Here is a 60,948-nt window from a genome sequence, read left to right as displayed (position 1 = left end):
AAGTGACTCAGGATATATTCAAGGTCCAAGATAACAAAACATTTAGAGGGAAGAGATTGTTTCTAATACAGCAGCCTCTCCTGGTGAACTTTGGTATTATGGCATATCAGAAATATTAAAAGTGCTTGGCCAATGAAGTTTATTCAGATGTGGTGTGGATACAATAATTTTGTTGGTTAAAAGGATATGTTCCTTGAAAAATACTTGGTTGCAAAAGTACAGACAATGTAGGATGGCATAAGTATCTTAAAACAATTCAACCTGGTTTAGGTTAGAATAGGAATTAGGGTACGAATTATGCAGATCAGAGTCAAACAACTGAATTCTAAATTTGAACTAAAGGTAAACTGAAGGAATAGTTTAAAGATGTAATCTCCAAGCCCTTCCATTGGCCATCTACCATTCCTGGAATAGACACTCTTCCTTTCACTGCCTCAAAGAAGCACAATCATCACATAAAATCTTCTCTGAGCTTTCCTACTGCTAGTGCCCTCCTTCTCAAACTAAGCTGCATCTTAGTAGTTGTCTTGTATTTATTTGCACTCATTTTTTATATTTGACCTGCATTTATTTTACAGCTAATGAAATAAGTAAATCTGAGGGAGAGATTTGTGTTCCAAGTGTGTCAGACTATTGCTACCACCATCTTCTTTCATGTCCTCCATCCCAATTTTTTTAGGTTTTTTCAAGGCAAATGGGGTTAAGTGGCTTGCCCAAGGCCACACAGGTAATTATTAAGTGTATGAGACTACATTTGAACCCAGAACTCCAGGGCCGGTGCTTCTTGCTGGTCCCTGAAGAATCAGTACAAGGAAAACCACCCTTGGGGAGATACAACCTTACAAATAACCCCATTATTCCTATAGCCACGACTATTGAAGTAGAAAAGTTCTTACACTAAAGTTAGAGACCCAGATGAATGGTCCTAAAAAGAGATATAGTGTCATCAATGGAACTAACATTAAAGAAGATGCATTACTAACAACTAAAATCTTCTATGTTAACTGTCTTTCTCATTAGAAAAAAAAGAGGTCCATCAGAGAAAGCCTTTTTTTAAAGTGCTCATATCACAGTACTGGTAAGCCTTCTAATTCTTTTAAATTCATTTATATACTTGTTTCCCTGAGAGTATTATTTCTACTCTCCTGCTTAGTACCATACTTGGCATATAGTATGTGTTAACAAATATTTAACAGACAAGAAAAGGCAAGTCAACAAGACTTCTACTGCATTTCAGTGAATTGTTTTAGTTTCTATTGAATAAAAAGATCATTTTGTTGCCCTTCCAAATGGGACCATGGTAAAAAAAAAATTATCAGATGATAGAGCAGAAGCAGGACTCTTGGTGGTGCACTGAAATTCATGGTGAGTCCTGGTCTTATCTCCAATAGGTAGGCACTTAAAAGTGTGTCAAGTCCTTCAAAACAGATCTAATTCATCATCAATGATCTCAGAAGAGATTCCCATATGAATGAAATTGTCAATTTATGTACAATATATTTCCACCCAGTACAGGTATTCTTAATTTAGCCTCTATTAGGCTCTATTAGCTTCAAGAAAACATGTTAGGATGTTTAGAAAACACCGCAAGATTTAGTTAGTTCCTTAAGGAGTGGTGGGGAAAAGCACTTGTGATTTTATTATACGGAAATCTAATTTACCAGAGGGTAAAGAAAAGCTAACCAGTTTTAGTTTTGGGGAGAGAAAATAACTTCCAGATTGTTTCTTATTCCGGATTTGAATTCAGGCACTCCTGACTCCCGGGCCGGTGCTCTATCCACTGCACCACCTAGCCGCCCCTCCAGAGGTATTTTTACTAAAAAGAATGTTAAAAAAAATTTAACAGTCCTCTTTCCCCTTTTTCTTAACTGAATAGGCAAAGTAGGTGGTAACCTTTTCCCTCTAAATCAAGAATTTCTCCCCCCCCCAATTACCTGTAAGAATCATTTGCAACATTCATTTTTTTAAGATTTTTAAATTCTGAACCCCTCTTCCCTTGCTTCCCAAGATAGCAAGTAATCCCGACTTCTCAGTGAATTCCCTTTCCAAATACTTTGATTCATCAGTCATCGGGCAGTTCCTATCGTTGCTTTGCAGGCCCAGAGTCACACAGGCCTGGGCCACCGCGTGTCATCAAGCTATATAAAGAAGATAAATTGGAAATGAGAGTGAGGGCTCTCCACTCCGACGCGGTCTGGTTTCCTGAATATTAATGTGCATTTAGATGCAATATTGCGGGAAGAGGCCGCGGGCCTCGGCAGACTGACGGGGGTCGGCCACAGGGAAACGGCCAAGAGTCCCGGTCAGAAGAGCGGCGCCACCGGAAGTCGCGGGCACCGAACAAAAACTCGTTTTGGGAAAAACTTAAGCGGCAAGCAAGGTCGCTCAGCCGCGCCGGGCGGCCAGGCCGGGCCGGGTCGCTCCGCAGGCTCGTTCAGCCGCGCCGGGCGGCCAGCCCGGGCCGGGCCGGGCCGCTCCGCAGGCTCGTTCAGCCGCGCCGGGCGGCCAGCCCGGGCCGGGCCGGGCCGCTCCGCAGGCTCGCTCAGCCGCGCCGGGCGGGCAGGCCGGGCCGAGCCGCTCCGCAGGCTCGCTCAGCTGCGCCGGGCGGGCAGGCCAGGCCGGGCCGGGCCGCTCCGCAGACTCGCTCAGCCGCGCCAGCGCCGGGGCCACGCGCGAGGCCGGGCCGCAGGCAGGCCCGGAGCCGGGCTTCGGGGCCGCCGCAAGGGACTCTGGGAAGGACGCGGGGGGGGGGGGCTGCCAGGAGCCGCAGGGCACACACAGGTGTCCAGCGGCGGCCCGCCTCGGGGGAGCGAGCCGAGCCCGGGCTGGACGCCTACGGGAGACCCGGACACCCGCTCCGTCGCGGCCCCGGGGGCGGGGCGGGGGCGAGGGTCGCCGCGAAGAAGAAGCTCGCGGGCCTGAACAAGGACTACTTGATCCCTCCGCCGCGGACGCGGCAGCTTCTCCCCTCCCCCCTCGCCGCACCGGCGTTCTTTCCAGCGGATTCCAGCCACGTGACCGTCTCGTAGCCGGGCCGCCCACGCACGGCGCCGGCCGCCGCCCCGCCCTGCCGGAAGTGCTGCGGCCATCGCTCCGCGCCTCGGCCCCGCCCCCCCTGCGGCCGGCCCGGCCGCGGCCGGAACCAGAGACGCCGCGAGCGCGGCGGAGCCATTCCGAGGCGACACGCGCAGGAAGGCGCTCCGCTCCCGGAGGAGGGGCGGCCCGGGGCTATACAACGTGAATCGAACGTCCGGGGAGGCCGCGCGAGGCGTGAGCTGGAGGCCGGGCCGGCGCCGGCGCGGGGATGGGCCCGGTGCGCACGCGGAGGCCGCGGAGATGAGGTGAGCGGGCCGCAGGGCGGCGTGGCGCGGCTCGGCGGGAGCGGGGCGGCCGGTGGCGCGCGGGTGAGGGAGCCGCAGGTGGGACCGGGCCGGCGCCGACCCGAGAGGTCACTCCTGAAGAGAAACCAGAGTCGGGGCCCTCCCCCGGGGCCCCCGTGGGCGCATCCGGGGGGGCCCGTGCGGGCCTGATGCCCGGAGCAGAATCGTCCCCCGTGCCCGGGGCACCTGGCATGACAGCGCGTGCCTCGCGGGAGTGGGGGGCACTGCCTGGAGCTGGGGCTCGGCCTCTTTGGTCCATTCGCTCGCTTTGCATCGAGTGATGCAGCCCTTCCTGCAGCCTGGGCTCTTTTACACTTAGAGAAACCGCCTGATTGCTGCCTGACCAGCTTTCCCGAGGGTGTGCCCTTAAAGTTTGAGAAGTACTAGTCCTAACGGTCCTGAGGTGCTCAGGGTCTGCGTTTCAGGATGTTCAAGATTGGCTTTTAATAATTCAGTCCATTATTAACCTTAGGGGGGGAGGAGGATCTTCAAGAAAAATAAAAAGATCACTGTGTAGATTTAGCTGATAAACTGGCATTCTTTCAAGATTGACAGAGGACCATTTTCCTTAAGAATGAATGACTTAAGAGGGCGGCCAGGTGGTGCAGTGGAAAAAACACCGGCCCTGGAGTCAGGAGTACCTGGGCTCAAATCCCCTCTCAGACACTTAATAATTACCTTAGCTGGGTGGCCTTGGGCAAGCCACGTAACCCCCATTGTCTTGAAAAAAACCTAAAAAAAAATCAATGACTAAGGCAGGGCAGCTAGGTGGCTCAGTGGATAGAGCCCTGGATTCAGGAGGGTCTGAATTCAAATTTGGCCACAGACACTTTAATTACCTAGCTGTGTGACCTTGGGCAAGCCACTCAACCCCAATGTCTTGCAAAAAAAAGGAATTAAATGACTTTTGTGAATTTTTAAGTCAATTTAGATACCTTTCAGAAATTTTAATTTTTCTCGATAAGTTTAGGGTATGAGCATTTATATAGAAACATAGGAAGTAAATTGAACTGATCCTACTTGTCTAGTATTGAGAGAAATGAATAGAGAAGGTGCCATTAAGACTGTGATTAAAGGCAAAATAATTTCCTCAAGTGTCAAATATTATGTCAAAGATACGGTTGAATTTCACTTTAACAATGAATTATTTTGGCACTAATACCTCTGAAATCTTTTCTACCTAAGAAATTTTGAGGATACCACCGGAATAGTACTTTTCAGAGTTTGAGAATTGCTAAGGACATTTCTTAGTGTTCCCTGGCATATTGCATGCATAAAAATTTGTATTATTTATATATATATATGTGTTTATATATATGTTTCTCATAATTTATGTAGATTACTTAACAACATTAAAAACAAACTTAAATATCTCATTCCTGTCTCAGAAAAGTAATACTATTAAGCCAGAGGAATTCTTAGGATGAACAGGTGCTCTATATATTCCTCCCCATCCAAAAATTGAAAACAGTTAAAGGAGAATTTTAAAACTTTTTTTCCAGCATAGTTACAGGATACTCATTTCAGTTTGTTAGTAGTATTAAACCATGCCTATCTTCAAATTCCATTCTCTAGTTTGCTTTTTTTGCTAAATGATAAAGCTCTTTTTAGGTTAAGTACTATACAAGATGTATGTTTTTAGAAATAAGCCTGTGGGGCAACAGAAAAGAACTTGCCCCATTCTCACAAGAAAAAAATTTATATAATTAATGCGACATGGGAATGTAAGAGATATGTGTCAGTTTCAATACAATTTTTTCTTCAAATTGTGATTTGGATAATAATTTCACAGATTTTATCTCAAGGTATTACTTAATTTTCAAATTATATTTAACACGACCTTTTTCTAAAATAAAAATGGCTTTTCTAAAAGTAAATTGGATTTTGACTTAACTGCCTGTTGACTTCTTTTTTTCCAGGGTTCATTGAAAAATCCTTAGTGATATTGACTAAGGACATATTGACAAGTTACATAAATTAGCCAATGACTCGGAATGATGGATTCCCAGAAGATTGGAAATGGTTTGCCAGTGATTGGACAAGACACTGGTATAGGGATATCTTCACTCCACATGGTGGGGTATTTGGGAAAAGTCAGTGACCTTGTTTTTCACTCTGTGCAAAGTTGTTTTTTCTTCTGTTTTTGATCCATTAATTAATTTGGTTTTTATTTTTACCAAATAACATTTTTATATAAATCATATTTTCCACGGAAATCTTATGGCAATGGCGAAAGATTATTTTTGTATATTTACCTCTGTTTTATTAACATTATAAAGTGTTTAGTCTCACAGAACTTACTATTTACTTTAAAAATCATGGAATTTGTTCATTGTTTATCACTTTTTCTTTGCAAATCAAAATGATGTAGTTTTAATATAAAAACCTTTAAAAATTACAATATTCTTTTTTAACCAGCAAATTAAATTTTAAATACTTATATGCATTTCTTTTATTTATCATGTTTAAAAACTATTACTAGTGTAACTGTTAGTTTTAGAATTGGAAAGATTTTCAAATGTAGTATTTCCATTTCTTTCTTTGATACTGAACAGGAATATATGCATTTTACATTGTTTTATTTCTTTCTCAGAAGTGTGATTCAACTAAAGTTACATCAGATGGGTACTGTCCAGCCTGTAGAGAGAAGGGAAAGATCAGAATTTTAAAATCTTATCGAATCAGTTTTCAAGAATCCATATCTTTGTGTGAAGATCCACAGGTAATGATTTATTTTTTAGAATTTTGTTGAAGTAGCACTCTTGTATTTGGAAACAGTAGATAATCTACATTTTTTGAACTTTTCTAGTAATTAGTCAACATTATTAAGGCCTACTGTATCCAGATGTAATACTTACTGGAATATTAAGATACAAATGAAATAACTTTTGTAATTTTAGTAATTTTGATAGTAATCCTTAAGTTTTTGAATGACCTTCAAAAACATACATGAGTGTATTACAGTAATTTATTTCTGTGTAATTCACCAAGTCATGAACAATTGTTTCCCCCATTGAAGGGGGGGAAAAACAATATTTCCCCCATCGAAGGGGAAAAAACCCCATAAAATCTTTTCTGTCAAATGATTTTTATATACTGTAATGCTCATACTGTTAATTCCACTCTACTAGTAAACTGGGTAAAAGAGAACTCCCAAGATATAAATATATAAATATATAGAAGAGAAAAATAATCTCTTTATTTTTGCAAACGTATTACAGTTTTTCCATTCTATTTTAATTTTACTTTGAATCATAATAAATTTTTTGTTGGCTATATACCACACATTTTAAAAGCAATTAAGTCTTTGCTGTGGAATTATTTGGAATAATTTTATTTGTATTTTGTTGAAATTGTATTAATACACCATGGAAATTGATAAGGACATGTTAAATCAAACAATTATTCACCTTCAAGGTAGAAAATAAGCAGAATTTCTTGAAAGGCAATGGAAAAAAAAACAGCTGTTGAGGGTATGGATCAGCCATAGCATAAAACCAGTTAATTTGTGCTCCAGAAATTGTGTAAAAGACATTATTGAAGGTATGTATGATCAGAAAAGGAAATAATCTGGTTATATAACAAGAATGAGATAAATAGACTACTTAAGTATAGTTAGTATCTCTGATAAAAGGTAAAGCCTAGAAAAGAATCCATGATAGGGAGGATGAATTCTTCATTTATACTGAAGAAATCAGAGATTTACTCTTCATTTTCTTCTTGTAATCATTTTCTTCTCCTTTGGTCTTCAGATTTGTTTAGTTTTTTTTTTTTAATTCTCCCTGTCCCCCAAGAGTATAACACCATGATATAAGGGTTTTTTTTTTAAATTAAAACTGTTGATTGCAATGTCATTATATTATCTAAATGTGGTTTTTCTTCGTATTCCTGAATAAGCCTATCATTAAGACTGTTAAGCTATGCAATTGTTTGCTTTGCAATTTTTAACCTTTTTGATTCTCCTTTCCCTCTTAGTGCATCTATCCATTGGGCTATAAGTCATTAGATAACATTATGGTTTCTGTTGATTTGGAAAATTATCAGCCTCCCCATAAACAGTCAAAGAGGAAGATCTTAGAAAGCAGCAGTGTTGCTACATCTTTGGAACCAAATTCAAAGGAAGATGGCAGCAACACTTTGTTCGACAGTGAGCATACTGTGAATGGTGAGCTTGCTCACAGACCTGATGGATATAATTTGTATAGAACTTCATCAGATTTACCTTTTGTGTTACAAGACTGGCAGCAGAATCCAAGCAGGGCATCTGAGTCTTTGCAGCAGAGTGAGGTTTTGGAAGCTGAAATTGCAGGCCAGACCACTGAAGATCATCCTTTGATTGTTGGCTCTCAGACTGAGAGTGCTCCAAAACCTGAAGCTGATGTGACTAAGTTAGGGATCCTGCTGGAGGATAGATGCCAGTTGTTTACTGAACCTGAATGTCTTCAGTGGAGAAACGCATATGCTCTTTGTTGGTTAGACTGTATTCTCTCAGCTTTAGTGCACTTGGAAGGATTAAAGAAAGCTGTGACTGAACTATATCCTAAAGAAGAATCTATGTTCCAACAGTTGTATACAAAGTATAATCAAGCGAATTTGCTTTTGACTACTCATCATTTGAATGGAGCTAAAGGTTAGTAACTTGTATTGTTTTTTTTTTTTGTTAGTTTTTAAATTATCAGAATATTAATACTAGCTCAAGACTTTGGAGAAGAGTAAGCATCCCAGTTACCACTCTTTTAACACCAGTAGACCCTTTTTTATGAACATCAGTTCCCTTTTTTTTACAATATTTGTCCTTTGAAGGTTAAGGTCTGTTTTTCTTGGTGATAGAGATAGAAGAAAAAGTAGGAATTGAGTGATTCTAACTTTTTGTCTTATTTCAATATATAGTATCTTTCCTAGTCACTGGTCCCATTTTTTCCCCTTTCATTTTCATATTTTAATTTTTTTTTTTAGGTTTTTGCAAGGCAAATGGGATTAAGTGGCTTGCCCAAGGCCACATGACTAGGTAATTATTAAGTGTCTGAGACTGGATTTGAACCCAAGTACTCCTGACTCCAGGACCGGTGCTTTATCCACTGTGCCACCTAGCTGCCCCGTATTTTAAATATTTTTAAAACCCTTTTTGTTACAAGGTTTTGTTTATCCTGAACCAGTTTTCACTATTCTTAGCTTTTTTTTGTATTTATCCTCAGTTATATGTCCTTCCTCTGTTTTTGGTGATAATAATTGAAATTTATATGGTATTTCAGTAAATGTTTTCCTCACAAGTATCATAGGAAACAGATAGGGCAAGTATTCTTGGCATTTTATCCAAGTAAGTTAAAGTTTGTAGAAGTTGTGACTCATCAGTGTTCATATGGTTAATAAGTGGCAAAGATAGTCTTCTGACTCCAGAAGTTCAGGATTCATTATTCTTTCCTCTATACCAGAATGCTTACCTTTTAAAAATCTTGAGTTCATCATTGAGCTTCCCTTCCTGGTCAGCTGATTTCTTTAAATTCTTCCCTTATTTCTTCCTGATTGACATTATTTGAAATTGTTATTAAAATTGCAATTTTTAAGAGCCTTTATACTCCTTTCTTTGAGAGTGGGTGGTAGCTGCTCTTTCAAAAGGTTTGGCTGCTGGGTAGAGTAACAATATTCCTAATTTTTACTCTAGCCCTGTTCTGTTTTCTTTGTTTCCTTGAGTGTAAATGATAGCTCTGTCATAAGGTATAGTTTCTGCCTTCTTCATGGAAATAATGTCACACCTATTGCATAATTATTCTGGGACTGAATTTTTTTCTTTACAACTACATTCTTTCTTTCATCAAACTCTTTACACAGACTTTGATTTCCCTTTGACACTTGATTTTCTTTGTGTCTTTTTCCTTCTGTTTGTCTAGTCACTGTTAAGTCTTTTGCAACAAGAAGTAGTATAAAGAGGCATGCCAAGTGCCTTAGCAGGAAATGTGTATAGCACATTCTTTGAAATTCTCCAGGACAAATCCCTCAACGTCCTTATTTCTCATGAAGGTAGTTCCTTTGACATTTTCCTGGAAATTTCATTTATAAACTGTCATAGAAGCAGAAGCATTGTAATCTTGTAATATCTGTTCTGGAAAAGTTCTGCTTATTTCTATAAAATCTTAAAAATTGGAAGGGATTTTAATGATCTAGTTTAGACTGTACTCAAACATTCCTGATAAAGTTCAGCATTTTAGGATGCTCCTTCCAATAAGAAGGAACTTACTACTTTATTTTAGGTAGTCCTAAAAATAAAAACAGTTCCCAAATGGAAGTTTTTCTTGATGTTAAACTAAAATCTGGGTCCCTTTGACTTTTCATACATTGGAACTAGTTCTGTCTTCTTGAGCTAGGCAGACTGATTCCTTTTCTAATTACTCGAAGACAACTTTTCTTTCTCTTCTTTACTTCCAGAAGTTTTATATTCAGGTTGTGTCCAGTTACATTCAGTTGTTACATGCCATAGCTTTCTAACCTCTCAATATCCATGTCATCTAGAAATAAATGAAGTAGTACTCTAGGTGTTCTTACCAGATCAAGGCTAGTTGCTTTTTTGTTCATGCATCCTGTTTTCCTCAGGTTTGGGGTGCTTAAGGGGCCACATTGATATAGGGAGCTCTTGTGAAATCTCCTACTAGCAATACAATTTAGCACTTGTTCTGCACATTATAATCTTATACAGTTGCCTTAGACACTAAAAGATGAGTGATTTTCCCAGAATCACACAACTAGAATATATCAAGGACAACAAGGGCAACACTGAAATCTTTCTGAAGCTGAGGTTGACTGCCTATATCCTAGTCCACATTTCTTTCCTTTTAGCTTAGACAAGTCTGTCCTCAAGAAAGGAATATTTTGGGAGTTGCAACATGTAGTTGAAATATCTAGAAACAATGTGTTTTATAGTTTACATATTTCACAAAAGTTATTCTTCAACATCAAGGAAATGAGCCTTTGTGAACTTAGACCAGCAAACCTCCCTGCAGCTCTAGTATAAGGACAGCAGTTAGGATTGAGAGCACTTGTTAGGAGCCAGGTGCAGAACTCCTTGAGAAGAAAGGGAGAATAACTTGAAATAACCTGAAAAAATAATTTGTAAATAACTGCCTCCGTTCTCTGGATAGGCTGTTAAAGTTGGATAGAATGATTTCAGGAGAGACTTGTACAAGTTAACAAAGTTCATTTTAAGGGCTTATTTTGTGCAGAGCAGATGCTGTATATAAAAAGGCAAAAATGAAACAGCCCTCCTAGAAGGGGGGGGTGGTATAGTCAGGGAATATAGCGTAATTAGCTAAATAAATGCATAATCATTTGAGGAGAGGAAAAAAACACATAGCTTATGGGAACAGGGAAGTCTTCAAGAGGGGATCCCTAAGATCTAAGTCTTAAAGATAAGGGTTCTGAAAAAGCAAAGATGAATGAAAGAAAAGTACAGTTATTAAGCTCTTTGTGCCTGGCTTTGTGCTTTAAAAAAGTAAAAAGGATCTTACATTCTAATAGGAAGGAGCAAAACATATAATGAAGTGGTATCCAGGAAAACAAAAGGGGCTTTGGTTTAGAAAGTTATAGGGATAGTGAGATTGACACATCCTTACCAGGAGTGATGACAGCTGTTTTGGTTATGGTTCAAGAACTGGAAGGGGAATGAGGATGTGAAATGGGGGGATTCCCATAGTGGCATGGCAGCTAGTGAAGAGGTGCAGTTAGTGAGAAGGGCACCAGAAGGTGAAAGAAAGCATGAATGGAGCTAATCTTCTGCAGACAGCCCAGAGTGGGAGACATGAGAGAATTAAATTAAATTTCTGGTTCTGGTAAAGAGGAAATTCATTTTAGGTATTGAGAACAGCTTGTATCAAGTACACAGAAAGGAGACGATAATTTATTTATCCTTTGGCTTTAGTTTAATGCTTTTTGTTTATATTATTATTATTATTATTGTGATTTTGTATAATGTTTTATTGGTTTTGCTCATTGTAGTCTGCATCAAGTCTCCTTTTCTCTGAATTCCTTATATTCCTTATTTCTTATGGTACAATACTATTACATGACACTCATGCCACAATTTAAGTTTCTTAATTGATGGGAAACCCACTTTTACCACTTTGTATTTTTAATTACAAAAATGTGCCAATCTGCATATTTTAATTATATAGTGAACCTTTTCCCTGCTGCATCAAAGAGTATGAACAGTTTGATGACTTTTCTTGCATAATTCCAAATGACTTTCCTAAATAGTTTGCACTTGTTCACAGTTCATTCATGAATCTTTCTTAGGTATTCATTATTTGTCATAGAGACAATTGCTGTTGAAGGTTTTTTAATATAAACGTATGGAATTGACAAAATCAGGTATTTTACCTAAGATATAGAGCAGTGGTTCTCAAACTTTACATTCTTTAATTATTGCAGGGTTTCTACCCCACCCCATTTTTACTTCTGTTTCTTGATATTTAATATACTCAAAATGAAAACTATATTAGTATTTGAAAATAATTTGGGTCTCATGTACTTCTGAAAAAGGATCTCAGGAACCCCCAAGTCTCTGGACCTCCCTTTATAACCTTTGGTATAGAGGATGGATTGGAGGAGGCAAAGAGATCAATGAGGAAGTAGTTTTGATAGTTCTGGAATGATGATGAGAGCTTGAACCAGAGTGGTCACAGTGTGAATGGATAGAGGGTTAGGAAAGATTTGGAAATCGAATGGTCAGGATTTAGTGATTGATTGGATATAATCGGATAAGAAAGAGAGAAACAGTCATAGATGATTCAGGGTGATAGGTAGTAGGAATCAGAAAGTTTAGAGAAGGGGTAAGTTTCAGGGGAAAGAAGAAGAGTTGGCATTTTGTCTATGGGCATCCAGGTGGTAAAAGTACAGTAAGCCGTTGATAATAGAGTATTAAGACATTAGAGGGCAGTTCAAATCCAGCCACAGAGAACTTAATAGCTGTGTGACCCTGGACAAGTTATTTAATCCTGTTTGCCTCAGTTTCATCAGCTGCAAGATATGCAGGAGAGGGAAATGGCAAACTACTCTAGTGTCTTTGTCAAGAAAACTCCACAAGAAATCATGAAGAATTTTGAACTGAAAGTGACTGAACAGCAATAATGTAGGACATTAGTGCTAGCTATATAGATTGAGAAGTTTTCTGCATAGAAAAGAATAGAATAGAGAAGTATGAGAGAGAGAGAGAGAGAGAGAGAGAGAGAGAGAACGAACCTAGGACAATGACTTAAAGAGCACATATTTATTTAAAGGGTAAGAAATGGATAGTAGTCCACCACTGGAGATTGATAAGGAGCTGCTGTAGGAGAAAGCAGTGTCATGAAAACTTAGGGGAAAAGAAATCTAGGTCGAGTCACCTGTCAAGATGATGACTGAAGAAAGACCATTGAGTTTATCAGTGATTTGAATGGTAAAATAAGCCAAATTGCAGAGGGTTGGTAAGTGAGAAGAGCAGATGGAGGTAGTTTGTCTTTATAGGAATTGGCAGCAAGAGGGAACAGAAATGAAGGATGATTACAAGAGAGAATAGTAGAGTCGAGGGATGTGTTTTTTTTAAAGCATGGGAATGATCTTAGTGGTGTTTTATAGACAGCACAAAAGGGAGTCATTTTATAGAAAGATAGTGAAAGTATGCATGTGTGATAGACATGGGGAGGGGAGGGGAATGAAACAGAAGAGAGGAAGCTCCTGGAAGGGGATAAGAAAGGATAAAGGTCATAGCACAAATAGGCAGAGATTAGAAAAGAGGATTGATTGACTCTGGAGTCTGAGGATCCCACAAGTCACTGAATGTCCTGGAACCTCAGTTTTGTCCTTTGTAAAATGAAGGGGAATTGGCAAACTAGTATCCCTTACATCTCCAGACCTGTGCTCTTAAGAGGGAAGAGGAGTCCTCTTCCTCAGACTGGACAAAGTAGAGAGCAAAGGGAAGCTGTAGAGAAGAGACTCTCCAAGAGATGACCTCCATTTTCTTTGTGAAGTAGGAGGTGAAGTCAGGGTGTAGTATAGAGGGACTTGAGAGAGGAAAAGTTTAAAACCAACTATTTCAATCAACAAACAATTTTTAAAAATAACATATTTTTTCCCAATTATATTTAAAAACAATTTTTTAATGTTCTTTTTTAAAAACATTTTTTTGAATTCCAAATTTTCTCTCTTTTCCCCTCCTCCTTTCAGGAATAAGTAATTTGTTATAGTATGTACTTTGATATAGTAAGCAATTTGATATAGATGATACATATCAATCATGCAAAACATTTCCATAGTAGTCAAGTTGTGAAAGAGAACATAGAAAAAACCCTACTGGAAAAAAATAGGATGCTTCAATCTGCATTCATACTCCATCAATTCTTCCTCTGTTAGCATTTTTCATCATGAGTCCTATAGATTGTCTTTGGATTACTATATCACTGAGAACTCATTCACAGTTGATCATAATACAGCATTACTGGTACTGTGGAGCATTATTGGTACTGTGGACAGTGTTCTCCTGGTTCTGCTCACTTCATTTTGTATCAGTTCATGAAAGTGTTTTCAGTTTTTTCTGAAAGCATTCTTGTCATCATTTCTTATAAAGCTTAATAGTATTTCATTACCATCATACGTTACAATTTTTTCAGCCTTTCCCCAATTGCTGAATATTCCCTCAATTTCAGATTCTTTGCCACCAAAAAAGAGATGTTATAAATATTGTTGTATGTATAGGTCCTTTTCCTATTTTTTTTAAATCTCTTTGGAATATAGATCTAGTAGTGATATTGCTGGATCAAAAGTTATGCATAGATTTGTTGTCCTTTGGACAAAGTCTTAAATTGCTCTCCAGAATGGTTGGATCAGTTCACGGTGTAGTAGTGTAATTTTCCCCCATCGCCTCCAAAATTCATCATTTTCCATTTTTGCCATTTTAGCCAATCTGATAGCTGTGAGGTGGTACCTCAGAGTTGTTTTAATTTGCCTTTCTCTGTTGGTAGTGATTTAGATTTTTTCATGATTGTAGATAGCTTTGATTTCTTTAAGTGGCTTGCTTAAGGCCACACAGCTAGGGATTAAGTGTCTGAGGCTGGATTTGAACTCAGGTACTCCTGACTCCACGGTCGGTGCTCTATCCACTGTGCCATCTAGCCACCCCAAGCTTTGATTTCTTCATATGAAAACCGCCTGTTTATATCATTTGATCATTTATGAATTGAGAATGTCTTATAAATTTCAATCATTCTCTATATATTTGGAAAATGAAACCTTTATCAGAAACATTTTGCTATAAAATTTTTCTTTAGCTTTTTTTTTCTTCATGTTTTTGCAAGGCAAATGGGGTTAATTGGCTTGCCCAAGGCCATATATAGCTAGGTAATTAAGTGTCTGAGGTGGGATTTGAACTCAGGTACTCCTGACTCCAGGGCCCGTGCTCTATCCACTGTGCCACCTTAGCCATCCCCTTTTTGTTTTTCTTCTTCTTGTAATCTTGGCTGCATTGATATTGTTTTTGCAAAACCTTTTTAATTTAATATAATCAGAATTCTTTGTTTTACCCTTGTAATGCTTTCCATCTAGTTTGAGTCTTCCCTTATCCATAAATGTGACTAGTAATTTATTCCATGTTTCCCTAATTTATGGTATCACCCTTTATATCTAAATCATGTATCTTGGAGTATGGTATGGACATTTATTAAGAATCTGTTTTGTACTAGATTTTGGAAATCTGAAAATGAAAAATGAAACTTCTTGCTCTCAAGTTTATATTCTTTCAAGGGAGACACATTTTGTGATTAAATACAAAATAATGATGAAGGACTACAAGGAATCAGAAAGACTTTATAGAAAAGGTTGTTTGAGCTGCATCATAAAGGAAGAGAGGAATTTAAGAGGTAATTAGGAGGGAATGCCTTCCAGGCTTGGGGATAAGCAATGCAAAGTCTTGAAGAGGCAATGTGGTGTCTGAGCAACAATCAGAAGGGCAGTTTGACTGGACCGTGGAGTTTAAGAGAGGGAATAATATATATAAAATGAGATTGAAAAGATAGGTTGGGATCATAAAGAACTTTAAAGGCCAAAGCTGTTGGTATTTTATCCTAGATAAATAGAGACCACTGGAGTTTGATTAGGGGAGTGACCTGGTCAGATCTTAGGAGAAAATTGCTTTTGACATTTGTATATATAAAGTAGAGGAGATTTGAAGCAGGGAGATCAATTGGTAAGCCATTCCCTCAGTCCAGGTGAAGGATAACAAGAATCAACTAAAGCTCTATATGGTAGTGACTGTGGGAATGCTGTGGAAGACATGGATGCTGGCGAGATGTTACGGAGTTAGAAAAGGAAAGATGTGGCAGTTGAGTGGGCAGCTGAGGGAAAAAGGAGAAGTCTAGAGAAATACAAAGGATACAAACCTGGGGTATTATATTGATGGTACCCTCTTCAGAAATAGGAAGGAAAGAAAACAAGTATTTCTGAAATGCCGCTAATGTGCCCGGTACTGATTCTATTAGGAGAGACTATGTCCTAGGCGTATATACAGTGAAAAGGCATGGAGATGAGAAGTGGAGTATAATATATGAGGAACACTCAATCAGGTCAATTTGATTGAACCATGGAGTTCAAGAGAGGGAACAAATAACTCTTTTTTATAAAAGAAAGATTTTATTCATTTTGAATTTTACAATTTTCCCCTTAATCTTGTTTCCCTCTCCCCACCCCCCACAGAAGGCAGCCTGTTAGTCTTTACATTGTTTCCATGGTATACATTGATCTAAGTTGAATATGATGAGAGAGAAATCATATCTTAAGGAAGAAAAATAAAGTATAAGAGATAACAAAATTACATAAGATACTGTTTTTTTTTTTAATTAAAAGTAATAGTCTTTGGTCTTTGTTCAAGCTCCACACTTCTTTCTCTGGATGCAGATAGTATTCTCCAATGCAACTACTCCAAAATTGTGCCTGATCGAGGTACTGATGGAATGAGCAAGTCCATTAAGTTTGATCATCACCCCCATGTTGCCGTTATGGTGTATGATGTTCTTCTGGTTCTGCTCATCTTGCTCAGCATCAGTTCATGCAAATCCTTTCAGGTTTCCCTGAAGGGAACAAATAACTTTACACATTTCATTTGATCCTCATGATAATAGTGGGAGGGGCACCATTAGTCCAATATAATACCCATTTTAAGGCTAAGAAGCTGAGGGAGGAAATGATTAAGTAATTTGCTCAAGATCACATAAGTAATTGTCTGAGGTCAAATATGAACTCAGGTTTTCTTGATTCCAGGCAGGCCATTTGTTCTATCCACTATGCCCCCTAGCTGCTTCTAAAGTCAAGTGGTTATCTCTAACTTAAGCAAAATAAGCAAGGTCATCTAAAGCAAAGTTTTGAGAATTTTTGAGTTCTTAGTTATTTTATTTAAAGAAAGTGATCAAGAATGTTAAACAGTTGGGAGGAGGTCAAGGACAGAGGCAACCGTCAGGGAACATAGGAATTAGAATGGTACGGTGATTTTTCCTTACCCTAAGTCTAGATAGAATTGAAAGCCTTGAGGGAGGGGGGCAGCTAGATGGTGCAGTGAATAGAGCACTGGCCCTGGAGTCAGGAGGACCTGAGTACAAATCCAGCCTCACACATTTAATAATTACTACCTAGCTGTGTGACCTTGGGCAAGTCATTTAACCCCATTGCCTTGCCAAAAAAAAAAGGAAAGCCTTAGGGTAAGGATTAATCTTATACTTTCATTTAGCTCCCACATTCTTTTCCACAAAAGACTTTGCCAGAAGCCTTGGTAAAAGTCTATTTTGCTATATCATGGTTTCCCCCAAGTTACCACTCTAGTAATATTTTTAAAAAGTGAAATTTGGTTGATATGAATTTTAAAAAAAGCTTTGATACTTTAATTTTTACATCACTCATATTTCCCCATAAATTCCTTCCCTCAGACCTCCTGGAGAGCTATTTATTTTAGCAGAAAATAAGAGAAGCAGTTAACTAACCAAGACATCAAACTGTATTTTCAACTCTTCTTTTATATATTTTTAACAGTGAAGTTCATCTGCTACCTGTTCCCCTTTACCCTTTCTTCCATGTTTATTTGAATCTAACTTCAGACCCTTGTCACTTATTAACTGTGTGACCTAGGGTAAGTCACTTAACCTGATTGCTCCCAGCCAGGGTTTTTTCCAGTTGTCCTGCTCCATATCTGGCCACTGGACCCAGATGGCTCTGGAGAAGAAAGTAAGACTGGTGACTTAGCATAGCACCCCCTCATTCAAATCTAATTCATGTTCTTGTCATGACATCACCTTCCTGATGTTGTAGTTTTATTTGAGAACGAGGGACAAACATCATTTATCAGAGACTTGCCAAGGATCACACAGCTAGGTAATTATTAAGTATCTGAGGCTGAATTTGAAGTCAGGTCTTCCTGACTCCATGGCCAGTACTCTATCCACTGTGCCCACCTAGCTGCCTCAGACATCATATTCCTAACATACCCCAGTTACTAGAAATATCAAACTCCACCTATTTTTTCCTCTTTACAATAGGGGATTGCATCCTCAGAATAATCCATCCCAGCCCCCTCAGGACCTCTCTTTTTCTTAAATAACTCTTGTCTTGATACAATCTAGACTGTAATTCATTAGTACTTGAATGTCTTTCTGAATGCATGCTCTGAATTTTGACTGTAATCTATTTATGAAATTTTCTTTTGGGGTTTCTTTCAGAGTGTGATCAATAAATTTCTCTTTATTTTACTGTAACAGATCTGGGCAGTTTTCATTCTTGATTTCTTAAATATGTAATCTAAGCTTTTTTTTAAAATATAGTTTTTATTGAGTTTGCTATTTCTTAAATTATCTCAACTTATTTTCCAAGTTGGTTTTTGATATTAGATATCATAGATTATTTTTTATTTTGTCAGGTTTTTTTGTATTTTCCTATTTATTGTTGTCTCATGAAGTCATTGATTTCTTTTTGATTTAGTCTAATTTTCAGGCATTCTATTTTTAGAGCTGTTCTGAACTATTTTTATATTTTTCTCCACTGCTTTTATTTTTTTAAAGGTTTTATTTATTTTGAGTTTTACAATTTTTCTCCTAATCTTGCTTCTCTCCCCCCCCCCACCTTCACAAAAAGCAATTTGCCAGTTTTTACATTGTTTCCATGGTATACACTGATCCAAATTGATGTGATGAGAGAGAAATCATCCTTAAGGAAGAAAAATAAAGTATAAGAGATAATAGCAAGATTATATAATAAGATATCAGTTTTTTTTTTCTAAATTAATGGTAATAATCCTTGGTCTTTGTGCAAGCTCCACAATTCTTTTCTCTGGATACAGATGGTATTCTCCATCACAGATAGGCCAAAATTGTCCTGGATTGTTGCACTGATGGAATGAGCAAATCCGTCAAGGTTGATGATCACCCCCATGTTGCTGTTAGGGTGTGCTGTGTTTTTCTGGTTCTGCTCATCTCGCTCAGCAACAGTTCATGCAAATCCTTCTATTCTTCCCTGAATTTCCATCCCTTCTGGTTTCTAATAGAACAGTAGTGTTCCATGACATACATATACCACAGTTTGCTAATCCATTCCCCAATTGAAGGACATTTACTTGATTTCCAATTCTTTGCCACCACAAACAGGACTGCCATGAATATTTTTGTACAAGTGATGCTTTTACCCGTTTTTATCATCTCTTCAGGGTACAGACCAAGTAGTGGTATTGCTGGATCAAAGGGTATGCATATTTTTGTTGCCCTTTGGGCGTATTTCCAAATTGCTCTCCAGAAAGGTTGTATGAGTTCACAGCTCCAACAATGTATTAGTGTCCCAGATTTCCCACATCCCTTCCAACATTGATAATTGTCCTTTCTGGTCATTGGCCAGTCTGAGAAGTGTGAGGTGGTACCTCAGAGATGCTTTAATTTGCATTTCTGTAATAAGTAATGATTTAGAACAATTTTTCATATGACTGTGGATCGCTTTGACTTCCTCATCTGTAAATTGCCTTTGCATATCCTTTGACCATTTGTCAACTGGGGAATGGCTTTTTTTTAAGAATTTGACTCAATTCTCTGTATATTTTAGAAATGAGTCCTCTGTCAGAAATACTAGTTGTAAAGATTGTTTCCTAGTTTACTACATTTCTTTTGATCTTGGTTACAGTGGTTTTGTCTGTGCAAAAGCTTTTTAATCTAATGTAATCGAAGTCATTTAGTTTTTTAAAGTGATGGTCTTCATCTCTTCCTTTGGTCATAAACTGCTTCCTTTTCCATAGATCTGACAGGTAAACTCCTTGATCTTCTAGTTTGCTTATAATATTGTTTTGTATGTCTAAATCCTGTATCCATTTGGATCTTATCTTGGTATAGGGTGTGATGTGTTGGTCCAATCTAACTTTCTTCCATACTAACTTCCAATTTTCCCAGCAGTTTTATTAAAGAGAGAGTTTTTAATCCCAATAGGTGGATTCTTTGGGTTTGTCAAACAACAGATTACTATAATCGTTTCCTGCTATTGCTCCTAGTCTATTCCACTGGTCTACCACTCTATTTCTTAGCTAGTACCAGACAGTTTTGATGACTGATGCTTTATAATATAATTTTAGATCTGGTAGGGCTAAGCCACCTTCTTTTGCACTTTTTTTCATTAAATCTCTGGAAATTCTTGACTTTTTATTTCTCCATATGAATTTATTTAATACTTTTTTTACCCATTAAAGTAATTTTTTGGAATTTTGATTGGTAGGGCACTAAACAGGTAGTTTAGTTTTGGTAGAATTTTCTTTTTTTATGTTTTTTTTTTTTTGCAAGGCAAATGGGGTTAAGTGGCTTGCCCAAGGCCACACAGCTAGGTAATTATTAAGTGTCTTGAGACTGGATTTGAACCCAAGTACTCCTGACTCCAGGGCCGGTGCTTTATCCACTATGCCACCTAGCCACCCTAGAATTGTCATTTTTATTATATTAGCTTGACCTATCCATGAGCAGTTGATGTTTGCCCAGTTATTTAAATCTGATTTTATTTATGTGAGAAGTGTTTTGTAACTGTTTTCAAAAAGTTTCTGAGTCTGCCTTGGCAAATAGACTCCCAGGTATTTTATATTGTCTGAGGTTATTTTGAATGGGATTTCTCTTTCTAGCTCTTTCTGCTGTATCTTACTACTCATATATAGAAAAGTTGAGGATTTATGAGGGTTTATTTTATATCCTATGACTTTGCTAAAGTTGCTAATTGTTTCTTTCCAGTAGTTTTTTTAGATGATTTTTTGGGGGATTCTCTAGGTATACCATCATGTCATCAGCAAAGAGTGAGAGTTTTGTCTCTTCCTTTCCAATTCTAATTCTTTCAATTTCTTTTTCTTATTGTTGAAGCTAACATTTCTAATACAATATTGAATAGTAGTGGTGATAATGGGCATCCTCGTATCACCCCTGATCTTATTGGGAATGCCTTTAGCCTATCCACATTTAATATATAATACTTGTTGATGGTTTCAGATAGATACTGCTTATTATTCTAAGGAACAGCCCATTTATTCCTACACTCTCTAGTCTTTTTAGTAGGAATGGGTGCTGTATTTTGTCAAAAGCTTTTTCAGCATCTATTGATATAATCATGATTTCTGATAGGTTTGTTATTGATATAATTAATTATACTAACAGTTTTCCTAATATTGAACCAATTCTGCATTCCTGGGATAAATCCTACTTGATAATGTATTCCTAGTGATAACTTGTTGTAATTGTTTTGCTAAGATTTTATTTAAGGTTTTTGCATCTATATTTATCAGGGAGATAGGTCTATAATTTTCTTTCTCTGTTTTAACTCTTCCTGGTTAGGTGGCAGCACCATATTGGTGTCATAGAAAGAGTTAGGTTAGAGTTCCATCTTCACCTAAGAGTTTATGTAGAATTGGAAACCAATTGTTCCTTAAATGTTTGGTAGAATTCACTTGTGAATTCATCAGGCCCTGGAGATTTTTTCTTAGAGGGTTCAATGATGGCTTGTTGAATTTCTTTTTCTGAAATAGGTTTGTTTAGGTATTTAATTTCCTCTTCATTTAACCTGGGCAACTTATATTTTTGTAAATATTCATCCATTTCACTTAGTTTGTCAAATTTATTGGCATGAATTAGGCAAAATAATTACGAATTATTACTTTAATTTCCTCATTGGTGGTGAGTTCACCTTTTTCATTTATGGTACTAGCAATTTGGTTTTCTTTTTTATTCAAATTCACCAAAAATTTTTTTGCTTTCAATTTTATTAATTTCTCTTTTAATTTTTAGAATTTCTAATTTGTTACTTAATTGAGGTTTTTTAATTTGTTCTTTCTCTAATTTTTTAGTTGCATATTTAGTTCATTGATTTATTCTTTCTCTAATTTATTCATGTAAGCATTTAAAGATATATTGTATCTCCTGAGCCGCTTTGAGTGAATCCTGTAGATTTTGGTATGTTGTTTCATTATTGTCGTTATCTAGGATGAAATAATTCTTTCTGTAATTTGCTGTTTGATCTCATTTTTTAAAATGAGGTTCTTTAGTTTGGTCTATATCTCCCTGATCCAGTTTTGCATATGATTTTTATTGCATTATGATCTGAGAAAGATGTATTCACTATTTCTGCCTTTCTGCAATTGATTATTAGGTTTTTATGCCCTAGTACATGGTCAGTTTTTTTGTAAGTGCCACATACTGCAGAACAAAAAGTGTATTCCTTTTTATCCCCATTGAGTTTGCTCCATAAGTCTGTCATATCTAGGTTTTCATTTTTTCTAGTTTTTAATAATTTACATTCTATCATTTATTCTTATTTTGTACAAATAATGTTTTTATACATTACTAAAATATTCTTGTTTAAGAGTAAACATAACACTTCCTCCCCCCAAAAAATATAGACTTCACATGAGGATAAAGTACAGGGGAGAGAAAAAATAAAAATAATAATAATAATAATAATTGTAGGTATGGCCAGGTGGCTCAGTGGATGGAGCACTGGCCCTGGAGCCAGGAGCACTCGAGCCCAGATCTGGCCCCAGACACCCAACAATCACCCCCGCTGTGTGACCCCGCGCAAGCCACCCCAACCCCATTGCCCTGCAACCCCCAAAAAGGCCCAAAATAAAACAAAATAGTAATAATAATAATAGTAGGGGCAGCTGGGTAGCAGACAGAGCACTGGCCCTTGAGCCAGGAGCACCCGGGTCCAAATCCGGCCTCAGACACCCAATGATCACCCAGCTGTGTAGCCCCAGGCAGTCCACCCCACCCCATTTGCCCTGCAACCCCCCCAAATAATAATAATAACAAATGTGTTTCAGTCTGTGTTGTAACACCACCAGCTCTGTCATGGGTGTATCACATTCTTTATAAGTCCATCATAAGGGGGTGGCTTAGTGGATAAAGCACCGGCCCTAGAGTTAGGAGTACCTGGGTTCAAATCTGGTCTCAGACACTTAATAATTACTTAGCTGTGTGGCCTTGGGCAAGCCACTTAACCCTATTTGCCTTGCAAAAACCTAAAAAACAAAAAACAAAACAAAAAAATAAGTCCATCATTAAAGTTACTTCCATATTTTTCCATTGTTGCCTTTGCTGATCACAACTCCCTCCATTTGTACTTCTCCACTACCATGTACTATATTTTCTCTCTCCTTTCACTCTGTCTTTGCTGTAGGGTAGCTGAGTGGTGTAGCAGACAGATCCCCGGCTGGGACCAAGAGGCCAGAGCCCACATACCACCTCTTGGGCCCAGCATCCACCCGGCCCTATGATCCCGGACAGGCCATAAAATCCCAGCCCCTTACAAAAAGTAAAAAAAGAAAATGTGTTATATCTAACCACTCTCCCCCCACGGTCCATCCTCTTCTCCATTACTCGCATCCCCCTCTTCCCCCTGTCCCCCTTCTCTTCTTACTCCAGATTTCTATACCCCATTGAGTATATATGCTGTTTCCTCTCCTAGCCACCTCTGATGAGAGTGAAGATTCCCTCATTCCCCCTCATATTCCTGGGGGTGGGTTTTTTTTTTTTTTTGATCTCTTTCTTGGGGAGATCGGTGGGTTCTCTCAATTTCTATTTTGCCCTCTGCTTCTAGGATATCAGGGCAATTTGGAAATGATGTCAAGGCTGTTTTCCTCTACATGACTTTCAGGTATTCCAATAATTTTTAAATTATCTGTCCTAAATCTGTTTTCCATATCAGTTGGGGGGGTTTTCTTTGTTTTTTTTTTTAGATTTTTTTCTAGGCAATGGGGTTAAGTGGCTTGCCCAAGGCCACATGGGCTAGGTAATTATTAAGTGTCTGAGGTTGGATTTGAACCCAGGTACTCCTGACTCCAGGGCCAGTGCTTTATCCACTGTGCCACCTATCAGTTGGTTTTTTTAATGAGATATTTCACATTTTCTTCTAATTATATCTAGGTTTTATAACAATGTTTGCCTCCTTAACTACTTTCTTGTTTATTTTAAGATGAGATTTATCTAAATCTGAGAGTAGGAGATTGAGGTCTCCCACTAGTAGAGTTTTGCTATGTCTTCCTCTAGTTCTTTCAGCTTCTCTAAGAATTTGGATGCTGTCCCATTGGGTGCATACATATTTCCTATTGAAATCACTTTGTCTATGGTACCTTTTAGGAGGATATAGTTTCCTTCCTTAGCTCTTTTAACACTATTTTTGCAGCTGCTTTGTCCGAGATAAGGATTGCTACCCCTGCTTTTTTCACTTCAGCTGAAGCAAAATATATTCTGCTCCAACTTTTTACCTTTACTCTATATGTATCTCTCTGCTTCAAATGAGTTTTTTGTAAGCAGCATATTGTAGGATTTTGGTTTTTAATCCACTCTGCTATTTGCTTACGTTTTAAGGGAGAGTTCATCCCATTCACATTCAAAGTTATGATTACTAATTCTTTATTGCCCTCCGTGCTGTCTTCCCTCTGTTTGTATTTTCCCCCTTCCCCCCCTTTATCCATATTCCCCAGTATTTTGTTTCTGAATACCACCCCCTTCAGTGTGTTTGCCCTCCTACATCCTCCCCCCTCCTCTTTCTTTCCTCTTTCCTTCTATTAGTTCCCCTTTTCCTCCCCTTCCTTGTCTTCATCCACCCCCTCCCCTTTTCCCCTTTTAATACTTGAAAGGGAAAATGTTTCATAAGTTAACTTTAAGCCAAGTCTGATGAGAGGAAGACTCAGGTGTTTCTCATCTCCTGCCTTCTTCCCCTCTATTACAGTAGGTCTTTTGTACCACTTTATGTAATGAGATTTACCACATTCAATCCCCTCCATCCTCCTGTCTCCTTCCTGTTCCCCTTTTTAAGGATGTAGTGTTTTTAAATCATTCTGAGTCTCAGAAAATCATGAGTATCCATCACTTCTGGCTAAGTATATTCTCTCTAATAGAGTTACAATTCTCAAGAGTTATTAGAATCTTTCTCCCAAATAGGGATATTCAATGCTTCCCATTGGGTAGCAGTCTCATGGATAAGTCATGAGTGTCCATCCCTTCTGGTTAAGTATATTTTCTCTGATAGAGTTACAATTCTCAAAAGTTATGAGAATCTTTTCCCCATGCTAGGATATAGCCAGTTTCATCTTATTGGATAGCAATTCTTTTTTTTTTCTCTTTACCCTCTCTCTTTTTTTTAACCTTTTTATGTGTCTCTTGCACCTCCTGTTTGATGTCCATATTTTCTATTTAGCTCTGGTCTCTTCATCAGGAATTGCTGGAAGTCTTCCATTTTGTTCATTGTCCCATCTTTTTCCCCTGCAGGAGAAGGCTCAGCTTTGCTGGGTAGTGGATTCTTGGTTGCATTCCAAGATCCCATGCTCTTTGAAATATTTCATTCCAGGCCCTTTGATCCCGTAATGTTGATGCAGCCAGGTCCTGCGTAATCCTTACAGTGGCTCCTTGGGTTTTGAATTGTTTCTTTCTGGGGTGGCTAGGTGGCACAATGGATAGAGCACTGGCCCTGGAGTCAGGAGTACCTGAGTTCAAATCCAGCCTCAGGTACTTAATAATTACCTAGCTGTGTGGCCTTGGGCAAGCCACTTAACTCTACTGTCTTTCAAAACAAAAAACTAAAAATAAAAAGTAAAAAAAAATAAAAATTGTTTCTTTCTGGCTGCTTGCAGGGTTTTCTCTGTTCTGGAATTTGGCTACAACATTCCTTTTGTATTTTCATTTTAGGATCTCTTTCTGGAGGGGGTCAGTGTATTCTTTCAATAACTATTTTACCCTCTGGTTCCATGATATCAGGGCAATTTTCTATCACTAAATCCGGAACATTAAGTCCAGGTTTTTTTTTTTCTCTTCATTGTTTTCAGGAATGCCTATAATTCTCAGGAATGTCACTTGATCTCTAGGTCAGTGGTTTTGCTGATGAGGTATTTTACATTTTCTTCTATCTTAGAGTTTTGTTTTTTGTTTAATAGACTCTTGATGACTCATGAAGTCATTAGTTTCCACAGACTCCATTTTTTTTTAGAGAAGAATTTTCTTCATTTGCTTTTTGCAATTTCTTTTCCAGTTGGTCAATTCTATTTGTGTAAGAGTTTTCCATTTGACCCGTTGAGGTTTTGAGAGAATTGTTTTCTTGTTGCAAAGGTATTAATTTTCTCTCCCAAATTTCCCAATTCATTTTTAAAGTCCTTCCTTATTTCTTAAAGGAAATCTTTCAGTGTTGGAGAGCAGGTCATATTCTCAGAGGTTCTAGGTCTCTCTGAGTTAGTGTCTTTTCCGAGAGTTTTTCCTGTAGACCCTCCTTTGTGCTGGCCTTTCTTCATTATCCTAAGACCTTGTGTTGGGGAGGTGCTGGTTCACAGAAGTTTGGTGTTGGGGATCCCTAGAGGCTTTACTCACTGAGTGTAATAACTCTGCCTGGCCAGTAGGAGGTGCTGGTTGCTTTCTCTGGAGTGTCTATGACCTTGATTGAGGCCCTCTCCCTGGACCTGGAGGGAGTGGTTGAAGCTGTTGAATACTTTTATCTTTGGTCAATGGCTCTACCCTGGGGTGAGGTCATCACTCTCCCTATTCACAGCTAAGCTGGTTCTGCTGCTGGACCTTGGCCTGGGGTGAAAGGTGGCTTGTAATTGTGTTTGTTCTGGGAAAAGACTTCATTGCAGGGAACTTGCCCTCCAGCCCTGCCCGCTAGCTCAGATGGTCAGCACCACAAGCAATGACTCTGCTCCCTAGTTGGCCTGCTCTTGTGGCTGACCAGGCTCTAGGCGCCCCCCCCCCCCCCCCCCCGAGCTAATCCAGGTTCCCAGTCTCATGATTGGGAGGTTCCTGATGACCTTGAAAGTAATAAAAAGAATTCAAAAGAGGTGAGGAGTTTGAGCGGGGTAAAAATGAGTTCTGCACTATCTTTCATCAACAAGTATTTGTTGCATACTTAAATATATACTAGCATCTGTCAAAAATACAGGTACAAAAAATGAAGCAATCCGTATTCACAGTGAGCTTACATTTTAAAGGGAAAAGACAATAACTACATATATATTGTACATATCTATTATAGCATAAAAATGTATAAATTATGTATAGGTATAAAATAGTTAAATATAAGGTGGGGGGTTGTCAGGAAAGCTTTCATGTAGAAGGTAATTTGAGCTGCCTCTTAAAGAGCAGGATTCTCTAAGGTAGAGGTAAGGAGAAGGTGAAATCCAGACATAAGGGAATCCAGACACAAGGGAATGATCCTTGCAAAGACAGAGAAAGGAGATGGAGAAGAGAGAAAAGGTCAATTTAGTCATTGTGGAGGGTAAGAGAGTAATATCTAGTGAGGCTGAAAAGAAAGGTAGAATATAATAGAGGTGATAAATAGGAAGCCACCTAGCCAGAGCTGTGGAAATTTGCTTTGGCAACAATATATAGGATGGACTGGTATGGTAGCTGACTTGATAGGAGACCAGGTAGGAGACTACTGTGATAATAGAGGTAAAAGGTGATGAGGACCTGAACAGTGTGGCAATAACTGTCATTAGGGAGAAAGGACTAGGATGTAAGAGAGGTTGTTAAAGTGAAATGACAAGATTTGGTACCAGGTAGAGTAAGGAAGAGTGAGAACTCCGGGATCATGCTGAGGTTACAAACCTTTGGAACTCAGTATGGATATGGGAATCATCTGCATAGCCAAGGCAAGGCAGCAAGTATTTATTAAGAAAGTCCTTTTTCAAAAAAAAAAGTGCTTTCTATGTGCCCAATCCTTTGCTAAACTTTGGGAATATGAATACAGACCAAAAGAAAGATAGCCCTGCCCTCAAAGAACTTACATTCTAATTAGTCCAGAAAATACTGAGATGAAAATAGGAGTTCAAGATAGGGCAAGGTAAGTACTTGGGCAGATACAATTGAACCCTGCTGACAAAAGGGAGCTGATGAAATAGAGAGGGAAAAGAGAAGGCCTTGGTTTTTTTTTTTTGTTTGTGTTTGTTGGGTTTTTTTTTTAGATTTTTGCAAGGCAATGGGGTTAAGTGACTTGCCCAAGGCCACACGGCTAGGTTAATTATTAAGTGTCTGAGGCTGGATTTGAACTCAGGTACTCCTGACTCCAAGGCCAGTGCTCTATCCACTGCACCACCTAGCCGCCCCTGAAGGCCTTGTTTTCAGAGCTTTGGGGGTCCACCCCTAAAGTGCGCAAGACATGGAGGAAGATCCAGCAATGAAGAGTGAGATGGTCCAACAGGTAAGAGGGAAATTGAGAGAGAGCAGTGACAAAAACCCTGAAGGTTATGCTAATTCAGTCAATTGATCAACATTTATTAAACGTTGACTCTGGACCAGGTACCATGCTAAGCACTGGGGATACACACAAAGGCATAAGACATTGTTTTCAGGGAAGTTTGATGTGGGTCTTCTTCTGAGGGGGCCAGGGCATGAGGGGAAGTAGGAAGCTTTGGAGTTTGTTAGGGATACCGCATTGATAAGGGCAGAGTAAAATGTTTGTCCAGTTGACCCAGATGTGATTATATAATTGTCATAGACCCAATCTGCACAATCTAATGATTTCCCTCATCTTCTTTCAGCAGCATGTGAATAGAATGAAGGAGGTGAATGACAAGAGTAATTTAAAATTAGGGGTTTTGGTATTTGGATAAAGCGTCAAGAGGAATGTTGGCTACTATATATGGTACATAAAAAAAAATCTGCAGGCTGCATGTTAACAATATTTTTATTTTATTCTATTGTTGTTTATTTTGTTAAATGTTTTCCAATTAACCAGATTTAAGTCATGTTTGAGCTGAAAACTGGAATGTTGTGGACCACATGTGTTTGTAATTAATACAAATGGCACTTGCTCAGCAATTTATAGTATTAGAAGATTGTTTCAGGGTACTGAGGAAATTAAAATGTACCCCGAGTCAGATAGCCAGTTTGTTTCTGAGTCATGACTTGTACTGAGATATTTCTGACTCTTGACTTTCTCAGTCTACTCTAAAATGACTCTCCAAAATATGCTAATATTTCTAAAATGTTGATGGGAAAGACAAAGATTAATATGAATTTTATAAAATACTATAGTTATACTCTGTATTTGATTTTATTTTCAGATGAAAGTTGTGTAAAGGATGCGTCAGATAGACTTCGAAAGGCTGAGACTTATCTCAATGAAGTCAGAAACAAAATTTTTGCTAAGCTTCAACCAAAACTTCGTTGTAAGTTAGGTAAGTAATTTGTAGTGATGGAAACTTTGAGTTTTCTGTTATTTGTAGTTGAAAGGTTTTCTCTACAAGAGTGGTCTTTAAACTTTTAAAATCACAACCCTTTAGCAGTTAAAAATTTTGAGTATACACTCTATTTTATATATTATGTTCATATATTTCCTTTATAAATTAAATTGGATAAGATAAATGACATTTTTAATGGTACAAACCCTTTTGCTTTCACTAAAAGTATTAATATTAAACATAATATTATTAATTCATGTTTTTGTGAATATACTCTGTTGTTTTAGGAAAAACCTTTTGTGATTCCAGTAGGATAAGATGAACCTTGTTTTTTAGAGCCTAAGTTTATTTCATCCAGACTCAAAAGTGCAGTGGCAACTTGTGATGCAATCTCCTGCTGATAGGTGTCGGTTCTGGCCTGTTCCATTTCTGAGTAGGATGGTTTAGTCCTCCATTAGATATCCTGGTGTGGGACATACAATCCATTATTCAGCTGCTTTGATAAGTATAATTTGCCAAGCAGATGATTTTTTTAAAAGATAATTTTTATTAAATGATACAGTACAACACTCAAGTTACATAGATCACAATAGTCAGTAGTGTCTAAGTCTAGGAGTTGATGGGCAATATAGAGAGATAATGGGTTCCTCGACCTCCAGACTGGATGTCCCATAGACATCGTAAACTCAACATGTCTAAAACATTGTTTTTCTCTCTCAAGTCCTTTTTCTTCTTAAGTTCCTCATTGAGGCCACCACCTTATTCCCAGTGACCCAGGTTCAAAACGAAGGTGTTATCCTTTACTACTCAGCTTCTGTCCCCCTTATTCAATGTGATGACTTGCCCTGGTGATTCTACTTTTGTAACATCTCTCCTATATGCCCCTTTCTCTTCTTGACATTGTACTGCTGCTCAGTCTCCCTGCCTTAAGTCTTTTTTTTTGTTTGTTTTTTTCAAGGCAGATGGGGTTAAGTGGCTTGCCCAAGACCACACAGTTAGGTAATTATTAAGTGTCTGAAGTCGGATTTGAACTCAAGTACTCCTGACTCCAGGGCCGGTGCTCTATCCACTGCGCCACCTAGCTGCCCCAGCCTTAAGTTTCTTTCTAGACTTAGGTCTGACTGTGTCACTCCTTCAATAACTTCCTATCACTCCCAGAATCAAATATAAAAATCTATTTTTGATGTTCAAATCCCTTTATAATCTTCTTTGTCATGCTTCCTTCTCTTCCCCAACCCACCTTCTGTCCTCTTATCTTTCCAGGCTTCTCTACCTACCTCTCTCATGACACTCTTATCTCCAGACTTACGTCCCCCTTACCTGGAATTCTCTTTCTCCTTCTCTACCTCATGACTTTTTTCACAACCTAACTAAAATCCTGCTTTTCACACAAAGCTTCAATGCTTCTGTCTTCCCTCTTGGGGTTATCCAATGGTACTTTGTTTTGCATGTTACATCCCCCATTAGAGCTTGAGAGCTTAGTATAAAAGAAAAATTGAAAATGTTTCTCCTAGTAAGCCTGTTTACTAGTTGGAGCATTTATAGATATACAAACATATGTATGTTTGTATGTGTGTTTATATATGTATATAACAAAACTCTTTCCCACATCAGTGAAATCTGATAGTCTTATACAGTGTTCCATACTCAAAGGTAGGCTCCCAATTCAACACAGGTGGGTGGCAGGTACATTTTCTCTTCCTTTCTTTGGGGCCAAACTTGATAATTAGGTTTTTTTTTAGGTTTTTTTGTAAGGCAAATGGGGTTAAGTGGCTTGCCCAAGGCCACACAGCTAGGTAATTATTAAGTGTCTGAAGCCGGATTTGAAGTCAAGTACTCCTGACTCCAGGGCCGGTGCTCTATCCACTGTGTCACCTAGCCGCCCATTTTAGTTTTCTTTTAAAGATAGTAGCCATATTTCATGACCTTTAACATCAGTAAAATTCTTCAGATTAATTCTGAGAATTAGACTTTAGCTAGGTGACTGGAGTCAAGAAAGAAGTTCTACCCCTAGTTCTTCCATTAACCAGCTGTTGGGGATGTTAATAATTACTCTGAACTTTAGTACATAAAATGAAGAGCAAAAACACTAGCACATATTTAAGCTTCCTTCTAGTTCTTAAATTCTAAGATTCTTTTTCATAAGTTATTTTATTTCAGGAACTATAGCTAAAATAATTTATGGCAAAATAAACAAACTTGTCATTTATATAGTCTTGGATCAAACTTGGAACCTAATTTCTTAGGCTTTCCTCAATACATCAGAGAAAATTATTCCCTTCCCTTTTCTTTCCCTTTTCTTCCCCTTCTCCTTTTTTTTCTTCCCTTAACTAATTTACCCTTTTAAAATAATTTATTACAGTAGTCTAAGGCGGGGGAGGATGGGAAAAGAGAAGATAAATTATGGAACTCTTAGTTAAGAAATTGTGGCAGTAGGGGGGGATTTACATTTTTTTTCCTTCTCTAAAATTACGTGTAGTAGGATAACAGTTATATTAGTAAATAAAATAAGACTGTTATTCTTGCATGTTTCTTGTTTCCAAAATTTTTTTTTTTTCCATCTGAAGGTAATATGGAAAGTCCGGTGTTTGCATTTCCCTTGCTTCTACAAATGGAACCTCTCATTGAAACACTCTTTGTGTCATCTTTTTCTTGGAACTTTGAGTGTTCTCAGTGTGGAAACAAATATCAGCAGAGGTCAGATATTTTTTATTGAAATTGGTTTTTAAAGTATTTTAACTTTGTCAGTGTATCAGGCATACAAAATTTGAATAGTTTTTGTTTGTTCAATACTACTCTGATTGCCAAAGATCATGTTTCTTAGTCTCACAGTTACTCAGTTATTCAGATTGTGTGCTTGTGTCTTTAAATCTTGTCTCTGGAAATTGGACAATTAAAGTGTATCCTGGGGTCTTGGGAGGATGTTGTGGTTTAGTATAGGTTGATAAATGTTTACAATGGGAAGCATAATAGATATCCAGTGCTTATAGTCTCCCTGGGTTTTCTGGTCAATAAAAATGAATAAGAATCCTTAAAAATACATACTCTTGGTTGTTTCACTCTTGCTTAGGACAAGTCTATTTAATAATAATAATTGACATTTACTTAGCACTTTTTAGTCTGCAAAGACATTTATGTACATTATCTCATTTGAGTCTCATGACAGGGAGGCCCCTCTGGTTGTTACTACAGTTGTTAGTATCCTTGTGATCAGTGATGAGGGAATGAAAGCCCAGAGAAGTTGACTGACTTGCCCATGTAGCAGTAAGTATGGGAGTTTTCCTCACTCCCTGCACCATGAGATCTCTTAATTGCCCATTACTTAATTGCCTCTGAGAAGAGGGAAATCAATTTCAGGGTCATAGGGTTTGACAGATTTTCTCAAAGAATAGTTACTTCTATTTTCTCATTCCTTCCCTCAGTCCCATGGAAGACTTACCATCCACCATGGCCATCTTCTTTTCTTTCTCCTGACAGAAGTGGTAAACTGAGCTATGAGCTGCCCCAGCTTTGAAACCCCTCGGTGAGATTGTTACATTGTAACCCTGAGTCTGGCACCTGGGGGTGAGCATGGGAAAAGACAATTCCGTCATTTTTGACCCCTAGAGGATCACCAGGAACATCTTTTTCCTATCTAACTAGGATTGGGGAAGGAAGAGATTTAGCTAGTATTATGCTTTGAACCCTCTTCTTTTCTGGAAGGAGAGAGCAGTTGATAAGCAGGTTGGAAGTTTAAATTAGGTGCAAACCTTTTCTTTTTGCTATCCAGACAATGCTATATAATATAAGGAGGAATAGACCTGGATTCACAAGATCTGAGTTCTTAATTCTGACCTGTGTGAATTTGGGGCAAATTATTTAAACCCTATCTATAAAATGAAAGGTTTGGATAGTATTCTCTTTCAGTATTAATCTCTCATTTTAATAAGTTCACATTACAAGTGAAAAATAGATTTTTTTTGATCCTTAGGTTCACTAATAAACTAGAAAATGTTGATCTTAAATGTATTAGTGGAAAAATTTTTGAAGCGAGAAGTTAAATTTGACTTTTTTAATTTAACTTTTCTGGCAATTGTTTCAGGTACAAGCAAATCAAATGTCTTTGTATCTAGAAAATAGTTTGCTTACATTCTTTTATTAAGGAAAAAAATCAAGATGGGGCTGTAACTTAGGTAGTGAAGAATTGCTTGTCCCTCCTTTGTTCCCTAGTGCAATAATATATCAAAGAACATACAGTTTTAAAATACATTTGAATACATTTAAAATGTATTTTTTCAGGAGTCTATTAATATGGTATATTATTTTGATTAGGTTCAATTTTTGAAAATTTCCATGCAGCCTTGCTTAATGAAGTTCTCAGACAACACATGATCTACTTTCATTATAAAAAATATGACCAAGGAAATGGGTCACTTTGTATATTGTTACTAATGCATAATTTAAACCAATTTTTTTTTCTTAAGTGCTAGCCATATTTTTTTCTTTCAAAAATTTTGACCTTTTCCATTTCTGACATGTGCTAATTCATTCCTTCTTAGGCAACCTGGTTCCTCCATGCTCACTTTGAAGGTTACTTTCAGTACACAATTTAGTTTGAATGTCTTGACCGACTTAACCTACTATAACTCAGAACTTCAGAACCCAAGAGATAGTTTAACCTCAGCTTCCCTCAGTAGCAGGGATTGTAGGCATGTGTCACCACACTTGACTAATTTTAATATTTAAATTATTAAAAAACTATTATATTTAAAGCTAATGTGAACACAGACATGCTTGCCATTTTTATGATTGACTAATTTTGAAAAGTCAAATTCCTTTAATTGTCTTTTTCAAAAGCAATTTTGAACTTCCAAAAATGAATTAAATTGGATAAATAATATAACAATTGTCTAATGAACACAACAGTGTGTGTGTATATGTGTATATATATATATGTATATATCTCTCTTTATCCAGGTGTTCAAAGAATCTGGTAACCTTCACAAACATAATACCTGAGTGGCATCCACTTGATGCTGTTCATTTTGGTCCATGTAATAATTGTAAAAGTAAATTACAAAGAAGAAGAATGGTCTTGGAAAAGTAAGTTTAATTTTCTTCAAATTTCTAGTATCAATGTATATCGCTGTAGGTATTTAAAAAATGTGAAGGGTTTAACAACCCATAAACATGAAGATAAAATTTCTCATCATAAATTTTTTTTAACTGACAGAATTATATTATTTGGGTATTGGTATTATTTGTAATAGAGCCTTGATCTGACAGGTCTTCTGATGTATTTTTCTACATAACAGCTCTACCTGGGCCTGATGGTCCATTCTAGCATTTGGTAGGGAGGGAACTGTTGAGGTAGGGGAGAACAGACCTTTCCAAATCCTAAATATAACCAGGTGACTTCCCTAGTTTGTGTCAACTGGCAACAAGAGGAAGGAGTTAGAAAAGAAACATAGTTTGGGCTCCTGTATGACAGACTTTCCTCTTTAGGAGAACTAAAGCCAATATATTTTATATGTCCTTAAGCTATTTTTTTACCTCAGTAACCAGATTTGTAAATATGTAAGCAAAAATCTAATTGTTAATTAAAGACCAAATTCTTATAGGTTTTAGAAGTTTTAAAAGCTGTACATATATTTTAATAAAGTTTATAGTAGTACTTTCCTTTGATATATTTCTCAAACCTCTTAGTTCTTCTATTCTATTACTGCCTTCCACCTGTGCACCTTAATCATAGTCATTTCTCAAGTCCGTCCCCTTTCTCATTTCTTTGTCCTTTTTATTAGTCATCTCCTTCTATTCTGATAGCTTTCACTATAACTTAATGCTGATCTCTAATCTTTATCTCTCTTTTAACTTGCAATTTCTAATTGCCCACTCTTATCCTAAATTCAAAATCTATCTCTGTTAGCATATCCCTTGCAATTGGATTTGTTATACTTTCTTCTGAAACCTGTTCCTTCTTTAATTTCTCATGTATAACTGCATGATTATCTTCAATTCCTTCTTTTTTTACTCTTTTAGTGACCAACTATTGTCAAATTTACCTTTACAGTATTTCCTCTGTCTAGTCACTCCTCTTCATGCTTACTACTACCATTTCATTACCTCTCACCTGGGTTTTCTACTGTAGATTCCAAATAGTCTCTTTGTTATCAGTCTTTCCTACACATCATACCAGATTAATCTTCTTAATACATAGATCTAATAATATTATTCTATCCAAAAACCTTAAGGGACTCTGTTACCTGGCATTCAAAACCTACCATAATCTGACTTTAATACTTTTGCCAGCATTTTTTTCATACTATCACTTATTCTTATGTATTCCAACCAAAGAAAACTACCTCTGTGACTGTGTAAATCATAGGCTTGACATTCTCTTATCTGTCATCTGACCTGTCCAGGATTTTAATACCCAGCTCAGATGCTCCTTCATGAAGCTTTCCCTTATTCTTACTGCCCAGCCAAAAATGAGCTCTTGCTTATGTATTCTATTTGTATGGACTGTGTACACCTTATTTTATCTCTCTTAGTGACTGTAGTTTTCTCATTGTGTTTATAATAAGTAAATGTGGATTAAATCAGTGGAAAGAATTGACACATTTAGTATTTCATTTTTTTATAGACCATCCTTATTAAATCTTAATTAACAAGGATTTGGTCATCTCTGCTAATTTGCTTTCTAAGGAAAACCTAAGTTATTCTAAGCCTACATTGGTTATTTATTGGCAGTATTCTGTTATTTTCATGGACTCTGTTGAAATGTTTCCCCCCATACTAGTCAGAGTTGTCTTGTCTATCTCCTGGTTAAGTGACTTATCACATACAAAATAGCTTTCTTTTAAACACATTCATTTAAAAGTCAAATTTCCATTTAAAATTATTAATATTTTCACAGATGTTCTATTTTCTGAAAATATGGAAAGTTTGCTCACAATTACTGAGGATTTCAGTTATGCTAAACATAAGATAAAAGTTACTTCCTCATCTGTAGTTGCAACTTTTTATGAAAAGATCTGAAACAGGAAAACGTATTACTTTTGCAGTATATTAAATTTATTTTTTTTTAGTTTTTTTTTTTTTTGCAAGGCAAACGGGGTTAAGTGGCTTGCCCAAGACCACACAGCTAGGTAATTAAGTGTCTGAGACTGGATTTGAACCCAGGTACTCTTTACTCCAGGGCCGGTGCTTTATCCACTATGCCACCTAGCTGCCCCTAAATTTATTTTGAAATGTCATTTTATAAATTATTTTCATCAAATCTCTTGGATTCTTAGGTGTTAGTTTAGAGTTTTTAGTTTTTTAAATTTTCATGGAGCTTATAAAAATCTTGCATAGCCCATAATAGTGACATTTAGAATTTTTTATTTTGCAAGTTATTTGGCTAGAACATTGAAAATTGTATCTTTAATGTGCTTCAGGTTATTAGCATAGCACACAGTGGCTCTGCTATGGAAATGGGTCTGGTGACATATCTTGGAAAGCAATTGAAGTCACATAATTATGAAACAAATTAGAATTACTATTGAAGAAACTGGGCTGACATCTTAAAATAATAAACTTTGATGAATATAGATCTTGAAATCCCATCTTTCAAGGCAAACTATGTCCATTCCATTCATACTGTCTTTGTTTTTTTTTGTGTTTTTTTTTTGCAAGGCAGTGGGGTTAAGTGGCTTGCCCAAGCTAGGTAATTATTAAGTGTCTGAGGCCGGATTTGAACTCAGGTACTCCTCAACTCCAGGCCGGGCGCTATATCCACTGCGCCACCTAGCTGCCCCCCCCCATACTATCTTCATACAGATCTTTCATTCTAGGGTTGAACTAGATTTTCTCCTCCCTTCTCTCAGCCCTTAACCCTGCCAGCACAGCTCTTAGAAGGTCCTGAACAGTTCTGGATGCCATACTTGAAAGGATGTTAACAAACCAGAGTATTTCTGGAAGGTAAGGCTGTAAGCCCAAGCTTTACCAGGGTTTGGAAGTCTATTAGAGAGTATGAGTAAAAGAGCATCAGACTTGTAATTGACCCTGGAGAGGCTTAACTTCCTCGGGGCTGGGGGGCAGCGGCGGCGGCGGCTAACTGTTGGAGTAGAAGTAAATTCTTGTGCATATCAGATTTTCAGATAAAGCCAGTATTGTAAGGGGGCATGACTAGTCTGTTTGGATTAGAGGTCCTCAGAGAGCCCATTTCTGGAATTCTTTGAACACTGAGCCTCAGGGACCTCAGCTTTGCATGCCTTGATCTGTGAGAAGAGTTCGAAGAAAGGAAAAACTGAAATGGAGTCAAGTGTGAAGAGAAGGCATCTGCTGGTGGAGAAGCAGTGTAGCACTTGGTCTTGCAGAGAAAAACTAGAATTCAGTTTTGCTTGACTTCTCCCCACCTTAACCTGATACTTCATTACTACTTACCACCAAGAGATTAAACACCAAAAATAATCTAAAATCTAGAAAATGGCTATCATTAAAATCTGCCTTCTATTTTAACTGAGAATAAAATCATTTCCTAGAATAGAACCTATTTCCTTATGGCCTTTTACCTGGACTGTTAGTCTCCTAATTTGTTCTTTGGCATCAAGTTTCTGCCCTCTGCAGTCTATATTCTACAAAAGGTGAGTCTGATTTTCACAGTGTGAAGGTCTGAACTTCTTTGTTTAACATTTAGCCAACCAATTTTCTCAGTTTTTTATATATAGCTTCACACTATGGTCCAACTAAACTGGCCTTCTTACACTTTCTTAAAGCATGATACTCTGTCTCCCATCTCCATGCCTTTGCAAAGGATAGAATGCATTTTCTGAATTCTACCTCTTAGAATCTTTATATCCTTCAAAACTCAATTCAAGTACCCCTGCTATATGAAGCCTTACCCGATCCACCTATTTTTTTATTTACTTAATGTGTACATGTTGTCTCTTTTATTAAAATATAAGGTCCTTTAGGTCAAGGACTGTCTAATTTTTGTCTTCATATTTGTAGCACTCTGCATGGTTACTGGTATACCAAAGGTATTTAATAAATGCTTGCAGATCAACATATTTTTACATTCTAAGTTAAAGTTAAAAATTGGGAAAAATATTAGAATGTTTGAAAAGTTTTTTTCTACAGATAATTCCTTTATATTGATTAGAATTTTCTTTCTTCATTAGCTCAAACTGGTTCAAAAATTAATTTTTCAGATGTTAAACTGTTTCAGACTAGGTCTTATTTTTATGAATGAAGTACAGAGGATTTAAAAGGTTGTTTTTAGCATACACCCTATACGTGCCTTCCTATAATTAGCAGTAGTGTATGGTGTGACTCTTTTGGTATATAATGAGGCATAGTAAGCAGTGGAGAGTTAGGGGAGCTAAAGATTTAGAAAGAATCAAAGATGTGTGATAATAGAAAAAAATGTGAGAAATAGGATCTAATATCTAGAATTTTGCCTTATAGGCAAATTTTCAGGAATATATTCTAAATATAAAGGGTATTTGTAATTTAAAGACTTGATTGATTTCCAGTTGAAAACACAATTAGGAATAATTCATAATAATTAAGTGATCTTAAATTTTAAGAAACACTGAAGTTCATTTCAGCTGAATATCTTGAGAAACTGAATTTTGGTAACTTGAAAAATCAGTTGAACAGATATTTGATAGTTTTCTTAAAGGTTGTAAAAAGATTCATTTCATTCACACATAATTCAGGGCCCAACTCCCAACTTCAGGCTGATTTAATATTCCATAACTAGAGAATTTGTACTGGAAAAAATTTCTGGATTTGCTAAGTATTTTGGTTTTCAAGATATTTTTTCTTTATTTCCTCCATTTTTTTGTCTTTACAAGTTGAACTCTTCCTCCAAATACAATTTAACTGAATTTCAGGTTTGGAAGAGATCATAAGCCATTTAGTCTGATAAGCACCTAAATCCCTTCCATGACATACTCAGTGGTCATCAAGCCTTTGCTTTAAGACCTCCAGTGAAGGGGAACCTGCTACACCTCCCTAGTCAGCCCATTCCCCTTTGGGTTGGCTCTGATCTTTAACAATCCATCTCTCCCACAGGCCCTCACTTTCTTCCTTTCAGTAATGACACTAGTTAACAAGTTCAACTTTTATCTTCCTTGATCTCATCCCTTGTTCTGTTTCTGTTTGTTTTCAAAACCTATTCATTCATCTTCCTTACACAACTTACATGTTGCTGATTGCCACCATATTCCATATCTTGCTATCATAGAATTAAAAAAACCATTACAACTCAGCCACACTGATTTGCACTTACCCTGGGGAAACAGTTAATATTACTGAAGTTATATTATTAAATGTAATTATTGTGTATCAAATATAGATTTACTTCTTTATAATGCTCCTAGTTGTGCTTTAGTTTTGGTCAAGTAGAGCAAGTTTAATCCTTCTTCCATGTGACATTTCTTCAGACAACTGAATGACTTCACCTTCATCATCCTGATTGGACTCTTATAGATAAGCTCATCTTTAGCCTTCCTACAGTGCTATTCCTAGAGCTGAATACAATATTCTGAATGAATTTCAAAGTGGAATGGGCTGACTAGGAAGGTAATAGGTTCCCCTTCACTGGAGATCTTAAAGCAAAGGCTTGATGACTACTTGTTGAATGTGGCATGGAAGGGTAAATTTAGGTTCTTATCAGACCAAATGGCCTATGATCCCTTCAAACCTGAAGCCATTTCCTTTTCCAGCTCATTTTACAAGTGAGGAAGCTGAGCAGGGTTAAATGACCTGCCCAGGGTCACACAGCTTGTGTCTGAGACCAGATGTGAGCTCTTCATGACTCTAGACCTGACATTCTAGGGACATCTCCAGTTGTCTTGACTTATATCTAGTCACTGGACCCAGATGGCTCTGGAGGAGAAAGTGAGATCAGTAGAGTATCCCCTCAGTTAAATCTAATTCATATGCTTGTCACGGCATCACCAACCTGATGTCATGGTCTTCTCCAAGAATGAAGGACAAAAGTATTATCATTGTTATAACTGACACTCTATCCACTGTTGTTACCTTGCTGCCTTTGAGTTGGATACTATTCTTCCCTTAATGCCACGAAGATACATCAGATTGGCATGTTTTAAAATGATTTTATTGATTCCTTTTTGCATCACACTACTTTTCTAAACTCTGTAGACATTCTTTTTTTTTATTATGTAAATATTTTATTTGTTTTCCAGTTATATACAATGGTAAGGTTTTGAATTTTACATTTTCCCACACCCTCCCTTCTGTCCCCTTTCCCTCCCCACAGAAAGCAGTCTGATAATCTTTACATTGTTTCCATGCTATATATTGATCAAAAGTGAATGTGTTGAGAGAAAAATCCTATCCTTGAGAAAAAAATAAAATATTAGAGATAGCAAAATTAAACAGTACATAAGGCAACTTTAAAAAAAAATGAAGGTAATAGTCTTTGATCTTTGTTAAACTCCTGAGCTCACATCTCTGGATACAGATGGTATTCTCTGTCACAGATATCCTGAAATACTTTTTTTAATAAAAGAAATATTTTATTTATTTTGAATTTTATAATTTTTCCCTTAATCTTGCTTCCCTCCCCCTCCCCCCACAGAAGGCAGTCTGTTAGTCTTTACATTGTTTCCATGGTATACATATAAGAGATGGAAAAATTACATAATAAGATAACGGGTTTTTTTAAATTGAAAATAATAGTCTTTGGTCCTTGTTGAAACTCCACACTTCTTTCTCTGGATACAGATGCTATTCTCCATTGCAGATAGGCCAAAATTGTGCCTGATTGTTGCACTGATGGAATGAGCAAGTCCATTAAGATTGATCATCACTCCCATGTTGCTATTAGGGTCTACAGTGTCCTTCTGATTCTGCTCATCTCCCTCAGCATCAGTTCATGCCAATCCTTCCAGGCTTCCCTGAATTCCCATCCCTCCTGTTTCTAATAGAGCAATAGTGTTCCATGACATACATATACCATAATTTGTTCAGCCAGTCCCCGGTTGAAGGACATTCACTCGATTTCCAATTTTTTGCTGCCACAAACAGCTACTATGAATATTTTTGTACAAGTGATATTTTTACGCTTTTTCATGATTTCTTTAGGGTATAGATCCAGTTAGAGGTATTGCTGGATCAAAGGATATGCACATTTTTATTGCCCTTTGGACTGCAGATATTCTTCCCCCCCCCCACCTTGCAGTAAACCTTAATTTTTATTTTTTTTTTTTTTTGATTTTGCAAGGCAATGGGGTTAAAAGTGTTTGAGGCCTTAAGGGATAGTTAACTTTTTTTTTTTTTTTAGGTTTTTGCAAGGCAAATGTGGGGTTAAATGGCTTGGCCCAAGGCCACACAGCTAGGTAATTATTAAGTGTCTGAGACCGGATTTGAACCCAGGTACTCCTGACTCCAGGGCTGGTGCTTTATCCACTAGGCCACCTAGCTGCCCCTAAACCTTACCTCTTAACAAAAACAGAACTAGGTAGCATAGTGATCCTTGCATGACTATCTATATTATCCCTACTTCTTTACCAGCAAGGGAAGTATGTTTTATAATCTTTTCACAACATCAAAGATTAGTATTAACAGAAGCTCTATGTTTGGTTTCCTTTTCTTTTTCCTTTGTCATTGTCATTGCTTATATTGTTCTCTCAATTCTACTTCCCTCTGCATCAGTTCATAACATTCTTCCTATTTTTATCTGAATTCTTTCTATTTTAAAATGATGACTGTTATTTCTTAAAGTACCAGTTAGAACAGCTAATTTGGGGAAATTGCAGAGAAAGATTTTTGAGGGTCTGAGTTTGATTGTATTAGGTGTCTGGATATTTAGAGTTTCCTTAGACATGAAGACATAATGGATATGATATATATTTTGCAAGCAATTTTTGCTTAATGGACTGTGATAGAAATTTATTGCATGATGGTTTCAGACTGTGAGTGATAATCAATCTGAGGACAATTTTTGTTATATACTTTAAAAAGAATTCTTCAATTCTAATTAAACACATCTGGAGGTTTTAAAAAAAATACGTTTTAATATGTTAGTAGTCAGCCCTGAAAATGAATTGTATTTGACTTGTTGGCTTCAGACTATCTTTTTATTTTTATTTTTTTTTATGGTTTTTGTAAGGCAAATGAGGTTAAGAGGCTTGCCCAAGGCCACATAGCTGGGCAATTAATTATTAAGTGTCTGAGGCCGGATTTGAACTCAGGTACTCCTGACTCCATGGCCAGCGCTCTATCCACTGTGCCACCTAGCTGCCCCTAGACTATCTTTTGTATAACACGGCATATAGTATTATTTGTTTGACTTTTCTTTTTTATTTCCCTCTAGAATATCTTCAGTATTTATGCTGCACTTTGTAGAAGGCTTGCCATGTAATGACTTGCAGTTCTATTCATTTCATTTTGAAGGCTTTTTCTACCAAATAACTTGTGTGATTCAGTATCAAATAAGTAAAAAACATTTTATAACTTGGATTTTGAATTCTGATGGTAAGTATTTTAATTTGATTTTTGCAATTCATGCTATTAAAATGAAGTTTGTCAGAATAAGCAAGTATTTTCTTTTGATAACATTGATAGATTCATGTACATAGTTTTGTAGTCTTTAGCTTTACCTTTAAATAGGAAAAGGCATTAATGACTTAGTTTTGTGTGAATGTGTATATTGAACATATAGTTATATATGCATAAGCATACATGCATCTGTTCGATGTGTAAAAGAACAACCAGTTATGGGAATTTGTTCATTCCCCTAAAGGTCTTAGTTATAGAAATTTTGTTGTGGTTTATCTGTCCTCAGATAAAATTAAATAAAACTTTAGATTTATTTACCCTAACTCATGAAAGTGTTTAGCCTGACTCCTAGAAGTGAAATTCAGATAGTTATATTTGCCAATTCTAGTCTTAGTAAGTAATTTGTAGAGTTAGAATTGTGACTGCTTTTTCCTATTCTCAAAGGTCATGTATATAATGTGATTCTGTTTTACTTTTAATAGTTCTTTTGGAATAACAATAACTCAACTGGGCTGTTGCTAGAGCAAGGCTTTATTTCTCCCGAATTGATTCTTTTTCATTCTGTATAGCCAGTGTTAAAACCTCTACTCTTTTTTTCAATTCTTGTACCACTCTGCCTCTACTCTTTTTTTTTTAAATTTTTATTAAAGATATTATTTGAGTTTTACAGTTTTCCCCCAATCTTGCTTCCCTCCCCCCACCCCTACCCTACAGATAGCACTCCATCAGTCTTTACTTTGTTTCCATGTTGTACCTCGATCCAAATTGGGTGTGATGAGAGAGAAATCATATCCTTAAAGAGAACAGAATTCTCAGAGGTAACCAGATAAAACCATAAGACATCTGGGTTTTTTTTTTCCAAATTAAAGGGAATAGTCCTTGTACTTTGTTCAAACTCCACAGCTCCTTATCTGGATACAGATGGTACTCTCCTTTGCAGACAGTCAAAAATTGTTCCCAATTGTTGCGCTGATGGAATGAGCAAGTCCTTCAAGGTTGAACATCACTCCCATGTTGCTGTTAGGGTGTACAGTGTTTTTCTGGTTCTGCTCATCTCACTCAGCATCAGTTCATGCAAATCCCTCCAGGTTTCCCTGAAATCCCATCCCTCCTGGTTTCTAATTGAACAACAGTGTTCCATGACATACATATACCACAGTTTGCTAAACCATTCCCCAATTGAAGGACATTTACTTGATTTCCAATTCTTTGCCACCACAAACAGGGCTGCTATAAATATTTTTGTACAAGTAATGTTTTTACCCTTTTTCCTCATCTCTTCAGGGTATAGACCCAGTAGTGGTATTGCTGGGTCAAAGGGTATGCACATTTTTGTTGCCCTTTGGGCATAGTTCCAAATAGCTCTCCAGAAGGGTTGGATGAGTTCACAGCTCCACCAACAGTGTAATAGTGTCCCAGATTTCCCACATCCCTTCCAACAATGATCATTATCCTTCCTGGTCATACTGGCCAATCTGAGAGGTGTGAGGTGGTACCTCAGAAAAGCTTTAATTTGCATTTCTCTAATAATTAATGATTTAGAGCATTTTTTCATATGGCTATGGATTGCTTTGAGCTCCTCATCTGTAAATTGCCTTTGCATATCCTTTGACCATTTGTCAATTGGGGAATGGCTTTTTGTTTTAAAAATATGACTCAGTTCTCTGTATATTTTAGAAATGAGTCCTTTGTCAGAATCATTAGTTGTAAAGATTGTTTCCCAATTTACTACTTTTCTTTTGATCTTGATTACATTGGCTTTATCTGTGCAAAAACTTTTAAATTTAATGTAATCGAAATCATCTAATTGGTTTTTGGTGATGTTCTCCAACTCTTCCTTAGTCATAAACTGTTCCCCTTTCCATAGATCTGACAGGTAGACTAGTCCTTGATCTTCTAATTGCTTATAGTATTGTTTTTTATGTCTATGTCCTGTAACCATTTGGATCTTATCTTGGTAAAGGGTGTGAGGTGTTGGTCTAATCTAAGTTTCTTCCATACTAACTTCCAATTATCCCAGCAGTTTTTATCAAAGAGGGAGTTTTTATCCTGGTGGCCTGACTCTTTGGGTTTATCAAACAGCAGATTACTATAATCCTCTCCTGCTTTTACACCTAGTCTATTCCACTGGTCCACCACTCTATTTCTTAGCCAATACCAAACAGTTTTGATGACTGATGCTTTATAATATAATTTTAGATCAGGTAGTGCTAAACCACCTTCGTTTGCATTTTTTTTCATTAAGCTCCTGGCAATTCTTGACTTTATTTCTCCATATGAATTTACTTACAATTTTTTCTAGCTCATTAAAGCAATATTTTGGAATTTTGATTGGTAGGGCACTAAACAGGTAGTTTAGTTTTGGTAGAATTGTCATTTTTATTATATTAGCTCTCCCTATCCATGAGCTGTTGATATTTGCCCAGTTATTTAAATCTGATTTAATTTGTGTGAGAAGTGTTTTATAATTGTTTTCAAAAAGATTCTGAGTCTGTCTTGGCAAATAGACTCCCAAGTATTTTACACTGTCTGAGGTTACTTTGAATGGGATTTCTCTTTCTAGCTCTTCCTGCTGTTTCTTGCTAGTCATATATAGGAAAGTTGAGGATTTATGGGGGTTTATTTTATAACCTGCAACTTTGCTAAAATTGCTAATTGTTTCCAGTAGTTTTTTAGATTTCTTGGGATTCTCTAGGTAGACCATCATGTCATCTGCGAATAGTGAGAGTTTTGTCTCTTCCTTCCCAATTCTAATTCCTTTAATTTTTCTTCTCTAATTGCTGATGCTAACATTTCTAATACAATATTGAATAGTAGTGGTGATAATGGGCACCCTTGTTTAACCCCTGATCTTATTGGGAATGTCTCTAGTCTCTCCCCATTGAGTATAATGCTTGTTGATGGTTTCAGATAGATAGTGCTAATTATTTTAAGGAACAGTCCATTTATTCCTACACTCTCTAGTGTTTTTAATAGGAATGGATGCTGTATTTTGTCAAAAGCTTTTTCAGCATCTATTGATATTCTCATATGGTTTCTGATAGGTTTGTTATTGATATGAGTATACTAACAGTTTTCCTAAATATTGAACCAACCCTGCATTCCTGGAATAAATCCTTCTTGATCATAATGTATTATCCTAGTGATGACTTGTTGTAGTCGTTTTGCTAAGATTTTATTTAGGATTTTTGCATCTATATTCATCAGGGATTAGGTCTATAATTTTCTTTCTCTGTTTTAACTCTTCCTGGTTTAGGTAACAGTACCATATTGGTTTCATAGAAAGAGTTAGGCAGAGTTCCATCTTTCCCTATTTTTCCAAAGAGTTTATATAGGATTGGAACCAATTGTTCCTTAAATGTTTGGTAGAATTCACTTATGAATCCATCAGGCCCTGGAGATTGTTTTTTAGGGAGTTCACTAATGGCTTGTTGAATTTCTTTTTCTGAGATAGGGTTGTTCAGGTATTTAATCTCTTCTTCATTTAACCTGGGCAATTTATATTTTTGTAAATATTCATCCATTTCACTTAGATTATCAAATTTATTGGCATCAAGTGGAGCAAAATAATTTCAAATTATTACTTTAATTTCCTCCTCATGGGTGGTGAGTTCACCTTTTTCATTTATAATACTACCAATTTGGTTTTCTTCTTTTTTTTAATCAAATTGACCAGAGGTTTATCAATTTTATTGGTTTTTTCATGATACCAACTTTTGGTTTTATTTATTAATTCAATAGTTTTTTTGCTTTCAATTTTATTAATTTCTCCTTTAATTTTTAAAATTTCTAATTTGGTATTTGGGGATTTTTGATTTGTTCTTTCTCTAATTTTTTTAGTTGCATGTTTAGTTCATTGATTTCCTCTTTCTCCAATTTATTCATATAAGCATTTAGAGCTATAATATATCCCCTGAGAGTTGCTTTGAATGAATCCCATAGGTTTTGGTATGTTGTTTCATTATTATCATTATCTAGGATAAAATGGTTAATTCTTTCTATAATTTGTTTTTTGGTCCACTCATTTTTTAAGATGAGGTTATTCAGTTTCCAATTTGCTCTGGATCTATATCTCCTTGGCCCAGTATTGCATATGACTTTTATTGCATTGTGATCTGAGAAAGATGTATTCACTAGTTCTGCCTTTCTGCAGTTGATCATTAGGTTTTTATGTCCTAGTACATGGTCAATTTTTGTATAAGTTCCATGTACTGCAGAGAAAAAGGTATATTCCTTCCTATCCCCATTCAGTTTCCTCCATAAGTCTACCATATCTAATTTTTCTAACAATCTATTTACCTCCCTAATTTCTTTCTTGTTTGTTTTATGATTTGATTTATCTAGATCTGATAGCGGGAGGTTGAGGTCTCCTACTAGTAGAGTTTTGCTGTCTATGTCTTCCTGTAATTCTTTCAGCTTCTCCTCTAAGAATTTGGGTGCTGTCCCACTGGGTGCATATATGTTCGATATTGAAATGACTTTATTGTCTATGGTACCTTTTAGGAGGATAAAGTTTCCTTCCTTATCTCTTTTAACACTATCTATTTTTGCTGCTGCTTTGTCTGAGATAAGGATTGCTACCCCTGCTTTTTTTTACTTCTGCTGAAGCAAAATATATTTTGCTCCAACCTTTTACCTTTACTCTATATGTATCTCTCTGCTTCAAATGAGTTTCTTGTAAGCAGCATATTTTAGGATTTTGGTTTTTAATCCACTCTGCTATTTGCTTTTAAGGGAGAGTTCATCCCATTCACATTCAAAGTTATGATTACTAATTCTTTATTGCCCTCCCTGCGGTCTTCCCTCTGTTTGTGTTTTTCCCCCTTTCCCCCACTTTTATCCATTTCCCCCAGTATTTTGTTTTTGAATACCACCCCCTTCAGTGTATTTGCCCTCCTATATCACACCCTACCCTTTCTTTCCCCTTTCCCTGTTCCCTTCCCTTCCTTTTGTTATTTTCCCTTATTTCTTCCACTCGCCTTCCCTTTCTCTGCCCCCCCTTTTACCTTTTTACTTCTTGAAAGGTTAGATGTTTTATAAGTTAACTGAGTATGTGTAGGTTGACTTTAAGCCAAGTCTGATGAGAAGAAGATTCAGGTTCTCCTCTACTCCCTTCTTCCCCTCTATTACCATAGGTTTTTTTGTACCTCTTAGTGTAATGAGATTTGTCCCATTCAATCCCCTCCCTCCTCCCTTCTCTTTCCTGTCCCCCTTTTTTAGGGAGGGAGTGTATTTTTTTTTTAGATCATTCTATCTAAGTCATAGAAAATTCTGAGTGTCTGTCCCTTCTAGTTCAGTATATTCTGTTGAATAGAGTCAAAATTCCTGAGAGTTATTAGTCTTTCTCCCCAGTGGAGTTAAAGCCAGTTACATCCCATTAGATATCAGTCTCATGGATAGGGCATGGATGTCCATCATTTCTGGCTAGGTATATTCTCTCTGTTAGAGTTACATTTCTCAGGATTTATGAGAGTCTCTAACACACACACACACACACCCCCCCCATGCTGGGATATAGCCAGTTTCAACTTGCTGGGTTGCATTTTTTTTCATTTTACCCCCCCCTTTTTTTTTTTACCTTTTCATGTGTCTCTTGAACCTCCTGTTTGATATCCAAATTTTCTGTTTAGCTTTGGTCTTTTCATCAGAAATTTTTGGAATTGTTCCATTCCGTTAAATGTCCATCTTTTTCCCTGGAAGAAAAGGCTCAGCTTTTGCAAGAAAGTAGATTCTTGGCTGCATTCCAAGCTCCCAAGCTCTTCGAAATATTTCGTTCCAGGCCCTTCGATCCCTTAGTGTTCATGCAGCCAGGTCCTGTGTGATCCTTTCTGTGGCTCCTTTATATTTAAATTGTTTCTTTCTGGCTGCTTGCAGGATTTTCTCTTTTATCTGATAGTTGTGGAGTTTGGCCACAACATTCCTTGGTGTTTTCCTTTTAGAATCTTTTTCTGGTGGGAATCGATGTACTCTTTCAATAACTACTTTGCCCTCCGGTTCGATGATGTCAGGGCAGTTTTCCATCACTAGATCCTGTAATGTTAAGTCCAGGCTTTTTTTCTCTTCAGTGTTTTCAGGAAGTCCTATAATTTTCAGGTTTCCCCTCCTCGATCTATTCTCGAGGTCAGTGGTTTTGTTGATGAGGTATTTCACACTTGCTTCTTTTTTTTCTATTTTTTGATTTTGTTTAACTGACTCTTGCTGTCTCGTGGAGTCATTAGTTTCTGTAGACTCCATTTTTTGGGGGGAGGAGTTTTCATTAACCTTTTCCAGTTGGTCAATTCTACTTTTGAAAGAGCTTTCCATTTGACCATTTGGGGTTTTGAGAGAATTAATTTCTTTTTGCATTTGCTCATTTGAGGATCTGAGAATTATTCTTCTTTTGTAATTGTCCAATTCTACTTTCTAAGGTTTTGTTTTCTTGTTGCAAGGTATTAATTGTCTCCCCCAAATTTTCCAGTTGATTTTTAAACTTCTTCCTTATTTCTTCAAGGAAGTCTTTCTGTGCTGGAGACCAGATTGTATTCTCCTCAGAGGTTCCAGGTCTCTTGGGTTGGGGTCTTTCCCTTCCAGGAATTTTTCTATGGATCCACCTTTTCACTGACCCTTCATTATGCTAAGACCTTGAGTTGGGTGGGGCTGGTTCACCTGGGCTTGGGATCTCTAAAGGCTTTACCGAGTGCAGTTTCTCTGGCTGGCCAGTAGGAGGTGCTGGCTGCCCTCTCTGGGGTGTCTGTGACCTTGGTTGGGAGGCCTTCTCCCTTTGCTTGAGGGAGGGAATTGGAGCTATTGAATTCTTTTGCCTTCACTCAATGGTGGGCTTTACCCTGGCCTGAGGTGTTTTCTCAGCTGGGCTGGTTCTTCTGCTCACACACCTGGGCCTGAGGCAGAAGTAGTTTGCATTTGTTTGAGAAGAGGCCTCAGTGCAATGGAGGCGTGGGCTCAGAGTTTTTCAGACCTCAGGGGCCCAGGGATGGTGTCCAGCTCTCCTGCACCAGACCTCTCCCTGCAGCCCCTTCCCCAAGCTCCAGGGGGACAGCACCAACACCAGCGCCTCTGCTTCCCGGCGGACCCAAGCCCCCTTCATTCAGCCCCAGTGCTGATCCAGCAGTTGTGGCTCTCGGGCCCTTAGACTCCTGGTTCTGATTCAGCTGTTGGTCTGGCTGATCCTGGGCTGATCTTCTTTCGGAGCTCATACTCACCTGCTGGTACTCAGCCAAGGCTGCTGCGGGAGACAAATCCTGAGGTAGATTTTCCTCTCCTGGCTTTTTTCTTTCTGGGTTTCCTGGTTTGGATTTCTTTTAAGAGGTTTGTTTCATGTGATAGATGGGGAAAAGATCAGGAGACTTTAGAACTGTGCCTGTCTTCTCTCCGCCATCTTGGCTTGGAAGTCCTGCCTCTACTCTTTAACTGAAGAATTTGTCTCATACTTTATTGAGAAAATAGAAATTGGTTTTCTTTGAGCTCCCTCTTTTTTTTTTTTGTTTTTCTTCTGTTTTTTTGCAAGGCAATGGGGTTAAGTGACTTCCTCGAGGTTGCACAGCTGGGTGTTTATTAAGTGTTGGAGGTTGGATTTGAACTCAGGTCCTCCTGACTTTAGGGCCAGTGCTCTATCCACTGCACTACCTAGCTCCCCCTTCTATATTCCATTGATTCATCAAAATGCCTTCAGGTTATCCCTCATTTTTTTCTTCTTTATTCTCCCTTAGAAGACTTAATGTGAGTTATCTTATTATATATGTTAGGAACATAGCACACATTCTTTGCTGTAAGTGTTATTGTTTCTATGAAATTGTACTTCCCTTTCTTCCTCAGAGTTGGAGTTCCATATATTTATGATGATTGTGATACATGCAATGGAAGTATTGAATTGTTTGCTTTTCTCAAAATGGGGTAGGCTTAGCTGTTGCCATCTTAGGACGTTGCCTTGCTGGTACTCTGGTCACTTCTCCTTTCCTATTGTATTTAATTTTATCTTTTTCCCTTATTAACCTTGCATATAGTTAGGGTATTATAAATGATTGTTGATGTGACATGATTTATTATAAAGCCTTTTTTTTAACTTAAATGCAGTCTTCAACAAGCATTTATTTTCTTGAAAATGTTATTGATCTTTTTGTTTTTACATTAACTAAATTTCTCAGAATTTCTCCTTTTCCTCACCTCAGAGAATTATCCCCTATTACAAAGGACATTTTTTAAAAAGAAAAAAAACCATAGAAAGGAAGAGAAAAAAATCCATTGGTTTTGATCAATATATCAAAAAAAAAGTCTGGAAAATCTATTCACTGTTTCACACTTGGAGACATCCCACTTTTACAAAGAGATGGGGAGGATGTCTTCTCATATCTCTTCTTTGAAGTCATGCTTTCAGTAAATTCTCTTAAGCAGTTCTCATGTACAGTGAATTATAGGGGTCCAAAGATAAAAATCAAAAATGGGACCTACCATCCAGCAACTTATATTTTTGTTATCTGGTGAGGCCCACCATTGTTATTGACCCTGTTTACTGTTTTATCATTGTTTCAACCTCCCACTTTTTTCAGCAAGTTGTAGATGTGAAAGAATGAAAAAGAGATAAGGGGAAAAGGAAGGCAATGATTTCTTTATATTGCTTCAATGTTCACTTTCTCATAGGGATTGTAGACTAGATATTGAAATGGCTCATAGGGAGCATATAGGATAATTTATGTCCAGTGCCCATCCTTGAACTCAATAAATAAATAAGTCATTGGCTTTAGTCTTTTTTTTAATGCAGAAATGCTGTACTGTTTGTTAGAAAAATAGTATTTTCTTTTTTACCTGCTGAATGGTAGAAGATGAAGAATTGAAGGAGTTCAGCAGTCAAAGAAGATAAAAGAAGGCATTTTCTATCTCTAGATATTCTAGACTATGGAGACTATAGATAACTTAGAATTATCTAAAACTGTTGAAATTCTAGAATTGTGTTATATTGAAAATAACTTGAAATGAACAAGACTTTTTGAAATATTGTAACAAGATTTAAAAACCTATGCTATGGCCATTTATATTTGTATGTTCATTATTGGCTCAGTTAACTAAAAATTGTCTTTCTAGCAATTGTTTTTGAAGCCTAAGTTTTGGGGGTGATGATTTAATTTTAGATATTATTTGCAATCCTATAATTTCTAATCTTAATAATATTGAGAGATTGGAGGAGTGGGAAGAGACAGGGCACAACTGAACCATCCACATAACTGTTTCAGTTCTACAGAATTGACATATAAGAACATTGCCTTGTTTTTGAAGGGTAAAGACCTTCAGCATTTGCCTGAGACAGGTGTCAATAAGGATAGTCTCAGTGTTGTGAAGTATTATGCAGTAGTCAAATACAGAAGCCGAAGAGCAAAGAAGTAGTTGAACTTAGGGTGGTAGTTTACAGACTGAGTACCTTTGGGTGATTAAATTATTTGCTTTATTTTTTTCAGGAACTTGGCTAGAATGTGATGATTTAAATGGACCATTTTGTAAAAGAAATCAGAGATTTGAAGTTCCTGCTTCAGAGATTCACATTGTTATCTGGGAAAGGAACTTTTCCAAAACAAGCAATCCATCCAGTGAAGAGATTCCTGTTAAAAAGCTGGAAAGTTTCAGCCTTGGTGATTCCAAACCAGAATCTCTGGCATTGTGTTCTGGTAGTGATGCTGCCACCGAAATATTTTCAACATTTGATCAGGAGAATATTCTAAGTTCTCCAACTACAGATCCATCAGATGCAGTAACAACAGATCACCAGTTCAGTTTACTTTCTGGTCTAGAAGATTTAGTAGATGATGATGTTATAACTTTGACACTTACAGAAATTCATGTTGATTCTGAGGGCAATCCAATTGAAAATCAGCCTGTGATAGAAGATCAGTCTATGATAAATGATAAGACAGTTGCTGAAACGGACATTTTGCAAAAACAAGAATTAAATCCAGTTGAAAATCAGCCTGTGATAGAAAATCAGTCTATGATAAATGATAAGACAGTTGTTGAAATGGACACTTTGCAAAAACAAGAATTAGTATTAACTTCACAATCAACTCCATCTAGGGAAACCCCTGAACATACTCAAACTCTACCTGCAAATGTCCTAATTCAAAATTCAAGTATTGATTTGAAATCAGATCTACTGAATCCAGAAAATACATCAGATACTATCTGCATAAATGATGTAGCACATGTGACTTCTATTCCACAAGGAGAGAAACCATTACAAATTGAAGAGACAAAAGTTAAATTTTCACCTATTGCCTTGGAGAAGGGTTCTGTATCAACTCCAGTCCTTTCACCAAAGGTTGAAAAACTCATATCTAAACAGAATGTCTTACCTCAAGAATCTAATTTGAAAACAGCAAATAATACTGCAGGAGTTTCGCAAAGTGTAGTCTTAGGTTCAACACAGAATTCTAAACAGACACAGAAAAAAAAGTTTGTAGGAAGTTGGGTGAAAGGATTACTAAACAAGGGAGTTTCTTTTATGCCATCATGTGCCTCAGCTAATGAAAGAAAGGTCCATTTGCAAAAAACAACTGACTTGAACTCTTTAGTTAAAAGGGCAAATAATTTTCGGGGCTTTAAACCTAAAGGTATAATGAATCAAATAAGTCCTCAAGCACCCAAGAAAATATCCAGGTCTGCATGCAACTCACTTCCAGTTCTTAACTCTTCACCTTCAAATATCAGTACATCTTTAATACCTGATGAAGTTCCTGAGGGTACAAAGGTTTTGACTAAATCCCCACATAAAAATGTTCATTCCCTGTCAAGTGGGATACCTCCTAAGCACAGTTTTAATGAAAATGAAAATCACATCTCTTCTGGGACATATGAGAGTCAAACCCACAAACTTCGCCTAAAACTTCTTAAAAAACTTAAGGCAAAAAAGCGAAAACTGGCCACTCTTCAGGCTCTCCAAATAAATGAAAAACCTCAAAAGAAAAGTGCAAAACACTTTCCCCAGGATGCATCTCAAAACGAATGTGAATCATTGCAAGGTCTATTAATGGAACTCCAGGATCATATCAATGCCACAGATAAAAAACCTAAGGGTACCACACATGCTAGTATTTACCTGCAGAGTAGCCCAACTCATGAAGAATTTTTAGCAGAATTACTGTCTTCTACTACAACTGCTGCCACATCAGAATTCCCAGAAGATAGAAAAAATGATTGTGAATATTTGGAGATGGTAGCTAACCATAATTTGTTACCAATACCTAGTGACTTTGTCAGTGAATTCTCTTCTGCATATCCTAGCAAAGACCATAATTATTCTAGTCCTGTAAAACAAAATCAGTATGAAATTCAAATGGACTCATTAACAAATAATTCTTGTGCTAAAACATTACACTTAGAAAATCCCCTGAAGTCAGATATTCTTGAAGAATTTTTTTCCACTTCAGTATTAAGTTCTTCAGCAGATGACATAGAATATTTACCTCATTTTGATGAATATATGTTTGACAGTTGAATGTTTGTCGGTGTCTTTAAAATATGTTTGTATTATTGCTTAGAAAAATATTAAATTATGTTTTCAAATAAACTGCACGCTGGCTGTGCTCAAATGGAAATCATTAACACTGGTTTGTGAAATGTATTGTTTATTTGAACAAAATGTTTAAGGTCCATATATTATTTCTCAGAAAGCACTGATGATCTCTGAATTAAAATGAACAAAATTCTGTTTTAACATTTGGGGATTAGTTTTTTATTTTGTGGAATTAATGCACAATTTTTTCCTACAATTTGGATATTTAGAAATATTTATCAACTTTTTGATCTCTACTGTTTTAAAATTACAAGTTATAATGATATTGGTTATAAATTATAGGACTTTAAAATCTGTATTAGGGCTTATTAATGAACGTCATATAGGAATTCTGCTGAAATTGTAATTTTTTTTTTAAAAGGAGTCTCTTGAGAGTCATAGATAATGGTAAGTTCTCAGTAAATATTTGCAAACAAAATAGCACCTCTGTACACTGTAGGAGAGAAATTTACATACCCTATATATCATGTTGGGGAGTTAGGTGGCACAATGGATAGAGTCCTGATACCGGAGTCAGACAGATTCATTTTCCTGAGTTCAAATCTGATCTCAGGCATCAGTTGTGTGATCCTGGGCAAATTATTTGACCCTATTTGTCTCAGTTTCCTCATCTGTAAAATGAACTGAAATAAAGAGGCAAACCATTCTAGTACCTTTGCCCAGAATACCCCAAATGTCGGGTAGCTGGGTGGCGTAGTGGATAAAGCACTGGCCCTGGAGTCAGGAGTACCTGGGTTCAAATCCGGTCTCAGACACTTAATAATTACCTAGTTGTGTGGCCTTGGGACAAGCCACTTAACTCCATTTGCCTTGCAAAAACCTAAAAAAAAATACCCTAAATAAGATTTTGCCAAGTTAGAAATGACTGAATAACAAAATATCTTCTCAATCCTTTTCTAAACTTGTTTTCCACTGTAAAAATAGGGTCAATTTGTCCCAGTTATTTGTATACCTGGAATGATTTTCCATGTGTTATGTTACTTCATGGTTGCTGGGATGTACAGGAATGAAGTAAATTGTCAATGTCAACTTTAAATCTGTATATTGCATTCAACAAATATTTAATGAATCTACTGAAATAACTTAAGGTGGTGGCCTTTACCACAAAAGAATAGGTAGGATTATGAGGGTAAACAGGATGTTTCACCAGATTGTGAAGGAAGACTACGGAAATTCAGTCTAATGCTACTATTCAAAGGCATTCTGGCCTGAGAATCTTGTATTCTCAACTGTGCCAGTGGAAAATGCCAGAACTAATGTGCTGGAATGTCTTCCAAGAAACTGGTTCTAAAGAAAATGGTTCTAAAGGTTAGCCAGAGGATGATTAGATATCCTGGTTCCATTTTGTTTTGCCTACTAACACTTGATGGGAAAGTCAAATCTTTTTAAATCAGAAATTCTTAACTTGGGTGTCTATGAAGGAAAAAAAGCACACCTAATAACTTATAGTATAATTCTTTTCTGTTGTAATCCTATGTGTTTTATTTTATGCATTTGAAAACATTCTGAGAAGGGATTAACAAAATATTTCACCAGACTACCAGAGGGGTCTGTGACATGGAAAAGAATTTAAAATTTCTATTTTAAAATATACTAGTCAAGATATCTCACATAAAACATATGAACATGTTTGAAATAGATTTCTTTAGTATATTTAATACTCCCAGGAAGAGATTCCTGAATAGCCTTTCAACACCCACTGAACATGCTATAATAAAAAGTATTGACTGACTTTCGTTCTAGTCATAGGTATTCAATACCTACTGTAAAATATGCACAGTACTGTGCACAGTGGAGGTAGTCATCCAAGAAGATGCTGCTAGTCCCTGCCGTTAAGGAGCTTCTCAATGTAATATGGAAGATAGATGAAACACAAATGACTATCAACAAAAGGCTTAAAATAAGTTTAAAAAGTTGTAGTATTTTCTACAAGTGTTATAGGGGTCATCTCAGATAAACCAGAAGAATGTCTAGAATTGAATTCTTAAGACATATCCATGGGACAGATGGAGAAAGGCTATCTTGTAACTGATTTTCAAGTGGGAAAGGGGAAAAAAGACCTTATCTTACTGTGAGTTTATCTTAGTGAAATTCCCTGATTGACTCTTACCAACATGTGCCAGTACTTATAGCTGTTGCTGCCACAGTTGGCATTTACCTCTGTTTCTAAGATAGTATAACCAAGTTTTACTTAACCGAAGTTGCATCTATAAATTTACTGTCAAGTCATACACAGGTTGTGCAAAAAAACTGTTCAAACAGAATTTCAGGACATAATCAACATTGAGTCTTTGATACTGTGTCAGTGTCTTGCTTTCAGCATATGAAGATTATCTCTAATCCACTTAGTTATTCTGTGATTAATGGCACCTAGTTGCTCCCTGGCATTTCAATATCTACTTAACTTGTACTTGGTGTATGAAAGATTTAAAGCCCTTAGCCATATCTCTGATTTACAAAGTAGTTAAGGATGATCAACCTTGTCTAGCCTGATTTTAAGAAGACAAGTGAAATAAGAATCTATTTCAAAAGATGTGAACAGTTTTCCAAGTTTGAAATTCTGTCAACCACATACCAAAAAAAAAAATACTCCTAACCAGGAATAATAAGAGAAATGCATTTAGGACAACTGGGATGCCTTAGCCATCAAATTGGAAATAGTTTGACTTGAATAATAAGCAGTTGGGTGGAGTTGCACCAACTGAAAATTTGCCAAACTGGAGAAAATTATTTGAAATTTAAGGTAGAAAGTTAGCAGTTCATTCTACTTTGCCCAGAAATTACATTATGGAGCATATATCCCACAAGGTCACAAGAAGAAAGGTCCTATATCTCAAAAAACTCAGCTATCCTTGGTCATTAAAAACTGGTAAAGTACACGCACTTGGATTGGGAAAATCTGAACAAATACTATTGTTTAAATATAGTGGAAGCTGACAGAATTTAGAGAAATTTGAAGATATATAAACAAGGAAAGAGCACAATCAGTGGAAGAATAATTACAATTTATAGGAATATAAGCTTAAATTAAAAGATAACTTAAATGACTTATTGGTTCTAGATATTAAAATAGTCTGAAGAAATAATGAGTTATAAATGTAGAACGTTGCATGAACTGTCAGTTGTAACTTATCAGGTGGTTTTGCTTAAGGTTTTTCTTAAAAAACAGTGGTCTGGGAAACTTGGAAAATAATTGTTGTCGAAATGTATCAATAAAATAGTATTTAAAAAAATCTTTAAATAGTTAACCTAGTTCTTCCTGGGTCAACTCTGTATTGTTTATTAATTCGGCCTTTGCTCCAATGAATCTGAACTCATTGATCTGAATATTTCCCTTGGTGATGCAGATTGCAACGTATCCTTGCTTATCTATCCTGTACAATTCTTTTACACAATCCAAAAATTTGCCTCCTCGAGTCCAGGCAAAATGCTGGAGGATTTCCTTGATTTCTTTTGATATCATGGAGTATTAGTGAAGCATTCAGATTCTATTATCTCTTACCCTACTCAAATGACCCAGACTAGTTTCTGTTGAATTCTTACTTTTTGGGGTGGCTAGATGGTGCAGTGGATAAAGCACTGGCCCTGAAGTCAGGAGTACCTGGGTTCAAATCCGGTCTCAGGCACTTAATAATTACCTAGCTGTGTGGCCTTGGGCAAGCCACTTAACCCCATTTGCCTTGCAAACCCCCCCAAAAAATAATTCTTACTTTTTTTGTCTTGATTTGTAGCACCTCACACAATCCCTTGTATGTCATAGACAATGTTTAGCCCATTAATAGGGATTGATTGAAGACCACAGTTTGGGTTGTTTGCTTTAATTTGTTTAGTTTCAGAAGGTTCACATAGTAAGTACTTCATAAATATTATATGCTTCCCTCCATACTGGCACCCAGAATCTGTCCTTGCCTTCTTATTTTGCACAATACTCATCCATGACTCGAGTACAGTATTGGACACTGCTTTTCCATTTCATCCTGCCAACTAGTGTGCTGGAGACTTCTTTAGGACTTTTAAATATTCTGTAATGCAGAACTGACCTGTCCATTTGCTATCCTTCACTTAGTATCCATCAATTCTTTGTCCTCTTGTTCATTTTAGGGGTATCTTTTATATGTGAGAAATTGTGGTGTTCCATGGTCCAGTTTAATAGCATCACTGGAATCTAAAAGTAGGTTTTCATGTCAGGATTGTTGAAATTAATTTCAAGGATTTCTTTGGCATCATTATGTATCAGACACTGACCTGGGCACTATGGATGCAAAGCCTCTTGGAACATCAACCCTCAGTCTTTCCTGCCCATGAGGGGAACAACATTGAAAATAAAGACAATGTAATGTGAGAATGAGGCAAGCAAAGTAAAAGTAATTTGGGAGAGAATTAACCAGGAAATCAGAGCTCATAGAGTGGGTGATAGATGAACTGACTTTTGAAAGGTGTTAGGAATTCCTAAGGAGTGGAGGCTAGAAGGGAAAGCCCTCCAATTCACCTGTACAAAGGCAAGATGAAAGCATGTAGGAGAAATAGTCAATCAGTTTGGAACAAAGTGTGTGGAGTGGGTAATCATTTTTGCAAGTTAGATTGGAACTAGATTATAAGGACTTCTAATTGCATAAAGAGTTTGTATTTCATCTTGTAGACCCCTGAAAACTTTTTGAGCTAGAGAGACATAGACACGCTATGTATTTGACTGCTCAGTGAATGATAGATTGGAGAAAGATCTGAGGGAAGTAGATCATTTAGGAGGCTATTTCAGTAGTCATGGTCTGAGATAATACCAGACTGAATCTGGTGGTTGTGTTGTGAGTGGAAAGAAGGGAAAAGTGAGAGATTAGCAGAGGTAAAACTGGCTCAACTTGAAAAGGAACTGGATTTGGTGGCTTATTGAGAATGAAGAAACAAAGATAACTTTTCGATTACAAATTTGGGTGACAAAGCATATGCCCCCTTTATGGAATTTAAAAGGAAAGAAGTTTAGAGGGAAAAAAATCCTCTATTGGGCTTGGCAATCTTGAGATACCTATGTGACACCCAAGTGGAGGTGGACAGCAGGCAACTGATCATGTACTGCATCATAGGAGAGTTGAGAGCTGGGTATGTAAATATAGACAATACCTAGAGTCTGGTTGAAACAATATGATAATCATGCAAAGAAGACTGAGGACAGGTAGAAGAGTCTGGAGACAGCAGTGTTATGCAAACCTGGAATAGAAAAACTAAAAGGTGTTCAGCAAAATCAAAAATTTCAATGAAGTCAAAGAGAATAAGGATGGAGAAAAGATCACTGAGGTTACTAAGAAAAAGAAATTGGGGCACCTAGGTGGAGCAGTGGGGGGCTGCTAGGTGGTGCAGTGGATAGAGCACCAACCCTGGAGTCAGTAGTACCTGAGTTCAAATCCGGCCTGAGACACTTAATTACCTGTGTGGCCTTGGGCAAACCACTTAACCCCATTGCCTTGCAAAAACTTAAAAAAAAGATCGTTAGTAATTTGGGGGAGAATAATTTCAATCAAGTCATACAACAAATCAAACTACAAAGGATCTGAGAAATGAGTACAAAGTGTAAGTCACAATGAGTATCAATGTTTTCTACAGATTCGGATCTGAAAATGGAGACAAATGGTTATAATTTGAGTGAATGATGGGTCAAGTGAAAGTTTTTTTTAAGAACGGGAAATAAGGGATTGTGAAGGAGCTAAGGAATATGAAGAAGCAAAATAAAAAAATACAGATAATTGAAGGATCAAATTTCTGAAAGAGGGGAGAGAATAGGATGAAATGAAAGGTTCTCTTTGAGGAATTGATGTTGGCAAAAAGTCACTCTTCTTCCAAAGAAGGAGAAAAAGTGGAGAGGAGAGGAGAGCAGTGAAGTTTACATCTGCAGTATTAGAGAACTTATGGCTTCCATTTTTTTTCAGCAAAATTTAAATCACCTTTGTATTAGAGGGTGTGGAGGGAGTAGTAGTTTGAAGAGAAAACACTGAAATATGCCATAGAAGTACACTAGCATTCATCAGGAAAGAATGAAAGGCTTGGCAGATAGCAGAGGAAATACAATTGAGGTTAGATTTGTGGTGGACAAATGACCATGTAACTGAAAGTGCTACATCAGTTCCCAAATGCACCCCAACCTACTCCCTTCCTTCAAATCACTTGTCCATCTGTAGTATCTATTGATAATGGATTCATTAATGAATTAACTTACTGTACCACCCAATCAACTGCTTATCATAGGGTTGATCAATAAACATCCGTTGGGGGGGGGGGGGTTGCATGGCAATGGGGTTAAGTGATTTGCCCAAGGTCACACAGGTAATTATTAAGTCTTGGAGGTTGAATTTGGTTTTTTGTACTTAAAGATTTTATTTATTTTGAGTTTTCAATTTTTCCCCAATCTTACTTCCCTCCCCCCAACCCCACAGAAGGCAATTTGCCAGTCTTTACATTCTTTTCATGGTATACATTGATCCAAATTGAATGTGATGAGAAAGAAATCATATCCTTAAGGAAGAAACAAAGTATAAGAGATAATATTAGACAATAATATATCAGATTTTTTTCTAAATTAAAGTTAATAGTCCTTGGTCTTTGTTCAAACTCCACAGTTCTTTCTCTGGATACAGATGGTATTCTCAATTGCAGACAGCCCCAAATTGTCCTTGATTGTTGCACTGATGGAATGAGCAAGTCCATCAAGGTTGATCATCACCCCCATGTTGCTGTTAGGGTGTACAATGTTCTTCTGGTTCTGGTCATCTCACTCAGCATCAGTTCATGCAAATCCTTCTAGGCTTCCCTGAATTCCCATCCTTTCTGGTTTCTAATAGAACAATAGCATTCCATGACAT

At 37.1% G+C, this 60,948-nt stretch overlaps 1 protein-coding gene across 3 annotated transcripts; it reads left to right on the top strand.

Annotated features, from left to right (window-relative positions):
- Positions 1 to 3,281: 3,281 nt before the first annotated feature.
- On the top strand, positions 3,282 to 54,241 carry USPL1 (ubiquitin specific peptidase like 1). 3 transcript variants are annotated; one of them, XM_074216111.1, is made up of 9 exons: positions 3,282 to 3,341; positions 5,300 to 5,473; positions 5,974 to 6,102; positions 7,356 to 8,010; positions 28,933 to 29,046; positions 31,617 to 31,746; positions 34,006 to 34,131; positions 42,362 to 42,522; positions 51,993 to 54,241. In XM_074216111.1, exons 2-9 carry the CDS (start codon positions 5,375 to 5,377, stop codon positions 54,020 to 54,022), a joined length of 3,444 nt encoding a protein of 1,147 aa, XP_074072212.1. In that variant the 5' UTR covers positions 3,282 to 3,341; positions 5,300 to 5,374; the 3' UTR covers positions 54,023 to 54,241. The 3 variants fall into 3 exon arrangements, with proteins under 3 accessions (XP_074072212.1, XP_074072211.1, XP_074072213.1); XM_074216110.1 differs by lacking the exon at positions 3,282 to 3,341 and having other exon boundaries at positions 3,589 to 5,473; XM_074216112.1 differs by lacking the exon at positions 3,282 to 3,341 and having other exon boundaries at positions 3,590 to 5,429.
- The last annotated feature ends 6,707 nt before the right edge of the window (positions 54,242 to 60,948 follow it).

This window comes from Macrotis lagotis, chromosome 1, assembly GCF_037893015.1.
Source record: "Macrotis lagotis isolate mMagLag1 chromosome 1, bilby.v1.9.chrom.fasta, whole genome shotgun sequence".
NCBI classification, from domain to species: domain Eukaryota; kingdom Metazoa; phylum Chordata; class Mammalia; order Peramelemorphia; family Peramelidae; genus Macrotis; species Macrotis lagotis.
This window is presented reverse-complemented; position numbering and strand designations above follow the sequence as displayed.

Bases quoted from the DNA above. Each gene is read 5' to 3' on its own strand.
- USPL1 (XM_074216111.1), top strand. From the start codon at position 5,375: ATGATGGATTCCCAGAAGATTGGAAATGGTTTGCCAGTGATTGGACAA. The intron at 29,047-31,616 runs GTAAGTAATTTG...TTCCATCTGAAG, and splicing joins AAAACTTCGTTGTAAGTTAG to GTAATATGGAAAGTCCGGTG. The intron at 31,747-34,005 runs GTCAGATATTTT...CTCTTTATCCAG, and splicing joins GGAAACAAATATCAGCAGAG to GTGTTCAAAGAATCTGGTAA.